Source organism: Dryobates pubescens, chromosome 5 (genome assembly GCF_014839835.1).
Source record: "Dryobates pubescens isolate bDryPub1 chromosome 5, bDryPub1.pri, whole genome shotgun sequence".
NCBI classification, from domain to species: domain Eukaryota; kingdom Metazoa; phylum Chordata; class Aves; order Piciformes; family Picidae; genus Dryobates; species Dryobates pubescens.
This window is the reverse complement of record NC_071616.1, coordinates 39,694,803-39,766,687: the sequence shown is the minus strand read 5'-3', so window position 1 is coordinate 39,766,687 and position 71,885 is coordinate 39,694,803. Positions and strand designations below refer to the sequence as shown.

The following is a 71,885-nucleotide window of genomic DNA, read 5'->3' as shown; positions in this document are numbered from 1 at the left end:
ATGGGAGAATGACTAGAATAAAATTTAATGGAAGAATAACATGCTTGTTCCAAATAAGTGTTAATCAATATCAGCTCAAGATGCTAATTCCAACAAGGGGCATGAGAGGGTGGATTTGAGTTATTATAAAGGCTTTTTAAATGTCAGCCTCACTGCCTATATGTTGCACCAGAACACAGAGTTGCATTGGTTTAGCTCTGGGGAATGGGGTTTGTAATTTATTGTTTGTAGCAACTTTAAGAAAAACGAAACAAAACTGCTTGAAAGTGCTGAACCCTTGGAGAAGGGTTCACTGGGGTTGGCCTACCTGCTGTTTTTGTGTATTTGAGGAAAAACTGTCTGCCATGCAGGAAGTTGAGCAAACTTTGTCAGGTCATTTTGGCAGAGATGATTTCCTAAAACAACTGATCTCAGTAACTGCAGTCTCTGGAAATCTTGTCTCTGAACCACTTGGTTTGCATGTTGGGCTTTTTCAAAGCATCTTGACTCTGAAAAGTTAGTGAGAGGGGGAAAAAAATTCAGTACATAGATAGCCAGCTCCAACAGATTGCACTGGTGCTCTTGCAAGGTGGTCATGGCACTGGAGTAGCTGTGATGTCCCTGACAGCATATTTATTGTCGTGATGGTCCTGCTCTGGCAGGGGGGTAGGACTTGATCTTCAAAGGTCGGTCCCTTGCCATCCCTAACATCCTATGATTCTAGGAACTGCTTTAGTTTAAATGTGTCAGAGCTTTCAGAGCTATTTGCACAGTATTTTCCCTCCTTGCCATTGTAATTTCTTTATTTTCATTTTAGGGCTGGGGGAGGAGGGTGGAAAGGCTGGATGTGCATTGTCAACAGATTTAATGAACTGTCATCTATCCAGTGAGTTTACTGAGGAGACTACAGAAATGTGAACAAATGGGATGTCACCAGAGCCGCAGATGCTCAGGTAAGATCAAGCCATTTATAAAACATGCACATGCCTGCACACAGGCATGCAGATCCACCACCTCTGAAAGTCAGTTGGCAGGGCAGTACCTATGTATATGAAGATATCTGAATGTGTCTGAACATGAGCCAGCAGTGTGCCCAGGTGGCCAAGAAGGCAAATAGCATCCTGGCCTGCATCAGAAATCGTGTGGCCAGCAGAAGCAGGGAATTCATTCTGCCCCTGTACTCAGCACTGGTTAGGCCACATCTTGAGTACTGTGTCCAGTTCTGGGCTCCTCAATTCAAGAAGGATATTGAGATACTTGAACGTGTCCTGAGAAGGGCAACGAGGCTGGGGAGAGGTCTCAAGCACAAGCCCTGTGAGGAGAGGCTGAGGATCTGGGGTTGTTTGGCCTGGAGAAGAGGAGGCTCAGGGGAGACCTTATTGCTTTCTACAGCTTCCTGAAAGGAGGTTGTAGACAGGTGGGGGTTGGTCTCTTCTCTCAGGCAACCAGCAACAGAACAAGAGGACACAGTCTCAAGCTGCACCAGGGGAAGTTTAGACTCAAGGTGAGGTTAAAGGCCTTCCCAGAAAAAGTGATTGGCCGTTGGAATGTGCTGCCCAGAGAGGTGCTGGAGTCACCAACCCTAGATGTGTTTAAAGGTGGTTTGGATGTGGTGCCTGGGGATATGATTCGGGGGCAAACCTTGTAGAATAGGGTTATGGGTTGGACTTAGTGATCCTGAGGGTCTTTTCCAACCTGAATGTTTCTGTGATTCTGTAAGAAGGAGTGGAAGAGCAGCTTTTATTTCTGCAATCACCATGAGGTGGGTCTCTCAGCAAAACAAAAGCCCAGAGTAGTTCAGAATTATTTCATTTAAATAACCACATTTCTGGAAGTATCTCACTCTACAAGTAAAGCCTGAGAGCTTAGTGACTTGGATCCAAAGCCAAGCCAATGAGTTTGATTACATTTGTAAGAAGTTAAAAACCATGCCCTTCTTGTCACTGTGTAGACTAGATGCAATGCAGAAAATAAGGGATCTTTTAATAGGTACCACCAGTACAATGAATACTGACTTAATCCCCAGGCAAAAAAAATGATCATCAGGATCCAGTAAAGGTTTATAGGAAATCAGTGGGAGAAGGCAATGTTTATAAATATGTAAAGGCTGAGTCCTGAGAGGTTGGAGCCAGGCTCTGCTTGGTGATGCCCAAAAAGGGGCAATGGGTGGATGCTGAGGCATAGAAGTTTCATGTAAATATGAGGAAAAAAAATTTTCACTGTGAGGATGACAGAGCCCTGGAACAGGCTGGCCAGGGAGGTTGTGGAGTCTCACTCTCTGGAAATACCAAAACTTGCCTGGATGCATTCCTGTGTAATCTGGTATAGGTGATCCTGCTCTGGCAGGGGGATTGGGCTGGATGATCTTTCGAGGTCCCTTCCAGCCCCTGAAATTCTGTGATTCTGTGAAGGCTTGCATTGCTTTGCAGATAGGAGACTTTCTTTGCCAGTGCTTCGCCTCAAATTACCTCTCACTGACTCTGGAGACATGGAAAATATTGAGATTACCTTTCCCATTGCAGATTTTCCTGAGGAAAGGACCCCTGTCTCGTTTGCAATAAAAGGGGCCATCATATTTTCTTGCAAAAGGAAGGGGATCAGGTTTTCCTCTTGCTTTAAAAGCACTCCCAGATTTATAGCGGAAATGACAGGCACAGGATGTATTAACTGTGTGACCCCAGCAGAATGAGTCTACACCCGTGATTGATTGAAAAGTTTGTCTCTGTCCTCTGAATAACCACAGAGTCAAGTCTTAGTCCTGCTCGAATCAATGAGAGTTTGACTAATGACATTAATGGTTTCAGGAACTGGAGCAAAGTTTTGAGCCAATATTCATAAGCAAATAACAAAGCAGAGCCTAGAGCATGAACCACAGACAAAACAAATCAGGCTAATTGGTACAGAGCATCAAGTTTCCTTTCTAATCCTGTGCTGCACCACTCATTTTTATTTTTGTTTAATTAAAAGAAAGCCCTTCCCAGTCTTCCCAAAATGCATGGTCTGGGATTTCTGCCTTTAAAAGAGTTGAGGAGTGAGGCAGAGGTAGGAGCGGGAAGACTCTGCCTTCTCGCACATGCTCTGTGGGAGTGAGCTTCAGCTGCCAGGGTCTTGAATAGGAACAGAAAGGACTGAGGTGCAATCCCTGCTGGACACCAAAGCTTGCTTGAACTACCAGCAGTGCTACCTGATGGCAGAACAAATAGCACCTGTAGAGCTTTCCCAGACCCTCTTTGAATATCATCCAGGAGAAGGGAAAGTTCAGCACGTTGTAAAGAGGTGAATACTCATTGAAACCTGTCTCCATTTTCTGTTCAGTTCTGTGATTCTCTGAGGCCTCTTAATATTCTTTGAGCTCTCTCCTCTACCTCAAGGTAAAAACTGTATTTCTTTCTTTGGCCAGTTCTGTGTTCGCTATGGCTATCTTGCAGGGTAGTGACAAAAGCAGATTTCAGTTCAGGATGTCCAATCTCCTTAGACTCTAGCAAATGGGAAGAACTAGCATTTTCCAAAGATGTACTCTGACCTGAAAGCACACCCTAAATGCCCTGAGTCGTCCCCATAGCAAGGACCCAGGGATCACAGAGAGAGTTTACAGGGCAAGAGCAGTTTTATGAGAATATGCCTCCCATTTATTTCTTGTTAGCACTTTGAATAAGCTCGGCTTCTTACCCTCTTTCCTACTTAAACAGAATGGTCCTTGCTGCTCCTCTATGTACTTTCAGATCTGCTGGAAGCCCTGCAGCTGATAGGCCTGGCTTGGCCCCCTTTAGTGCCTAGAACATTTCCTTCCCTGAGCATTACCTGAGATTGCCAGCTGCATGTTGATGTGGTGATTTGCTTCCCACGAGGCTGTTAGCCTTTGTGTTTTCTGTATGGCATTATTCTTTCTCTTTTTTCCACCACCTTTTTTTTCCCCTTCTTCTTTTTTGGCTTTGCCCATCCTTTTTAGCTTCACAGTGTCTTCAAACACATCCCCCTGGGTGCATAGCACTTCCCCAGCATGATCTATAACCATGATGCCACTCCCTGGCCCTTGTTAACAAGCCAATTTTATATCCAATCGAGTATGTTACCATCAGTCCCATACTTGCTAACCTCATAAATTAATCTGTTATGTGGCACTGTATTGAGAGACTTTTCAAGTCCAAGTAAATTATGTCTCTTTCTTCACCCCTGTCCACTCTCATTGTCACTTCCTCAGAGAAATGAATCAAGATTGTTAAGCATGACCTCCCTTTTGTAAATCCGTGCTGACTATCTCTAACCAATCTATATTAGATTGATATTAAATCAGGACACTGACTCACAGGGGCCTGCTATATAAATGCAGCCCAAGGTTGCCTTGTGTGGAGATAAGAGGTGGGATTCACTGATACACTTAAGTTAACAGTACCAGATCTGATGGTTTGCCAATAACTTATTAGTGGCCAGATCCCTCCCCAGGGACATAACCAGAACTCTTCCAAAGAAACCAAAGGCTTTTAGCTGCATTTGCCTAGTGTGTGCCTATGGCAGAAGTGAAAGTGAGCACTTTCACCTATGAGCAAGCCAAAATCACAAAGACATTGCAAAAATCTCATTTGCGAGAGAACGTTGTCCCACGGCTTCAGGTAAGAGCTGGGCCTGCACTGCCTAACCCACATGCCATAAGGTAACATGGGGATTTGCTTCTTGTGCAAGCACAGCCAAAGGACACCAAGAGAGTCTCCTGCCTTGGCCAAAGTGCTGGAAGTCCACTGCAAAGTGCCAGTGTCCCATCAAAATACTTGGCATCTTGCTTCCCCAGAAGCATGAACCTGCTCTGAGATCGTCATTATTGACTGATGCCAGAGATGCAACTTTTTCCATGGCAGTATGAGGTGGGCTTAGGGACTGCAAGGCACAGCTGAGTGGTTTGCACATCACATCCCTGTGCTTGCTTGCTGGGCTATGAAGAAGACAGGCTTCACAAGCAGGGTGAGGAAAGAGGCTCTCAGCAGTGAAACCTGGCAGCAGTTTATGTATAAATTAGGTATGGTGGTGTTTAGGAAGAGACTGAATGGGGTGCTTGGTTGCATGGTTTAATTGATTAGATAGTGTTGGATGATAGGTTGGACTCAATGATCTCGAAGGTCTCTTCCAACCTGGTTAATTCTATTCTATTCTATTCTATTCTATTCTATTCTATTCTATTCTATACTTTGCTAGCTTTTCTACCTCTGTGACTGGAAGTGTCTCCCTCAATGCTGCAAGCATAATTGAAGTCTCTTTAGATCAGAGGAGGGGAAAATTTGAATTCCAACAGTTTATCTTGAGCTTGTTTGACAACATACGCATGGAACACACCGAGATCCAGAGGAGAATAAATCTGATGAAGAGCAACTGAAGGAGCTGAGGCTGTTTAGCTTGGAAAAGAGGAGGCTGAGGGGAGACCTCATTGCTCTCTACAACTACCTGAAAGGATGTTGTGAAGAGGCTGGCACTGGTCTCTTCCCACAGGTAATTAGTGATAGAAGAAGAGGGAATGGCCTCAAGCCATGACTGGGTAGGTTTAGACTGGACATTAGGAAATATCTTTTCACAGCAAGAGTGGTCAAGCACTGGAATGTGCTGCCCAGAGAGTTGTTTGAGTCACTAACCCTGGATGTGTTTAAAGGTGGTTTGGATGTGGTGCTTGGGGATATGGTTTAGGGGTGAGTCTTGTACAGCAGGTTTATGGGTTGGACTTGGTGATCCTGTGGGTCTTTTCCATCCTGAATATTTCTGTGATTCCATGATCCCTTGGGAAATTAATCTTTGACCTCCTGCCTCATAGCACGCACCCAGGGTGAACATAGGTAGCCTTCTAATCTACACACTCTGGAGGCTTCTTGCTCCTATCCTATATAAATACATTTATGGTTCCCTTGTGCCTTTGCATCAGAGCTGCAGCAGCCCACGTACAGTGGGAGAGATGTTGTTCTGGGAGAGTTCAGCACGGTCAGTGCTGCTGCAGGACTCAGATATTCTGGCAAACATTCACTGAAACAAAGGAAAGAGGCCCCCAAATCAGTTTGGCTTGCTTTCAAGGCCTTGACCCTGTGTAACAGCCAGTACAGACATGCTCAGAAAAATATCAGTATAGAGAAGCGTAACTGAAGGGTTGCAATGGCATAAAGAAATAGTGAAAGCATATCATCCCTGTTTGGAAGAAAAGCTTGCTCATATCTTTTATGATGAAAGAGTTGTGAAGAGGAAATAAAACTATCATGTATTTCTTAGGCAAATAAAATGGAGAAAAGCAAAAAGCAAAAAGAACTACACAAATCAAGTTGCCAGAGTTATGGCATTGATAATATCTGCAGCTAAAGCATGGAGTCGTGTCTTTGACATAGAGATACAGCACAGCTATATAGAGTCTCACAGCAATATCATTTAATATCTGGTGTGTTATATGTAGTTATACATCCAATCCAACTTACCAGACATAGAATCACAGAATTGTCAGGGTTGGAAGGGACCTCAAGCATCATCTGGTTCTAACCCCACTGCCATGGGCAGGGACACCTCACACTAGATCAGGTCACTCAGAGCCACATCCAGCCTGACTTTAAAAACTTCCAGGGATGGCTTCCACCACCTCTCTGGGCAACCTGTTCCAGTGTCTCACAACCCTCATGGTGAAGAATTTCTTCCTAACATCCAATCTTCTAGTTTTGCTCTATTCCCCCAAGTTCTGTCACTACCCAACACCCTAAAAAGTCCCTCCCCAGTCTGCACAGGAATGCATCCACCTCGGTTTTGAAACTGTCCAGAGAAGGAGACTCCACAACCTCTCTGGGCAGCCTGTTCCTGTGCTCTGTCACCCTCACTGTAAAGAACTTTTTCCTCCTGTTGAGGTGAAATCTTCTATGTCCAAGCTTATACCTGTTGGGTTTTGTCTTATTAGAGTGCACCACTGAAAAGAGCATGGCCCCCTCCACTTGACACCCACCCCTCAGGTATTTATACACATTGCTGAGATCCCCTCTCAGTATTCTCAAGACTGAATAGCCCCAGTAGGGGAGATGCTCAAGTCTCTCATACATCCACGTGGTCCTCCATTTGATTCTTTCCAGCAGTTCTCTGTCCCTTTTGAACTGGGGAGCCCCAAACTGGATGCAGTATTCCAGGTGTGGTCTCACCAGGGCACAGTAGAGAGGTAGAACTTCCCTAGACCTGTGGGACACACCCTTCTTGATGCACCTCAGGATACCATTGGCTCTCTTGGTCAAAAGGGCACATTGTTGTGCCACAGAGAACTTGCTGTTCACTGGCACTCCAAGGTCTTTCTCTGTGGAGCTGCTTTCCAGCAGGGCAGTCCCTAACATAGACTGGTGCCTGCTGTTATTCTTCCCCAGATGCAGGACCCTGCACTTGTCCTTATTAAACCTCATGAGATTTGCCTGCACCCAGCTCTCCAGCCTGTCTAGGTCTCATTGGATATGTGAAGGGTGAGCGCTGGGAGTCTGGAGCCAGGCTCTTCTCAGACATGCCCAATGGTAAAACAAGGGGCGAGGGCTGCAAGCTGGAGCACAGGAGGTTCCATGTGAACAGAAGGAAAAACTTTTTCACTGTGAAGGTGCCAAAACACTGAAACCAGCTGCCCAGAGAGGTCAGCAAAGTAGGCAATTTGTAATCATCCTTTTGGAATCTTATTTGTCAGTTGCCCTTGTAATGCTATCATTTGATAACTGCATATGACATCAGCATTTAATACTCTGTCTGGGCTGACAGATAAAATTGGAGGTGCAGAACGGTCACTGTCTGAGGACCTGCTCACCATAAAGATAGCCCTGCCTCTTCACACTGTGCCCAGGAAGAAATCTGCAGGAGCAGTTAGGAGGAGCTCATCATGGCAGGCTCTTAAAAGGATTTGCTTTATAATTTGCTACAGTGGGAACTTGACACCACCATAAGGGATATGCAAGAAGCATTTCTTTAGTTGTCTAAAATGACTAATAAATGCTCTGGTGAGACCCTACCTGGAGTACTGCATCCAGTTCAGGAGCCTCTATTAGAGGAAGGATCTGGACCTGCTGGAACATGTCCAGAGAAGGGCCATGAGGATGTTCCAGAGGCTGGAATACCTCTCCTATGAGGACAAACTGAGAGTTGGGGCTGTTTAGTCTGGAGAAGACAAGGCTCTGAGGAGTCTTAAGGGGGCCTACAAGAAAGCTGGGGAGGGAATTTTTAGGGTGTCAGGTAATGGTAGGACTAGGGGGAATGGAAAAAAAACAACTAGAAGAGGGTAGATTCAGATTGGATGTTAGGAAGAAGTTCTTTCCCATGAGGGTGGTGAGACTCTGGAACCGGTTGCCCAGGGAGGTGGTAGAAGCCTCATCCCTGGAGGTTTTTAAGGCCAGGCTGGATGTGGCTGTGAGCAACCTGATCTAGTGTGAGGTATCCCTGCCCATGGCAGGGGGTTTGGAGCTAGATGATTCTTGAGGTCCCTTCCAACCCTGACAATTCTATGATTCTGTGATTCTATGATTATATTATTTGGCAGAACTCACATTTTTCTTGATGGGGTGGGTGGGTCTGAGAAAGTGCAAAGCAATCCTCTGCCACATACTATGTCATAGACCCGAGCTCAAAAAGCACCAAAATACTGAGCACTGTCTCAACACAGTTGAATATTACTAATGCTAACATTTAATTGCTCCACAGTCTTATTCATAATTATTAGTCAGAATTTAAATCCAATTAGATCTTCACAGGCATCACATCTGTATACCTGACAGCCCTCTGCTGGGACATAAAGGTGAGCAGCATGTGCTCAGTGAAGCTGACCAGCGAAAGGCTTTATGAGAAATGACGATATATGATGAGAATACAAAACTTGGTAATAGGTTTATTTATTGATTGAAAATAAAATTCATGAACTGTGAAGCTGAAAACTGCACCAGAGGGAATTGGTCCAAGAGGACAGTGGGAAGTGGAGGTGGGGGGAAGAGAGAGAGAGGGAGGGAGGGAGGGAGAGGAGGAGAGCGAGCAAGCGTGAGTGCACACGTGTGTGTGTGTGTGTAGGTGTGTAGGTGTATTACACATAAGCTAAGTTAAAGGTTGCCTGAAGGCTTCTGATTCCACAAGTAGAGCCTCTGAGGATAGGATCTGAAAGCCTTTAATGCTACTAAGGCTTTGTCAGTAAGATATTTGCATATTTTGCCTACAAACCCAAAACGCTGTATTAATTCATTTTTATTTACCTTTTTGCTGCTTCCCAAAGAAACCTCTCAGGAAACCATTAATGACACAGCTTCTTAAGAGATAATTTTCAGAAAGGCTTTGCAGGTAGTGACTGAAGGGGGGGGGAATAGATGTGTGTCAAATTTAGGTTATTAGCAACATAATCCTTAAACAGACGGTATCTCAAAGGCTAATTCATCTTCAAATTTGACTGTAAAAGCTGCATGATCCTTCTCTCTGTGAGTTTATATTGCATGCCTTTTTTTTTCTTCATGTTTACTAGAAAGGGAAACATTGGGCTGGAGGCTGGAAAACACAATTTCATCTTCATGCTATTGCACTTTCCATTGAAATTTGGGTCCCTTTCTCAGCTGTGTGCCAGCAAACTGCCAGGCAAGCAGCCTTCTCTCGTAGCCCATGTGCAAAGCCGCTGGGCAGCAGCAGGGCTGTGGTCCAACAGCAGCTGACTGGGGAGGACTATTTGGGCAGGAAGAGCTGGTGAGGAGCTGTCTGCAGGACACCCCCTGGTCCCCAGCAAGTGACAACTCAAAAAGCTTTGCTCTCGTGAGGCACATTTTCTGCCCCTGCCATCATGCACTGGGAATCTGGATTGCCACAACAAACCCCACTCAAACTCAGCCCAAACCAAGTCACGCTAGTATCTAAAACAGCCCCCACACAACACCAGACCTGGCATCCCTGATTTGTCCACCCCTCAGAGCAGTGGGCATTTGGGAGGAGACTGCTGTGTTTTGTTTTAAATTAAATAATACCTTATGTGCCAGCCTCTGGTAAACAAGCCTTTGTACAAGCTGAATGAGAAGCAATTGCTCTGAAATCTGTGGCTGCAAAAAAAAAAGAGTCCTATTTAGTACAATTTTAACAGCATGGTTTTTTAAAATCACAATATGGCAAAAGCAGTCTTAACCTTTTCCCCACTCCAGCCCCAAGTACCAAAACCTTTGTGTTTTCCCACACTGAGAGAAGTGCAAACTTCTTTTCTTGTGTGAATTTGTAATATCCAGTGTAAGTGTCTCTTCAACTTTCCTGTTAGTGGAGGTACATTTTTTTCCTCCCTCTACTTAGCTCCTTTTAAGACATATAATTTATTAGAGGTTTCCTCTTCCTTCCTGTACTTTCCTGCTCTGAACATTCTATTTGTAGTCTGTGTCACGTCAAAATTATCTCTGAGAAAAAACCCACTGAGAGTCATATGCACAGGCCACACACTTGGGCTCCATTCCACTGCCCAGCCTGGCAGCTTTGCATCACACTTAACCTCTAAACAGAGGAAACATTTCTCCTAATTTGTTTGCACAGTAATTTCTTTACATTTCATCTCAATTTAATCATTTTATCTACATGTAATTTATCTCCATACAGTAGCCCTTGTCTCACCATGTGCTGAACAGAGCCTTGTCTCCCATCACATCCCTTGTTGGGCCATTACAGCCTTGTGCTGTGTCCTTGTTACAGCTCATCAATGGCTCTCTGACATGAAATGAAGGTTGATATGTGTGACTCATATGAGGAACTGGGCACCCAGTAGGCTCTGCACTGGAGGCTGGGCAGGGTGTGGAGAGAAGCAATGAAGAAAAAACACCACTTGGTCATACCCTGTGACCTGCATCTCCTGCTCCCCAGTTGCACCAAAGTGAGTCTGCACCCAGACTTCCCTGCTCAACTATACGTACTTGAGGGTTTCAGGTTTTCACAGTATGACAGTACCACAGTATATTAAAGGTTGGAAGGGACCTCCAGAGATCAAGTCCAACCACCTGCCAAAGCAGGATCATTTAGGGTAGTCTGCACAGGAATGCATCCAGCTGGGTTTTGATAGTCTCCAGAGAAGGAGACTCCACAATCTCTCTGGGCAGCCTGTTCCAGGGCTCTGTAATCCTCACTGTAAAGAAGTTTCTCTTCATGTTGAGGTGAAATCTTCTATGTTCAAGCTTGAACCCATTGCTTTGTTAAAGAGATGTGGCACAGGGTCCACTAGAGATATACCACCTTTAATGCAAGCATTGTTAAGCCCTAAAAAACTCACACAAAAGTAGAAACAGCTAAAAGGTTCCTGGCCCTTGTAAAGTTCCAATATTTTAAGTAGTTGTCAAATACCTTCCTTACTTCTTCAGATTGTTCTTTGTCCAGGAATGGTTTTAATTGAAGCCACAGAAAGTTTTTTGGCAACTCCTTTGTGTTTCATTCTAACACAATTTTATGACACTTTCTGTTTGTGTTTCTATCTCTTCAGTAAAACTGTGTCCAGTTCTGGGCCCCTCAGTTTAGGAAAGATGCTGACTTGCTGGAATCTGTCCAGAGAAGGGAAACAAAGCTGGGGTGGGATTTGGAGCACAAGCCCTGTGAGGAGAAACTGAGGGAGCTGGGGTTGCTTAGCCTGGAGAAGAGGAGGCTCAGGGGAGACCTTATTGGTCTCTACAACTACTTGAAGGGAGGTTGTAGCCAGGTGGGGCTTGGTCTCTTCTCCCAGGCAACCAGCACCAGAACAAGAGGACACAGTCTCAAGCTGCACCAGGGAAGGTTCAGGCTGGATGTTAGGAAGAAGTTCTTCACAGAAAAAGAGATTGGCCATTGGAATGGGCTGCCCAGGGAGGTGGTGGAGTCACCATCACTGGAGGTGTTTAGGAAGAGCATGGATGAGGCAGTTGGAGCCATGGTTTAGCTGATTAGATAATGTTGGGTTGGACTTGATGATCTCGAAGGTCTCTTCCAACCTGGTTAATTCTATTCTATTCTAATCAGAAAGAATGAAATAGAGAAGGAAAAAAGTAGATGTTCTGCTTACAAATGTAGGTGTGACAGATAGATAACAGACAGAACCACATATAAACAGCTGTGTCATAAGGATTGGGCCTCTTCCACCTGCAAAACCTCACCAGAAAAGAAAGGAAACCTGATTTTGCTATGATAGTTTCCAAAATAATTTCTTCATCTCCTACCACATTTACATTAAATTGTCTGCTTGATTTATCTGTGTTACAGGAGCAGCAGGGAATTTTTTTTAAAGGAGTAGCAGTAAAAAGAGGTTGAAGAATCCTATCCCATTGTGGTATCTAAAGAACAGCTACATATTGAAAAAGAATTAGCTATTCATAAACAGTCAAGTGCAACTTACTCTGTATAACAGATTAAAGCATCAGCCATTTCAAGGCAAGTTCCTCTGCTCCTGATAAGACATATTTTAAATAGATCTGATATCCTAATTACACTCTTTTCCCTCTGTGTAACAATGCTAGGTGTTAATCAGGTTAACATCCCCCTTTAGATTTATTCTCTTCCTCTTTATAATGTGGGGGGTGGGGGGAATTGAAAGGTGTTCACACCCACACTTGCAAGAGTGTTTTATGGCAAGATTTTGGGGGAACTTTTCTCCCATCAGGTTTCACTAATACATTTGCCAATTCCCTTCTAGTGGTCCCTTTCAGGAGATCAGCTGCATCAATTTAGCCCCTCTGCTGTGATTTGTAGTTAACAGAGGCTAAACCTGGGATAAAAGAAGCCTTTTGCCAACATTTGCTTGGTCTGAAGAGAATGATGGCAACACTGACAATATTGGGACAAAAATGAGGAAACTTCAAGCTTTCATTCTAAGAAACATAAGGCAATTATCCAAGGACAGAGAGAGAGGGAAAGGGTGTTGAAAGCAAGATGATGTCTACTGAGAACAGATGTTAGCTTTCAAAAAGCATCTTTCTGACCTAAGTAAGTCTTTCCTGTTGGGCTCCTGTTCCCTGTGTTCCACTTATCCATGCAGCCAACCCAGGACCATGCTGCCACTGCCTTCTGCAGGGCCGTTGTGACAGAGCTCTCCAGGCTCCTGTGCCACCCTCACCTTCCCACTCACCAAAGGCACAGAGGAGTTGTGCAGGGGGTGGTTTTACGGATGCTGGCAGCCACACTACGTGGGAGGCAGGAGGGGATGAGGCCTGCAGACACTTCACACCCCCAGCATGTGCTGGCATTTAAATGTGCGTGCCCAAAGGTGGGATGTGTGCACACAGAATCACAGAATTGTTAGGGTTGGAAGGGACCTCAAGGATCATCTAGTTCCAGCCCCCCTGCCATGGGCAGGGACACCCCACACTAGATCAGGTTGCTCACAGCCACATCCAGCCTGGCCTTAACCTCCTGGGATGAGGCTTCTACCACCTCCCTGGGCAACCTGTTCCAGTGTCTCACCACCCTCATGGAGAAGAACTTCTTCCTAACATCCAATCTGAATCTACCCATTTCTCTTTTTTTTTTTTCCATTCCCCATAGTCCTGTCACTCCCTGACACCCTAAAAAGTCCCTCCCCAGCTTTCTTGTAGGCCCCCTTCAGATGCTGGAAGGCTACAATAAGGTCTCCTCAAAGCCACCTCTTCTCCAGACTGAAAAACCCCAACTCTCTCAGTCTGTCCTCATAGGAGAGGTGCTCCAGCCCTCTGATCATCCTCATGGCCCTTCTCTGGACATGTTCCAGCATGTCCAGATCCTTCCTGAAATAGGGGCTCCAGAACTGTGTATGTGCATATGCACAAATCCCTGCAGCCCTCACTTCACCTCCTGCTACCTCGTGTCCCTGGTGGCTCTGGGGAGCCTGTCCCCACAGAAGCAGCACCTCTCAAGAATAATATGTCCTTCACAACACAAATTATAAAGAGAGGCCTCAGCCCTGACTTCAGAAGAAGTCTTTCTCTTTATTGGTTTGTGTTTGTTTGGGTTTTTTTTATCTAGGCTTTATAAACAATAGAGAAGCAAAGGGCATTTGTTGGTTCCTGCACAGTGAAGAAAATTGTGTGGCTCAAGTACAGCACACTTACTACTTTGGCTGCAAAACAAAACATCTCAGCTTATGTGTAAGTGCTGTTAAATACCCACATAAATGTGCAGATTGTTTCAAAAGTGTCAAAGTCACTCAGGAAAGGCTGTACTGGAAATGCCAGGGGCAGGCTGGGATGTTCCTCAGCCTGCATTTAGGGCCTGCGGGGACACATTCCCCTGCAGGGCCACTCTTTCTGCTCATTCACTGGGGAGGGAGGGACGTGCCACATCCTAACAAAACAGGAAGCTGTGTCAAAGACACCCTGACCACTCTTATACACCCATAAGGCCTTTCATTTTTGCCTCTCCACTGCCTGCAGCTCCTGAAGATGCTGAAAGAGGCATGTGGTACACCCTGTGACTGCAGAATCATTTAAGACTGTGGGAAGTAAAATGCATCACACACACACACACACACACCCTCCCACCCCTCCCACCCCCCCAAAAAAGGCCAAAAAATAGCTAAACAAAGCAAAAATGAATATTTTTGTAAGCAGCACATCAGGGCACCTCAGATATATCACTGTGATCTATAAATTATGAGCCATTGCCTAACACAGCTTGTGCCACTTGGTGGCAACACTTCCATTTGATTTATTGAACCTTTCTCATAATCTTTCTTCTGATACTTGAAAGGACAAGTGCAGGCTCTGATATGTGCAATTAATTACTGCAGAGAATAAAAATAAACATTGTGCATGGCTTTGCTGCTCTTTTTTGTCCAGGAGCCATTCTAAATAGCTTGGAAGAGCATGTTGTTCTTGCAGTGTAAGTTTGATCTGCAAGGCTCAGTCTTCAAGCAAGTGTCACTCAGTGTCCCCACCTGTTCAACTCTAGGGCCCCCATTAAACCAAATAAGGAATGTCTTTAATGTCTATAATTTCCTAGACTGCAGGATGTGCAAATTTACTGGCATTGGGCATATACATTCATTCTGTGGTGTCCTGTTCTGCCATCTTCCTGCAGTAACATGTTACCCCCAAAGCTATCAAGGGGCAGGAATTGTAGGTCTAGGAAAAGCAGCTCAAAGTCATGCAGGAGTGGTACAGAGAAGGGATTTCTGCCCCCTGCCACCAAAAGATTCTGGGTAGCAAAACAGTCCACAGATAACACAGGTGAGGTTCAAGAGCTGCAATGTGCCTTCAGGAGTGCTCACCAGCCCAGTCCACCACAACCTCAGGCAGAAGGCAGCCAATGCAAAAGGCACCTGCACTTACCTGTTCCTCACCTCTCAGTGTCCTGAAGGGTCAAACACAAAACCTGCCTAGCTCAGACAATGGGCTAAGCACCTGTGAATGTGCTAACCTGGACAGTTCCTGGGGTCCAGATGGCCAAGGCAAATGTACAGCACATGTGATTAACCTTGTGAGCACCCCTGAATGTGAAACCCTGGACACTTCCAGGGGTCCAGATAAACATGTACCACATGTAATTAACTTTGTAACGCATCTGTGAACTGTGTGTGCCCCCGCCCATGTTTGGATATGCCCCATCCTCATCCAGTTATCAGGGTTCTGTGTTACTAAGTGGCATTAATTGTCTTGGGACAGTATTTAAACCAGCCAAGAAGTCAGGCAACTTGCCTTGTTCTCTCCCAGCAAGCAACAAGAGCCAAATGCTGCCTGAGTAGCAGCTGAAGGGCCTGCATTAGCAGACCAGCTACACCTGGAGCTTGTTCTCACCCAGCCAGCAACAAGAGCCAAATACTGCCTGAGTAGCAGGCAACACCACCACCCAGGCCTTGGACCAAGGCAGAAAGGGGAAAAGCTCCAAGAGAATTGAATCCCAGAAGAGGCTACAGAGCACACAATCCCATTAGCCCTCTCCATGCCAAGGACTGCTTGACTCATAGCCACAGCATCTGGGAAGACAGCAGAGAGAGGAGCAAGTTGTGAGTACCTGGCTGATCTGCCACCGAATCCCATCTGTGGGGAAACCACAGATCACAGGACCTTTATCTCCAGTTTGAACCACTGTATTGGAAATGTTAGATCTGTGTCTAAATCATTTAGCTGTCTTTATATGTGGCGTGTAATACCCACAACTGAAAAGAACCTGTGCACATACTCTGTAAATAAGCTATGGTGGGGTTTGAAGATGCCACTGCCCGACATTCTGCCCCTGTACTCAGCACTGGTTAAGCCACATCTTGAGTACTGTGTCTAGTTCTGGGCTCCTCAATTTAAGAAGGACATTGAGATACTTGAACATGTCCTGAGAAGGGCAGTGAGGCTGGGGAGAGGTCTCAAGCACAGCCCTATGAGGAGAGGCTGAGGGAGCTGGGGTTGGTTAGCCTGGGGAAGAGGAGGTTCAGGGGAGACCTTATTGCTCTCTACAAATACCTGAAGGGAGGTTTTAGCCAGGTGGGGGTTGGTCTCTTCTCCCAGGCAACCAGCACCAGAACAAGAGGACACAGTCTCAAGCTGTGCTAGGAGAAGTTTAGGCTGAAGGGGAGGAGGAAGTTCTTCCCAGAAAGAGCAATTAGCCATTGGAATGTGCTGCCCAGGGAGGTGGTGGAGTCTCCATCCCTGAAGGTGTTCATAAAAGGATTGGATGTGGCACTTGAAGCCATGGTTTAGTTGTCATGAGGTGTTAGGTATTAGGCAATAGTTTGGACTTGATGATCTCTGAGGTCTTTTCTGACATGGTTGATTCTGTGAAGATATTAAATTATAAATTATGTAATAATACACTTTTTATTACACTCAGGAAACAGAGCACAAATGTAAGAGCACCAAATGCTTGAGGTCAGTGTCTGACACAGCAAACTGACACTTTGCTCGAGTCTTGAGACTGCCAGGCAGAAGACTCCCAGATATTCCATTTATGCCTACTGCATGGGACAATGCTGGTCAGGGTGCTGGCACATGAGCTCTCTCCAGAGGGGATAGCAGTGGGGTCCATACCCCCCCAAAGTGGTAAGCCACTTTGGAGAGGATGTGCCCTCTGCAGAGGCTGGGGAAGCCCCCTCCTCCTTTAAAAATGGCCTCATCTACATCTTCTGGACATGGTTTCCTGACAGGGGGAATGAAAGGAAGCTGAAACTCCAGCAACTTTCGTGTGCTCTCTGGGCACATTTGCCAAGATTAAGCAAAGGAAATACAATAACAATAAGGGGGGAAGTGTTTGGCTTATGATATTAACATATTTATAGCAGTAAGAACACTATAGGTCCCAACCCTATATAAAAATTTGATGGGCTGCCAGTTTCAAAAGTGGAAGGCAAGTTTGCAAGAACTGCCCATGGCATTTCATATGAATAGTAAACACATCTAGGCTCAAGTACTGATACCCCAAGTGCTTGAATTTACGATCACATTAGTTAACTCCAGCTCTTCTAGATGTGTTGAAAGAATTAATGACTCAGCTGAGAATTTACTTTCCATATACTGGGAAACAGACTTTAGCTTTGCAAAAAGAAGAAAATGTTAAATGAAGGCAGCAAATGCTGACTATTGAATGAGCGTGGGAATATTCTGTTGAATTAGGACATGAACTGGGGAAGGAGCAGAGATTCCTGCCTGCAAAATTCAGATGCTCACAAAAGTTAACTTCTAATACCCCACAGTATATTTCCTCATACTCCAACCCCACCCCCCCTCCAGTATTATTTCCATGTGCAATGAATGATTGAAGATGATCTATAACTCAATATTTCCTAGAAAATGGAGAGCCAAATCAGCTGCACAGCAGGGAAAGTGAGATGTATGTGTTCCCTGCTCTAAACTGGTTCCCAGCTCTGCCTTGAATCATAGAATTATTAGGGCTGGAAGGGACCTCAAGGATCATCTAGTGTAGAGCACTTAGGCTCAAAAATCATGCTTACATTACCAGGACACAGGACATGCCAGCTGCTCTAGTCAGGCCCTACTCACTGCTCTAACAACAATAACAAAAGTCTCTTCTACCTACATTACTCCTGGCAGGTGTTCTCCAACCACCTCTGCTAATGGCATTTTCATAACTTCCTCAGGCACTCCAGTGATTCAGTGTCCCAGTCATAAGAAAGCTCTTCCTAATGGCTAACTGGCAACTTCCTTGCTGCAATTTTATCCCATTGTTTGTGTGCTAGCCACCACAGGTATAGAGAACAAACTACAGAATTGTCAGGGTTGGAAGGGACCCCAAGGATCATCTAGTTCCAACCCCATTGCCATGGGCAAGGACACCCTCCACTAGTCAAGTTGGCCAGAGCCACATCCAGCCTGGCCTTAAAAACATCCAGGGATGACTTTATTCTTTGCAGTAATCTTTCCTGCCTTTTAAGATTCTTAGTATGCTTTTACTTCCTCCTTACTGTGCTTTTAATTCTTCCTTTGCTCCTCTCCCTGCTCTCCTCATCCCTGGAAAAAACAACCTTGGGTTGTTCAGCTTGTCCTCACAGGTCATATTTCCCAGCTCTCTAAACATACTTATTTTTTCCAGTGGACCAATTGGAGAACCTTCCCCCCACCCACCCCCCCACCCCCATCTTTCTTGAAAGCAGCTGAGACACAATATTCTAGTTCAAATGAATTTCCTCTTGACTCCACAACAGTGTATTTATTCCCTCAGAAATGCAGCAGCTCCAATGGCTTAACCAGAATGGTCATACTCCCTTGCCACAAGGACACACTGTGTAGGATCTTCTCCTGGTGGGTGAATGAAAGCAGTTTGAATCTCCTTGGGTAAGCCTGGTGTCAGACCTTTGGCATCCTGCCTCTATACACTGTCAGCTGGCTAGTGAGCCACAAGAAGATCCTGAAAACCCAATTGGTGCCTAATCTATCACCATGAGAATGTGTATTTTCTAAGTACTTACTGCAGGTGCTGGCTCTGTGCTTCTCCCAGGGCCTTGCTTGCCTGTGTCTTGGCAGGGCTCAGGAGTTGGTGTCTGACTGAGCCTCTGAGATCATTTGAGCTTCATTGCCTGAGTAGCCCTCCCTTTGAGAGAGATGGACCCCCACCTGCAATCCACACTGCAGCCCCAGCTACACACTCAATGGTGCTACCAAATGCAGTGGCAGCTGCTGGGCTGGAAACAGCAATGACACTGCCACTTTGTCCTCTTTCCATACTGCATTTTTGTGCAATAACCTTTTGCTCTCTGCATGGTCTAACCACCAAGCCAGAGTGCTTAAATGCAACATGGGAGCTCTAATTCTCTCTTTCTTTTAAGGATCCAGTTTCTTTTTCTGCCAGGGGAAGTTTAGGCTTGAGGTGAGGAGAAAGTTCTTCACCGAGAGAGTCATTCGCCATTGGAACGAGCTGCTCAGGGAGGTGGTGGAGTCGCCGTCCCTGGAGGTGTTCAAGAGGGGACTGGATGTGGCACTTGGTGCCATGGTCTAGTCATGAGGTCTGTGGTGAGAGGTTGGACTCGATGATCTTTGAGGTCTCTTCCAACCTTAGTGATACTGTGATATATTGAAACACAAAGATCTTTCCAACATAAAATGAAGTCTTTACTCTATCTTGGGGGGGGGGGAAGGGAAGTAGCAGACTTTTTTTCACTTAACTGGGGTATCAGCACTCAGTGAGGAGGTAGGCAGGTGTTTCCCATGGGTGATCAGGAGATTTTACACAGGTTGAGCAAGCCTGAAGTTTTGGCCAAATGTGAAATGTCAGCCTTTTAATTTCTTTTCTTTTTATGTTTTGTTCCTTTTCCTTTCAGGCAAAAGATGGCAGTTTTAGGCACTTTTCCTGGACTTCAAAACATTGGATATTTATAGCCAGCCTTCCACCCTGAGAGTCCTTTCTCATCTCTGGCCAACACCTTGGCCACAGGCTCAGAAGGTCCCTCCAGGCCTCAAGGCTTCAGGGCAGCTGGAAATGATACTTGTGGTCATGCAGAACACTGCTTGAGGCTGCTGAAGTTTATCTCAGGACCTTCACCTTAGCAGCTGGTAGTGAAGGGTGGGTGTTGGCAGGTAAGTGGGCAAAGGCCTTGAGTCTTAGGTAAGGGTGAGAATATCACCTTGGAGATATATTTTTCAGAGCTATCAGGTGCATCACAGGAAGCCTCTGTTAAACAGCCTGAGGCTGAGCTTTGCCCCATGGAAGCATTTGATGAGAGATGAGGCGCAGCTGACTTAAGTCCAGAGGCGGCAGCAATGCCATAGCACCTCTGATTTCCCCCTCTGCATGCTCCTGGCTGACATACAGTAACACCGTGTTGCAAACCAGTGGGCAAAGGGCTGGACAGCAATGCTGAGGACTAGGATGGTTTACTACAGTGCTGCAGACCAGCCTAAAGCTGCTCCCCCATGAGAACAGAGCTACTAAGTTTTAGTTATATGGTAGGCAGATGCTGTATGTCCATGTTTCTCTAATTGCCTTCCCTTCAGCTTACTTAAGGAAAAAAAGGAAGGGGAAAGGGGGGGGGGGGGGGGAATGGAAAAAGGGGGAAATGGGAGAAAGAAAAAGGGGGCAAAGTGAAGGAGATAAAAAGGAATACAAAGCGGGGGGGGGGGGGGGGGGGGGGAGGGGGAGAAGGAAGGATAAGAAAGGAAGAGGAAAAAGAAAAGGGAACTGGGAGGAAAAAAAAGGCAAACCAAATCCACCACCACTTCAGAGACAATCCTTTCAGGAATAATAAATATTGTAACTATAGACCCCTTCCCATGTCAGCCCTGGCAAAGAGCATGAGTCCTTTCTGTGCACTGTCAAAAACATTTCTTTTCTGCAGCAATGGTAACTAGTGAGAGCCTGGGAGCTCAGCTGAGCTGTAACAAAGGCTTGAAGGTAAAATGACTGCTGTCTGTATTATTCCACTTCCCAAAGATGCTATATGTGGTTTCCTTCTGCAGTCCTTTTGGGAAACAGACCTGGTTTATATTACCAACATTAGTTGGTAGCAGAGGAGCAACTTTTTGTTTCCTCAAATTAATTCCCCCTGGAAATCAGCCTTCCCTTTAGCTGCACAGAGGGACACAAACACACAGAGGCTTCACTCAGGCAGGCAGAGGCTGCCACAGCACTGTGGAGATGGAGCTGCTTTCTTGTGCTGGTATTAGGGCAAGTGAAAGGGAATGGTGGTAGTCATGTGTCATCTTGCTGTGTCCAGCAGGAGTAGGGAGGGGATTGTCCCCTTGTACTCAGCTCTGGTGAGGATGCATCTCGAGTATTGTGTCCGGTTTTGGGCACCTCAATGCAGGAGAGATGTGGAGCTGCTGGAGCCAGTGCAGAGGAGGGCAAGGAAGCTGTGAAAGACCTGGAGAATAAATCTGAAGAAGAATAACTGAAGGAGCTGGGGCTGTTTAGTTTGGAAAAGAGGAGACTGAGGACAGACCTCATTGCTCTCTACAACTACCTGAAAGGATGTTGTGGAGAGGCTGGTTCTGGTCTCTTCTCACAGGTAATTAGTGACAGAACAATATAGAATAGCCTCAAGCCATGACCAGGTAGGTTTAGACTGGACATTAGGAAATATCTTCTCCCAGCAAGAGTGGTCAGGCATTGGAATTTGCTGCCCAGGGAGGTGGTTGAGTCACCAACCCTGGATGTGTTTAAAGATGGTTTGGATGTCGTGCTTGGGGATATGGTTTAGGGGGGAACCTTGTAGAGTAGGGTTGTTGGTTGGGCCTGGTGATCCTGTGGGTCTTTTCCATCCTGAATGTTTCTGTGATTCTCCATAAATGTTAATAGCTCAGCATCCTCTTCCAGAGAAGGGAAGACCCAGCCCCAAAACCAGGTGCAGCTCCCCTCTGCACAGCCTCCCATGGTGGTTGGTGAGTGTGCTTGGTGCTGGGCACTCTCCTCAGGGATAACGGGCTTGGCTTCAAAAGCAGCTCTTCTCTGCCTTGAAAGCAGAGTTTGTCATCACTATAGCTGACCCAAGCAGGGCAGCAGTCATGGCAGTGGAGCTGTGGGGACAGCCTCACTCCACACAAAGGAAGCAAAAATACAACTGGGACAAAAGCAGCCATTTGTTGTAAGAAGTTGGGGCATGAGTTACAGAGAGCAGTGGCCAGCCCGGACTGACTGCTCATGTGGTTCATCCTGGGAAGGGTGGCAAACCTGTCCACGCCAATGGAGACTCCCAGGTCTTGTTTCACCCAGCCTTCTGTAAAGCTCACAAGCACTGGTGATGCTGTCCCCACCCCACATAGCCAGGAACAGGATGTGGCTCTGTTCATAGCAAAGAGACACTTGGGTGCTCTCCGGGGAGGCAGATGTGTGAAGGCCTGCCCTGTGCCAAGGAGGGAATGAAATCTTGCTCTTCCCAACTCCAGCTGCAAGGACTGCCATGGAAACCTTTACCAGTTCCTGTATGTACCACCATCATAGATTTTTTTTTTTAGTGGTGGTGGTGTTGTTATTCAATTTTTATTATTTATTATATTATAATGTTAATACAATTATAGTATATTAACATACAATATTAATATATGATATATATTATGTATAGTAATATGTTATAATAATAACAAATTTTTTTTTCACTGCTTCTTTGTACTGAAGGGATTTTAAGCTGTTTTGGCCTGGTTGGAGGATGGCTTTGCTCCCTCTGCCTAACTTCCTAATGGGAGCTGGGAATTCAATTCCCTCTGCCAGGAGTAAAGGCAAAGCCTGAGGAGGTTGGTCATGGCTCCACATCATGACCTCTAAATGTGTAAATGCTTGGGGTCCCACTCAGCATCGCTCTCCAGCTGACTCCAAGCTCTTCCACATGGACAGGATGACATGCCTGGCCACAGACCTGTGCCAAGTTGCAGCCATCCCTGGAGTGGGCTGAAAAGAACCCAGCCCCCAAGTGGACAAAGAAACCTGACCCAGCTGGGCAGAGAGACTTGGTTACCCCTCTCAGGGGGAGGGATTCCCAGGGTCAAAGTCTATTCCACTCCTCCTCCCTGTCCAGCAAGCCTGCTTAAGGGGAGCCACCTTCCTGGCTCTTCCTCTTGTTCTTGTGCCTCTCCTGCCCCACAGACATCTCTGCTGCCCCTGTTCCTGCAGTTACAATATGGCAAAGCCTACCTCATGCTGCATCCACCCTCCTGAGGACTGCATCCAAAGAGAATCCACATTTACATCAAGGGAACCCCATGCCAGCTGGGCCTGCTTTTGTATATTCTTTCATTTACTGCTTTTCCTTCTACCTTTGTAACTTCTCTTTTTACTCAAATGCTACATACATTTTGTTAAACTTACCTTTTTTTCACTTCCAAATTGATTCCAGGTTGTTTCTTGTGTGATTTTTACCTCTCTCTCCTGCCTAGTATGTTTTTACCCTACTGGGGGGAAAAAGGAGCGGGGAGGCAATCTAAATCTGTCCTATTTGGGCTTTTAGACTCCTGGAGAGCTTAAACCACAACAAGCCCACACTGGAAGAGGGCAGCTCAGCACCAGCAGTTGTCCAGGGTGCTGGGCAGACCTGTCCATCACTCTGGAGCCCAGACAGCTGCACTGTGGTCAATTCTTGTGTTAACCCAGGTCTGCTCTCACCTGTTGCTGTCACATGTCCTGTTAATAGATAAGCATAATAAAAGCAGTTTGCCACAGCACCACTACAGGGCAAAGGGGACCTCTTCAGAGTAGAATCATAGAATTGTCAGGGTTGGAAGGGACCTTAAGGATCATCTAGTTCCAGACTCCCCCCTTCCCCTGCAGCCATGGGCAGGGGCACCTCACACTACATAGGGTTGCTTACAGCCATATCCATCCTGGCCTTAAAAACCTCCAGGGATAAGGCTTTCACCACCTCCTTGTGCAACCTGTGCCAGTGTCTCACCACCCTCATGGGGAAGAACCTCTTCCTAACTTCCTATCTGAATCCATCCACTTCTAGTTTTGCTCCATTCCCCCAGTTCTATCACTACCTGACACCCTAAAAAGTCCCTCCCCAGCTTTCTTGTAGCCCCCTTAAGACTCTGGAAGGCTGCAATAAGGTCTCCTCAGAGCCTTTTCTCCAGACTGAACAGCCCCAGCTCCCTCAGTCTGTCTCCATAGCAGAGGTGCTCCAGCCCTCATCATTCTCATGGCCCTTCTCTGGACACGTTCCAGCACGTCCATATCCCTCTTGTAATAGGGGCTCCAGAACTGGACGCAGTACTCCAGGTGGGGTCTCGGCAGAGGGGAGCAGAGGGGGAGAATCACCTCCCTTGACCTGCTGGCTATGCTTCTCTTGATGAAGCCCAGGATGTGATTGGCTTTCTGGGAAAACAGTAGTGCCACTCCTGCTGCTGCTTTGTTGAATTGGATCATGGTTTCTCAGTTGAGAACTCTGCACTGCATACACATGGTGGTGTTTGAAAGATCATGGAGAAACCAATGCTTCATAGCTCATGGGGCAGCAGGGACCAGGAAAATGTTCTAAGTCCACAGTTCTCCAATCACAGCTGTAACAGGCAGTGCTTGCAAGGGCAGATAGCATTTTTTTATTAGTCAGACTGACAGTTGGGAAAAAAGGGACACATTCAGGTGCAGAAACTCTTATTTAAATGCATTGAGTCTACTGTTTGGACATCTCTTCCCCCCCTAAGTGCTCTCTTCTGGTTTTCCTACTCAGAGGTGTTTTAGCACAAGACACTCAGCAGCTGTGAGCTGAGAAAATGTCAAAATTGAAGGAACTAAGAACAGCTGCATGTGATCATAAGTGATCTTCAGAGCTTACTTGGCTCTGACTACAAGGTCTTCCTTTCCACACTTCTCACCAGCCACCCATTCAGCAGCCTTTAAAGAGCCAGCAAGATTGCCACATTCCCCAAACCTTAGAACTAGACAGCCACATTCTAACTCACCGCCTGCCAAATCAGTCTCCGTGGCATTGGTTAATACTGGGGACCACAACCTGCCTCCTCTTTCATTTCTAGCAGGAAGATTTTCCACCATGGGTGTCCAGCAAAGGCACAGACCAGCACACTAGCATTGACTGGCTTTGTCACCACAGCAGAATTGATGTTGACTGCAGCCGACCTAATGAAGTTCATTTGCTATCTCCAGCACTGTTTAAAGTAATCACAGATGCAGATGAAATTAACCCATCTTTCCATGAGACAGAGCTTAAAAAAAAACCCAAAAAACCTTCTATCTCCACTCTGTGAAGGAGGCTGGGGGAGTTTGACCAACTCTCTGGAGCGGAAGTACTCCACAGAGACAGAATTACATGGGAAAGGGGAACCAGTTTTTTCCTAACCTCTTTTCCACAGTCGTGCTACATCGTAACTTGCAGCACAACCTCTAATATCAGATGCATTCTCAGGAGTCATGGGAATTGTCAGTGCAAGCATATTTAGCCATATCCCTTTGGGTAGATGGGGGAGGAAAGAGACCCCTAAATAGCTGTGAGATAACAATTACTGCAAACATATTTGCTCAGAGAAAGTTTACTCAGAGTTCAGAGAAAAGACAAGGCCTTGGCAGCTGGATGGCCAATGGCCAGCTTCTTCTTGAGCAATCCCTAGAAGCCTTTATTTGGGAAGAAGCATGCTCAGAAGAGAAAGCCCTCTGCTTTCTTTAGGTCTCTTCCACATGCTCTAAGCACTCCCCTGTGTAAAAGAAATGCTTAAAGAAGTGGCAGATTATCTACCATTCTCTCTCTTCTTTAACCAGAAAAGGGGGGGGTGGGGGGGGGTGGGGCGGGGGTTGTGGGGAGAAGTCAAACCTAAGCCCTCCAGGACATGGAGTGTCTCTTACATAGGGAGGGATCCTTCCCACTCTTCACAATGTTGTGAAAGAATCAGAAAAGTTCACAGCACTTCAACTGATGAGTGACAATGTCCTGGCTTTCATTCAACCTCCACGTCAGTGGGAGTGAAGAGAAGCCTTCCCTCTGGCTGCAGGAGAACACTGTGGGACTCAGGCTGGAAAAGTAGCAGGGAGAGGATGTGAATACTGTTAAAAATAAAACTTATCAGCCAACAATTGAAGCGTGAGAATGTTATCTGGTTCCACAGGAGTGTGAAAACAAATAGGCATTTCAAGAGGAGGGTCTCTAGCAAGGTAAGCAACTTCAAAATAGCAGGAAGTGAGCAAGGAAACAAGCCAAGCTGATGGCAACAGACAGACCTCTCCCCAGCAGTGCAAGACAGCAGTGACCAGTGGATTTCAGTGTCACCTCTGTGCAGTGCCACCACCCTTCACCCAGCTGTGTGTGGCACTGCACCCACCTGTCACAACCCTACCCGAGGCAAGCCACAAGGCTGAAAAGATTTGCACAGGACAACATTGAACATGACCCAGTGTTTATTGACTCCTGCCACGACTGGTTTGCTTTTCTTTTAAATAGTAACAGGAACACAAAATGTGATGCATGGTAAAATACTCCTAGGGTTTTGTCTATCACTCCAATGCAAAATGCCAGGATTGCTGACCAGCATACAACCTGACAAAAGGTGGTGTAGGCATAACTCACTCTCAGATATCTGCTGGGAATACATCACAGTCAAAGTAGAGCTAGTTCTTGGCCTGCAAACAGACATTTGCAAGGGGTGTGAGAGCCAGCTACTTTGCAACCACAAACAATTGCACACAACATACTCCAACAATTTAAAAACCTCAATAGGAAAGGAATAAAACTGTTTAAAGATAAAGGGGAGAGGGGAGGCGGGGGGAGACTGGATCTTTTTAGACACTCTTCTGCAGAGGTCACTCTTCATAAAACCAGAAGAAATCTAGAGAAAAAAATAAGCTTTATTAAAGGCTGCTTTGCACAAAAGGCCAGTGGTCACAGGTTTAAGAATTAAAAATAGTCTCTTGGCTTTCAGTACTGTCTCCTGGCCTTCATCCTCCCTGCACAACAAAAGCCACCTGTTGGGAACTCTGGCTGGGTGGCTTTGATGTGATTGCATACGGGAAAGGCAACCATCTTTATTAAAGAGCCGTGAAAAACCTGCAGGACACGCAGGGGTGGCAGGTAACAGCTTCACAGACAGGAACGATGAAGGCACATTAGCTAGAGGTTAAAAAAACCCCCAACCAAACACAGAACAAAAAGATTAAAAACAGCTTTTGGAGGACTAGAGATTAAATGCCTTAGGGGGGAAAAAAAAAAAACCACACAACACTCTCTTTCACTACTGGGTGACAAGTGCTGTTTAGCCACACATGTTTCAGTTTGTCATGAAGACAAAATACAAGGAAAGAGCCTCCTTTAAAAGCCCCTACTGCAGCAGCCTGCTTCCCCCACAGTTCTTCAGAGCATTTCATTCTTGCAGGGCACTTTGCCACAATTTCAGAGACAAGCAGGAGAAATCTGTATAGACAACAACAGTCCTACAGGACCAACACTCCTCCACCAAATAAATGACAGCTTCTTCAAGGAGCTCCTCCCACTAATCTGGGAATGGGACAAAGGTCTGGAGCAGAGGACTGAGAATTGTGTTTCGAAACCCTGCGTCCTCAACTTTATTGTACTTAATGATATGTGTCAATAAAGAACTAACAATGCCACCACCTGCCACAGAATAATTGCCCTCTCCTATCTGGGATCAGGAAGATATTGGCTAAAACTCTAAGTATTTACTTTATTTACAAGAAATGCATCTCTACTGCACCTTGCTCCATCCACCACACGTTGCTGACCACTGCTGAAGCCAGGTGGTTGCAACAGGGGTAACCAAAGTACCTTTCTTTTTGAACCTTTATACAAAGCCTCTCCCCTCCCACCCTACTGATTTGTTTGTTGTTCCAGGCTCCACTGAGATGTGCACTAACATCTCTTTCTAGTGCATTTTTTTTACAGTTTCTAAAGGCTAAGCAAGACTTGCTCTGCTCTGTTTTAGCTGTCTTTGCCTCCTTTAAAACATCTAGGAGTTGCCATGATCAACTTTGCCCAGCAAGACAACAGATTGGGCTCCACACCCCCCACCCCCCCCCCCCCCCAACTTTATAAATAATAACCCTGTGGCACTCCTTTTTCCAGGTCACTCTTCTTCCACAGGGTTACCTTTCACTCTCAGGGACAAATCCTAATTCTTTCTGCTCCTCCATGAACATTGCAGGAAGAGAATTTCAAGTTCTCATTAAGTTTCCTCCAAGCCTATGCTGTGCTACTGAGAAGCAACCATAGTGGACTAATGTTTTTCCTAACATCAAAGGACATTTATGACAGTATTTGCCTTTTTTTTTCCTAGTCTTGAGTTATAAGACTAATTTCCCACATCTGTTCCCTCATATTCCTCTCTTAAGGTGCACAGTGGTCAGGCTGAAAAAAGTTCAGCACGTAAGACCATAGCTGGATCTCTGGGAGAAGCCAGAGAGAATGAGGGGTTTCTCAGCACTAATATATTTACATTCAGAATTCAAGGACAAGTTGAAGGATGCCCAGGGTTTTGTTTTGTTTTGTGCTTTTTGTTTGTTTGGGGTTTTGGGGGGGAGGGGTTTGTGGTATGTTTTTTTAATAAGAGATAGAGCTGCATAAAAAAAAAACAACCTCCATTGCTATTACCTTTCTTTTCTATACCATTAAAGTTCTCTTCTGTCCTATGCAGCTGTTATCCTTCTGTAACTGATGTTTAGCAGTGGCCACTGCACATGACCTTTTCACTCCCTAGCTCACGTGCAACAGAGCTGCTCTCCAGGCAGCCCAGCACAGCGTGGTGAGCTGGTGCAGGGGCCAGTGGTTCAGAGAGACCACCTTCACCAGTGCAGGCAAGGTGGCACAGGAAAACATGGGACACTGAGGAGGGCATCTCTCTGGAACATTCAGGAGGGTCTGACACACACCGACAACATGAGACGAAAATGAATGCAAGTGAGTGTATTAGGTGAAGAACAATTAGTGTGATTGATAAATACAGCCACTGCCAGCTCCCAGCTTCATCAAGAGCTATTCTGAACTGCATAGTAAGTGCTGGTTGTAGAAGCTTAGGCAGGTTGGAGATGGCTCACCAGTTACTCTTTGAGGCTAGTAAGTTTAAAAAAGGAATAAAACAATGGAGAGAAAAACCCAGTAATGCGCTTTTCCATTTGAATAACTGATGTCATGGCTTGGGCACAGCAGAAGTAGTTACCTGGCATAACAGATCAGTTGTAACAGAATCACTGTTTCATTCAAATTACATAGGCATGCAAAGTTAAACAAGTGTGTTCACTAAGGATAAGCAGCATAGAAATCAAGTCTAAGTTACCCAGTATTTATCATACATTTGCCAAGACTTCCAGACATTACATTTTCCTTTCAAACTCCTTATCTGTGACATATCAAATGTGGTAGGTGGAGAAGTCACAAAAATAACAACTCTATGCATCATTGGCCTTTAGTGCCAATGCATTGTGGGCCATCAGCCCTCCAAGTTTGGGAGAAAACAGCTGCTTTACCAAACCATGAAGACAGAAAACACACAACCCATCCCTCTCAGAACAGACAGGAAATGGTTTTACAAAGTGGTGGACAGATGCATAACTACTTTATCCCCCCCTCTCAGTCCTGGGACAGAAAGGGCAGTGCAACCACACAGCTAGAATTTTACTCCTGACCAGCAAAGGAAATCCAGGAAATGTGATGGCTGTGTAGACAAAACTCCCTTTGGAAAGTCATGCTGTCAGAGGGCTGAGCCAATGTGCTGCACAGCAAAGCGATGAACAGTACATTAACAGGCCCACGTGGGACAGACCACAAGATGACACTCTAGAAAAATACAGTTTAATGTCACATCTCCAATAGCTCTCCTTGTCCATTGGCAGTCTGCCACAGATTGCAAACTTGTAAAACTCTTTCCCATTGAACTAGATTCCCATTTCCCCACCCCCATTAAAGTGCAAATAAGACTCAGATTTTTACCACTAGTTCCAATGATCATGATCTTGGTTACAAGAGTGATCAAAAGCCAGTTGACTGAGCCTCTACCACTAGGTTTAGTGATACTCTTCTTTTTTTTTTCCCCTCTTTTTTTTTCCCCTTTTTTAACCCTGGTTACTTTTTCCAGCAAATGACAAATAGAAAAACAAGAGTTCCTTCTGCCAAATGCAGGCATGACAGAAGGCTGCTTGAAGTACCATCTATATAAGATGCACATAAGACACAACCAGTGTGTTCTTGTGCATAACGAGAATTTGCCCTTGTTTGCTGGAAATGGAAGTCATCTTTGGGGGTCTTATTGCCTCACAAAGAGTTCAGGAACAGTTGATCAGTCTTCATTATGAGGTGCTTCTCTCTTCCTTGCATCTACATTGAAAAGATTAAAAAAAAAGAGGCAGTTAAGCCAGAGGGTTCTGACAACATTCAGCTCAAAACCTGGAGTCATAGAATGGTTTGGGTTGAAAGGGACCTCCAAAGGTCATCTAGTCCAACCCACTCTGCGGTCAGCAGGGGCACCCTCAACTAGATCAGGCTGCCCAGAGCCCTGTCAACCCTCACCGTGAATATCTCCAGGGATGGGGCCTCAGCTACCTCCCCGAGCAACCTGTTCCAGTGTTCCACCACCCTCATGTTACAGAACTTGCTCCTAACATCTAGTCTAAATCTGCTCTTCTCTAGTTTGAAGCCATTGGCCCTTGGCCTGTCACTACAGGCCTTTGTAAACAGTCCCTCTCCACCCTTCCTGTAGGCGCCTTCAGGTACTGGAAGGTTATTATTAGGTCTCTCCAGAGCCTTCTCTTCTCCAGGCTGAACAACCCCAGCTCCCTCAACCTGTCCTCGTAGCAGAGGTGCTTCAACCCCCTGACCATTTTCATGGACCTCCTCTGAACCCACTCCATCAGGTCCATGTCCTTGTCCTTCCTGTATTAAGGGCTCCAGACCTGAACACAATATTCCAGGTGAGGTCTCACCAGAACAAAATGGCAGAATCAGCTCTCTGGATCTGCTGGCAATGCATCTTTTGATGCAGCCCAGGATGCCATTGGCCTTCTGGGCTGCAAGCACAGAGTGTCTGCTCATGTCCAATCAAGTTAGGTTTTCTTCCAGTGGACAGCACTATTCCATTTCAGACTCATAACACAAATTCACTACTATGGAGTAAAAAGCTGTATGAATCCACAGAATGTTACCAAGCTCATCACAGCAAAGTTCTGTTGGTTTGTCCTGTTCAAACTGAAGATGACTCATGCAGTATTTAAGCTGCCAAACATCACAGACTCCAAATCTGTGATACTTTCCCTCCATTCCTGGCTCCTTGCTCATGATCTCCCTTGAGAGTGAAGTATTTGCTTTGCATACCAGCTAGAGATGACAACGGTCTGGTTAGAAAAGCACTGGAATACAACCTTGCCCAGATGCATCCATAACACACTTCTGAAAACACAGTGAGTGCTCTCCACATTGTATTTTGAGGAACTGCCTGAGGTAGTCCCTGAAGACCAGATCTTAAACTGCTTCAAACAGCAAATCCTTGAGCATAGCTCCAAGTAGGGTGATGGAGCACATCTGGGTAACTCAGTCCATTACTCGTATGCCATTCCTACACTAGCAGGCTGTGTGTCTGTCCTTAGGTAAGCTGGGGTCGCCTCTTCCCAGGCTTGCCTCTGCACTGACTGTAAGCTGCCTGTGAGACCAAGTTCACAGATCACAGGATGTTAGGAGTTGGAAGGGACCTCTAAAGATCATCGAGTCCAACCCCCCTGCCAGAGCAGGACCATAGAACCTAGCACAGGTCACACAGGAACACATCCAGATCGGTCTTGAAAGCCTCAAGAGACGGAGACCCCACAACCTCTCTGGGCAGCCTGTTCCAGTGCTCTGTGACCCTCACAGTGAAGAAGTTCCTCCTTATGTTGAGGTGGAACCTCCTGTGCTGTAGTTTATATCCTTTGCCCCTTGTCCTGTCACAGGGTGCAAGGAGCAGAGCCTGTCCCCTCCCTCTTGACCCCCAGCCCTCAGATATTGATAAACTTTTTTTTAAATCCCCTTGCAGTCTTCTCTTCTCCAGACTAAAAAGCCCCAGGGCTCTCAGCCTTGCCTCACAGGGCAGTGCTCCAGTCCCTCAGTCATCCTGGTAGCTCTCTGTTGGACACTCTCCAGCAGATCCCTGTCCCTCTTGAACTGAGAAGCCCAGAACTGGATGTAACATTCCAGGTGGGGCATCAGCAGGGCACAGTAGAGGGGGAGAAGAACCTCCCTCAATCTGCTGAACACACTCCTCTTAATGAACCCCAGGATCCCATTGGCCCTCTTGGCCACAAGGGCACATTGCTGGCCCATGGTAACTTGTTATCTACCAGGACTCCCAGGTCCTTCTCCACAGGGATGCTCTCTAGCAGATCACCTCCTAACCTGTACTGGTGCAGTTAAACGTAGGTAGCTCTTGAAGTGTACCATGATCACAGCTACCCTTGCAACTGCCTGCCAAATGAGGCACTCATAAGATACACTTACAGGATGCACTTATATATATATTTTATAAATACACAATCAAAGGGCCCCAACTGTCCTTCATTAGTACAGAAGACAGGTCCTATTCATCCAGAACCTTTAGAGAACATGATTATGAAGCTATTTGTGTAAGTGTCAGGACTACAGTAAACGAAATTTGGAAGAGACAAAATATACTTCCCAAATAACAAAAGAAGAGTTTAGAGACTCCAAGTGACTGCAGTGGACACCCTGGGGTGCAACAAGGTCTCCACAGCCATTTAGGAGAGAAATAAGAAACCATCTAAGCTATGTTCCCCATCACACTCGTCAGGGATAGCCAGGTCAGGCCTGAAACTTCTTCTGCCCCAAGTTCTCCACTTTGCATACAATAACTGACTAATGATTAGAGATGAAAAAGCTTTCTAAAGATAAATGTCACACCCACATAGCTACAGAGCTCTTGCCAATCTCCCTCTGGCTTTGAAAAGATCCCAATGCATTGACTTGTTTCTGTTGAACACTTATAAAGGAATCATACCGGTTAAGTTCCTGAACTTTTTTTTGGCTTCTGCTCTTTCTTCAGCATCAAAATACCACACAGTCATGGCATACCTGTGAAAGAAAGAAACCTTGTGTTTGTTTCAGCTTTTGCTACGGCAATAGTGCCCTGAGGCTTTCATGCCCATGGAGAAAGCAAAAATAAAAAGAACCGTATTAGCAGATAAAAAATAGGATACAAATGACACAGAATCATAGAATGGGTTGGGTTGGAAGGGACATCCATAGGTTATCTAGTCCAACCCCCTGCACTGAGCAGGGCCATCCTCCATTAGATCAGGCTGTCCAGAGCCCTGTCGAGCCTGACCTTGGATATCTCCAAGGATGAGATCTCAACTACCTCCCTGGGCAACCTGCTCCAGTGCTCCACTGCCCTCACAGCAAAGAACTTCCTCCTAAGATCCAGCCTAGATTTACTCTTCTCTAAAACCATTGCCCCTCATCCTGTCACCACAGGCTTTTGCAAATAGTCCCTTTCCAGCCTTCTTGTAGGCCCAGACAATATGTGAAGTGTGTATTTTATCAAGTAACATAGAAATATAGGGGAGAATTTCTGCTGGGAGGCACAAAAGAGTGCACAGCATCCAGTTACAGAGTGCAAAAGCAGCTTACAGACCTTTGCACCTTTTTCTGCCCTGGGGCACCTGTAGGCAGCTTAAAGGTTACCCTGTGTCACATCAGCTTTCTGTAGCCTGTTGACAGATGGTAGCCCCAAGAATCCCTCTAGTGTTGTGAGGGCAAAAGTATAACCTAGCATCTCCCGGCTAAATAGCTCTGCCTGGCTCGGCAGATTTTCTCCTGTGAGTAGCAAAAGGACTTCTTTTTTTTCCAGTCACATCAGGAAATTTATCCTTCACACTTGTTCTTCCTCAGTTGATGAGAGAATCCCTGGTGACTCAAAATCAGAGAACCCACTCAAAACAGTTTCTTGACGCATAGCTGCATTTAAACAAACACCCAACAGCCATTCATTTCAGACACAAATATTGGTAGAAGAGATGCTTTGGGTTTTGGTTTGGTTTGTTGCTTTTTTTCCCCTGGCCAGATATGAATACCACATGTGTCACCTACCTGGTTGCATAAGAAGGCTGGACTTCATGTGGGTTCCTTCGATCTGACCAAAAAAAGAGGAGTCGGTCAAAAATGGGCTCCACGTCTGCTATGTAGGACTTGCCTTCTGGGAATATCCGAAGAACTCCACCGTGCAGCTGAAAAACAAGGAAAGCTTGCCTCTTACACAGGGTGGTGGGTTGAAATTTCCACACCCCCCAACATTAATTTTGCCAGCCCCACTCAGCCGGAAGCAGGGATCAGTACTGGGCCCCGTCCTCTTTAACATCTTCATTGATGATCTGGATGAGGGGGTTGAGTCAGTCATCAGCAAGTTTGCAGATGACACCAAGGTGGGAACAGATGTTAGTCAGTTAGAGGATAGAAAGGCTCTGCAGAGGGACCTCGACCGACTGGACAGATGGGCAGAGTCTAATGGGATGGCATTTAACAAGTCCAAGTGCCGGGTGCTGCACTTTGGCCATGGCAACCCCATGCAGAGCTACATACCAAACAGAGAGGGACCTGGGGGTACTGATTGACAGCCGCCTAAACATGAGCCAGCAGTGTGCCCAGGTGGCCAAGAAGGCCAATGGCATCCTGGCCTGCATTAGGAATGGTGTGGCCAGCAGGAGCAGGGAGGTCATTGTGCCCCTGTATTCTGCATTGGTTAGGCTGCACCTTGAGTCCTGTGTCCAGTTCTGGGCCCCTCAGTTTAAGAAGGACATTGAGACATCTGAACGTGTCCGGAGAAGGGCAACAAGGCTGGGGAGAGGCCTTGAGCACAGCCCTGTGAGGAGAGGCTGAGGGAGCTGGGATTGTTTGGCCTGGAGAAGAGGAGGCTCAGAGGAGACCTCATTGCCCTCTACAACTACCTGAAAGGTGGTTGTAGCCAGGAAGGGGTTGGTCTCTTCTCCCAGGCAACCAGCACCAGAACAAGGGGACACAGTCTCAAGCTGGGGAGGTTTAGACTCGAAGTGAGGAGAAAGTTCTTCACTGAGCGAGTCGTTCGTCATTGGAATGTGCTGCCCAGGGAGGTGGTGAAAGGGGCAAGAGAAGGACACTCACACAAATGGATTGTGAAGCGATGGAAAGTTTAAACGGAAAAGCAGTTGGTGTTGTACAAAAAAACTACAAAGCATAGTGGCAAAGATATCCCAAAGCATAGAGTCCCTTACACCACACCCAAAGGCCTCTCAATGCTTCCCTTCTTCCCACCTGAGGGTATACCCAAAACTCCCAGGGCTCTTTCTTCCCCCTCACTGCTAGGCTAGTCTCAGGCTGACCAGGTCTGAGACTGCCCCCTGCCCTTTCTCCTCCTGGCATTAGACCTAGCCAGGCCTAAGGGGCCTTGAGATACCCCTCCACTGTTACACAATAGGGAGCACCTCCCACCAGAGCAGAGAAGGAAGAAAGAGGAAGAGAAAGACTTTGCAGCTGGATTTATAGGGTGCAGGATTTATGGGTATGAAATAGGCTGTTCCCTGTGTCCACCTACTGGGTTAGACACTCGGGACACTGAAGGTGTAACTTATGCGGCAGTGACCAGAGGCACCCAGCCTAAACTGCCACACAGCATAAGCATCTGGCTAAAGCAAACTGCATTGGGTTGCTCAGTCTAGGAAAGAGGAGGCTGAGGGGAGACCTCATGGCTCTCTACAACTACCTGAAAGAAGGCTGAAGCAACGAGGGAGCCAGCCTCTCCTCCTTGGTGGCAAGCAACAGGACTAGAGGAAATAGTTTCAAGCTGCACCAGAGGAGGTTCAGGCTGGGTGTTAGGAAATATTTCTTCACAGAGAGGATTATCAAACATTGGAATGGTCTGCCCAGGGCACTGCAGCAGTCACCATCCCTGAGGGTGTTGAAGCAGTGTGTCAACCTGGTGCTTATGGACATGGTTTAGTGTGGACCCTTCAGTGCTAGGTCAAGGGTTGGACTGGATGATCTTGGAGGTCTCTTCCAACTGGATGTATTCTCTGATAATGTAAACAAATCAAGATAAAGACAATGATGTCCCTGTAACAAACACTCTCTAGAACCAGTGAATACCACAAGGCAGGTAAGACTGCTCCATCTGACAAACCTAAGAACAAACTCTCCTCCCAGCAATTGCTACATACTGCTCATGGCATTTCAGAGCCTGCATCTGATCACACAGGAGCTAACTTTTAGACCCTGGGAAGAGTGAAGTCTCTTCTATCAATGGATTTGCAATAAAGTTCTCATAAATGCATATATGTGTGCATTATACCTCCCAGACAGTCTTTTCCTTATTTATGACATAGCCTGGTTGCTCTACTACATCATTTCTCTCTTCACATGTGTTGTGAGTTTCAGAGAAAGCATTTGGTGGCCTACTCATGCTGCAGAAACCCTGCCTCCTCCTTGCTGCTTTTAGATGACTCTTTGGAGGCTTTTATGCTGCACCGCAGAGTGCAGGGAAAATGCTGTCAACCCAGACCTGACCTGACTTAGTACCTCCATGTGGCATGCAAACCCCAGTAAGAAACTATGAGGTCAGCTTTAAGGCAACATGGTTGCCTTCAAAGGCCAGCATGCTCATATTGCATCTCTTCTGGCACATTTTTGCATAAAATTACCATCACACCCACATAATACTCTCCACCAGTGTCCTGAATTTCAGTTAGCTGTCCCAGTGGCCACTTCGGTGCTTTGTCACCACTAGAATAAAAGTGCAGTGCACAAAATGGATTTGATATTTGCATTTCCACCCACATGTCCTCCTTCATTTTATTCCACTGAGATGTTTCACTGTCAACACTATCCATACAGGAATGTGTTTTCCTCCAACAATGCATTCTTCAGTGGCACTGCCTCTAAAGCAAGGCGCTCTTGTGGCCGAGAAGGCCAATGCCATTCTGAGGTGGATTAGAAGGGCTGCGGTTAGTAGGTCAGAATCACAGAATCACCAAGGTTGGAAGAAACCTCAAAGACCATCAAGTCCAACCTGTCACCACAGACCTCATGACTAAACCATGTCACCAAGTGCCACGTCCAATCCCCTCTTGAACACTTCCAGGGATGGAGACTCCACCACCTCCCTGGGCAACACATTCCAATGGCGAACGACTCTCTAGGTGAAGAACTTTCTCCTCCCCTTGAGCCTAAACTTCCCCTGGCACAGCTTGAGACTGTGTCCTCTTATTCTGGTGCTGGTTTCCTGGGAGAAGAGACCAACCCCCTTCTGGCTACAACCACCCTTCAGGTAGTTGTAGACAGCAATAAGATCTCCCCTGAACCTCCTCTTCTCTAGACTAAACAATCCCAGCTCCCTCAGCCTCTCCTCCCCCTCTGCTCTGCCCTGGTGAGGCCACATCTGGAATATTGTGTCCAGTTCTGGGCCCCTCAGTTCAAGAAGGACCTCAGGGAACTACCTGAAAGGGTCCAGCACAGAGCCACAAAGATGATTAAGGGAGTGGAATATCTCTCTTATGAGGAGAGACTGAAGGAGCTGGGGCTCTGTAGCTTGGAGGAGAGTGAGAGGTGTCCTCATTAATGTTTAAAAATATGTAAAGGGTGAGTGCCAAGAGGATGGAGCAGGCTCTGCTTGGTGATGCCCAATGACAGGACAAGGGGCAATGGGTGGAAGCTGAGGCACAGGAAGTTCCATGGAAACAGGAGGAACAATTATTTCACTGTGAGGTTGACAGAACACTGGAACATACTGCCCAGGGTGGGTTGTGGAATCTCCCTCTCTGGAGATACTCAAAACCTGCCTGGATGTTTTCCTGTGTGATCTGCTCTAGGTGATCCTGCTCTGGCAGGGGAGTTGAACTGGATGATCTTTTGAGGTCCCTTTCAGCCCTAACGTGCTGTGATTCCATGATTCATTTTGGAGGATTCATATTATTTACATGTGCTTAAAGAGCATCCACCTAAAGTGGCCAAGACAGGTTAGAGAATAAAGGGGGGGGAGGGGGGAACACCACAATTTTTAATAGATAACCCACATGAATGGTTTGTGCTGCTATTGTTAACAGCAGTGTAAAGCAACACCCTGCAATTTTACAAGTCCTTATTTTGTTTTAACTTAGAGGTATGGTAAGTTCAAGGATGACTTTATTGCCTTATAGTAAATAATATAGACAGAAACAAGGGCATCATCCTGTCAAGAGACTCACTGGTGGAGTCAGAGATGGACGGGACACACCAAGGCATGTGCTCGTTCCTCTTCCTGAGTACCATCACTTCATAAATAACAAAGGCAAATTGCCTCAAGGTCTTCTGCAGGTTAGCCTGAAGAGACCGTGTCCAGAATGCTCAAGTCCCAAATTCTGGCTTGCATTTTACTCTGCTCCCAGAATCTACTTATTCCTCAGTGAGCTATGTTTATCTTTCTAGGGCTTCATAGCTCTTTCCTCTAAACAAAGTGTCGGAGCCAGCAGCCCTGTGCTTAGAAGCTCTGCTCTATAACAACAAAACACTATGTGGGATGAGACAGAGAACTACAAGTAAACAGTTTAGATCCTTACTTCCAAAGGTTGCCATAAACACCAAGAAAATAAACGTGGAAATGAAGAAGGGACCAGCTGCTCAGAAGGTCAGCAGAGTTCACAGAAGCAAGTGACAGCCCCAAAGCTCTGTTTCTGAAGCAGTTTTTCCTTCATGTTCTGCCTCACTCCCGTGGCTTACTCACCTTGGAGTCCCAGTTCTTGTTCAGGTAATAAATACAGGTGATGCAGCGCCCATCGCCGTTTGGATTGTCCACGTGACGAACGTACCCAGTTCCATTTCCAGGATAGCAAGCAACCATAGCCTGAATCAAAGACAAAGAGTGTGAAAAATACATTCAGCAAGATGCCTGCCCTCAGTTTTCATTTGCTCAACATCCTCCCACCACCAGTTTGGCTCAGCTTTTTTGTTTTCACGTGCTAAAGCCAAACCCCACAGCAGACACCACCAGAACGTGTATTTGCACAAGCTTCTTTCACTGGATGAGTGAGCCACAGTGACATTTCAAAATGGAAATAAATATCCTTCATATTTCACAATACATACACTAAAGTAGTAAAAAAACCCCAACCCTGCATTAAGCTAAAAGACTGGTATGTATGGTACAAACTTATTGTTCTCTACGAGCTACGTGACTTTGAGGCAGTTTTCAGCTCAAGTTTGCTTTAGCTTCTAAAGCTGAGCAGTCATTGCAAAACTAATTTTGCCAGTCATAGTGGAAACAGAAAACAACCCTACAATGCCATGCCTTACAACCACCATTCCCCTCTATTAATATCTTCCAGTCCCTGTCATATAGCTCCCTACGGCCCAATACAAAGTGAGGGTCTCCAGGAGGTGTGGGCAAAAGTCCACAGAACAAAGTCTGCAAAAGCCTGCAACTCCTTTGTGCTGTGTTTGCACAGGGCAGTGCTTGTTTGCTTACATGGACTGAGCCACAGACCTAATCAAACAGCTTGCAGAAGCATACTTCTCTCTTTGATCATCTCCAGGCTTGCTGGTATCAATCACTTAATTCACAGTTTGTTTAAATTTCACTTTCAATGATGAGATAAGCCTAACATTAATTTCTCCAAACCACATGAAGTCAACATGTCTTGAAAGGGGTTTTACAGCAAATGTTTATTGAACTTGAGTGGAAACCATTAGCAGCCCAAGCACGATGCAGGGAGGAGCAGGTGAGGCTGCTGGTGGAATACCAGATCTTTGTCTCAGGTCAATTCTTCACTACCAGAACTACTTGGTAGGGATGCTCATCACCTTCCATGGAGTTTACTCCACTAAAGCTGTGGCAATAGAAGTCTTGTTCCCACTCCTTTGACATCTCCTTTCACTGTTAGCATTAGCAGCGAAAGTGATGGGAGATGACGGACCAAGTTCATTTGGAAAATGGGACACAGTATCCAGATGTGGTTTCCCCAGGGATAATAACAATTCCCTTCAGCCTACATGCAGTGCTTCTGTGCCTATTGCCCTGGATGCTGTTGTGCAGGGGCATACTGTCTCACTGCCCATCAAGACCACCAGCTCACCCAGGGAGCAGAGCTACTTCCCTGCCTGCTGCAAGGGACAACTCCTTCCCAAGGGCATTTGCATCTGTCTGTGTTTGATAAGGCTTCTCCAGCCCACCTGGGCTCCTTTCCATGGCAGCCCTGCCCTCAAGAGCATCAACTGATCCCCCTCAGTTTGCTGTCATCTCCAAACTCAACAAGTGCACTCAGCCATCTGTTTCTGGTTACTGATAAAGGTGGTTGACATGTCAGGTACCACAAGAGATCCCTGTGGTGCTCCATTTGTTACCAGCCTCTAGGTATAACACAAGTGATTAAGCATGACTCTCCAAGTCCAAGCATCCAAGCAGGTTGCTACCCATCCGGTTTTCCAGCCATCCAGACCATAACATCCTAACTTTGGCTACAAGAGTACTGCACATCCCTGTCCCACAGATGTGGACGTGATTGTGTACCATTTGCATGACCTGTCCCCAGTAATCTCTCAGACACAGCTGACAGCATTGAAGATTGACAGTCCAGGCATTACTAGGAGTAACTGAAATTTTTATCTATGAACCCCAGAGGTCTCAATTTCTGCTAAAGCCATGCTCTTCTCATAGGGGACACAACCACCCAGAGTATAACACCACACTGCTTTAATCACAAAGGTAATTTTACTGTGCCGACAAACACTGGCACAGAAGTTTCTGCCAGCCAGTGCAATGGGTTCCTTGGACTCCCTGCTACCAAGAACAGAAACTATTCACAGGTGTCAGCCAGCTAGGACAGATGCATGTATACAGCTGTGAAAACACTGCTCTGCATTTCATGTGTGAATTGACTTGACTTCCTCCCTACAAGCACCATCAGAACAGTACCTGTGGGCAGCAGAAAGTCCCCAGCGGCTGCTCCTTGGCCCAATGCCTCAGGCCACAGCTGCCTGGGCACCGCTGACTTCCAGGGACAGGAGATTATGCCAAACAAGAGTGAACACCTATAATCCCAAGTAATAAGCCCTCTTCCATCATGCCTGGCAGTTGGCTAGATGCCTTGCCATAGGTCCTGTCTGCTCTGTTGTCATTCTGCTGTTAAACAGCTCCACAGCTGAACTCACATTTCAGTAGCAGCCTGATAACAGCAGTAAAGGCTGCACAGCCTAGCACTGGAAACAAATTGTTAGGGGTGTAAGCCTGGTGGAAACTACAAGTTAACTGTACCTGCATTGCAGAAATGGTCTGAGGGAGCTGTATCCTCACTGGTAACCCCTTCACACATCTCCCCAACCCAGCTGCTAGCACAGCAGCTCACAGAGGTGCACCCTTCACCCACCCCTTACACTGTGAGCTGGACTGCATCAAATGACTGACATAGTAACCCTTTGCTAAATCTGATCCTGTACACTGGGGAACACGACCCTGGGAACTGAGAGTTCAAGAGGGGGGACAGCAGATAGGCCGAGAGAAAGGCCATGCCAAGGAGAGACAGAGAAGCAGGGTGCTCATCTCTGCAGCAAGCAGAGCTGCTGCTGGGGGATGCACACCTACAGCACCAGCACAAGGACTGGCTCAGCAGAGCTCTGGCTCAGCAGAGCTCTGATAATCATGCCAGAGGGATGATGCACAGTGGCAATAAAACTTTTCTGACTGATAATACCTCATTTTCAAGTTGATGCACAACATAAAATTCTGGGGGCCTTAAAGAAGTCTCTCTTTGGAGAGCAGACATTACTCCAAGATTACTGAACTGCCTAAAAATCAATCCAATACTACGACTATTTTTTTTTTTAATGCCACAATCAAAAAGCTGCTGAGGAATAACAGATTATAGGCCAGATCCTTAAAGGGATTTAGGTGCTTTGCTTACTTCTGAAAGCTGGGCAGAAGGCCAGAGTTTTCCCTGACCTCCTCCACATAGTATGTTCTCTTTGCAGAACATGTGCTTTGACTAGGACACGTTGATGCATTATTTATTTATTTACAGTATGCACCTTTTGCAACTGCAACACACAGAGTCCCTGGGGATGAAAAAAGCAGAATAATTCCCACAGAATCTAACAACACTGGCCATACTCTACCTTATCTTTAAGAAAAGGGGGGGCAGGAAGTTTCCTAGCAGCAGCAGCAGCAATGAGAAAACAAAGCAGAAGTGAAACAGCTTTTTTCCTGGCAGGGCAAATACTTGAATGAAACCTTAAACAATGAAGGGAAATCATTCTGGTCCTCCTAGAGCCTGTTGAAATGATACCAGGCTTTATCAGAGCACTAGCTGGAGCAGCTCCAGAGCAGATCAAGCTGGCCTCAGCAGGGATTCCAGCTGTTAGCACTACTTTTGGATTCACTGAAAGCAAACAAGAAACAGGAGATGAGATGCATCACCCAGACTTAATTTAGGTAATTGGTGAACGCTGGTGTTTGCCAGTTTAGTGCACAGGCTAGCTTCAAAAGCCAGAGGCTGGACCAGCAAGTACAGTGTCAATAAAACAGTATTTCCTATACTTTCAACTATTGTGTCCAAAGAGGCACACTCCATTTTTGGAAGCAATCCTCTTCGTTAAGCAACTCCAAACCTAAACTAATTATAACAGGCAGTAATGAGCAGGAATGTAACTTTCTCTTTTCTTTTCTATTTTTTTTTTTTCAGTACAATCACAGAATCACAGAATTGTTAGGGTTGGAAGGGACCTCAAGCATCATCCAGTTCCAACCCCCCTGCCATGGGCAGGGACACCTCACACTAGAGCAGGTTGCTCACAACTACATCCAGCCTGGCCTTAAAAGCATCTAGGGATGAGGCTTCCACCATCTCCCTGAGCAACTTGTTTCAGTGTCTCACCACCTTCATGGTGCAGAACTTCTACCTAACATCCAATCTGAGTCGACCCATTTCTAGTTTTGTTCTATTCCCCCAGTCCTATCACTCTCTGACACCCTAAAAAGTTCCTCACCAGCTTTTTTATAGGCCCCCTTCAGATACTGGAAGGTCACAATAAGGTCTCCTCAGAGCCTTCTCTTCTCCAGACTGAACAGCCCCAACTCCCTCAATTTGTCTCCACAGGAGAGGTGCTCCAGCCCTCTGATCATCTTCATGGCCCTTCTCTGGACATGTTCCAGCACATCCAGATCCTTCCTGTAATAGGGGCTCCACAACTGGATGCAGTACTCCAGGCAGGGTCTCACCAGAGCAGAATAGAGGGGGAGAATCACCTCCCTCAACCTGCTGGCTTTGCTATTACAATCCATTACAACGACTGCAGTTGTCTTAGTGTACAGTGTAAATTTCCAAGAGTTTGTTTTCAGTTAAAACAGATGAGTTTGCCTTAGCAGCTAAACAGTCAAGACTTTGATACACAGGTGCATGTCTTTGCAGTCCCACACATACACATGCCACAGTCTGAAGACCAATGCTCTCCTGACCTAGTCCACAGTCATAACTAAAGACTACAAAACATGGAAAATGAAAAGCAAATCATCAAGACAGCAGTTTCTGCACTGTCATTTTCAGAGAGGTTAGGTTTCCCAAGAGGGTAAACTCCAACCACCAGTTAAACAAGCAGTAATTACCAGCTTTAGCGAGGAGCCGGAAATCATCATTAAACTCCGTGTTGCACAGAAGCTTGCAGAAGTGAAGTTATTCAGCCTTCATTTTTAAAATATTACACTCAAGTCAGCCACAGAAATCTGCAAGTCAATCTGTAAGACACCAGCACTCTTTGGAGGCAGATAAAAGAAACAAAGGTTCCATGGAGAGGTTTTTTTCCCTCGCCTCCCAGTGCTTCTAGCATGCAGAAAAACAAATTCTCTTAGCTGATAGCCAGGACCATGCTGTGAGGCATCATTATGCTACATTTCATAAAATAAGCAGTGCTGGAGTGGACCAATACTTGGAACAAAATACTTCAGAGAATACCTCAGCTAGAAGATGCTCCTAAGTGGAAACAAACACTGCTTAATAGGAAGTGGTGATGACAGCAGGTCAGAAGGAGATGCTCTCCCCGTCTGCTAGCACTAAGCCAAGGTCTCAGTGTACTCCTAGTGCAGACTGCAGAGGTGGTATTGTAACCTTATACTGATCCTGTATTTTCTTCTCAGAACTAGTATGACCTCTGCAACCAGCAGAGAAAATTCTTGCCTGCTAACTCTATCCTGCTAACACCCAACAGTCCTCACAGATTAAACCAAGGACTCCACAAAATGCTTTTCCATTTCCTGTAACAGATTTCTCGTCTATGTTGTTAAACAGCTGCTAATTGTGATCCTTAAGTGTATCACGTCTCCATACAGTTTGTAGACCAAATAGTTAAATTCAGAAATTACCTGCAAAGCCTGTTAGATGAAAGGTAATACATAGGCACAAAGCAATATTGATGTGCAAGATCACTATGATGGTTTGAGAAGGGCATCGAGGCTCATGAAGTGCCTGGAACACATGACCTGTGAGGAGCATCTGAGGGAGCTGGGGTTGTTCAGTCTGGAGAAGAGCAGGTTAAGGGGAGACCTCATCTCTCTCTACAACTACCTGAAGGGAAGTTGGAGTGAGGAGGGGGCAGCCTCTTCTTGGTAGTATGTTACAGGACTAGAGGAAATGGTTTCAAGCTCCACCAGGGGAGGTTCAGGCTGGATATTAGGAAGTATTTCCTCACAGAGAGGGCTCTCAAACATTGGAATGGTCTGCCCAGGGCAGTGGTGGAGTCACCATCCCTGGGGGTGTTCAAGTGGCTTGTGGACCTGGTGCTTAGGGACATGGTTTAGTGTTGACCCTTCAGTGCTGGGTGATCTTGGAGGTCTCTTCCAACTGGATGTATTCTGTTGTCTAGTTACTAAAAAGAATCAACAGTGCTGTAACCACTGAAGGTTTCAGATGATACATTTCCATTTGGCTGCACACTAGCAAATTTCCCAAGTTTCAATCCAATAGGTGGTCCTCAGTCCTGACCTTGCCCTTGTACATTTCCCAATGTGCTGGGTTCTGCACATTGGCCACAGCAACCCCATGCAGTGCTACAGGCTGGGGTCAGAGTGGCTGGAGAGCGGCCAGGCAGAGAGGGACCTGGGGGTGCTGGTTGATGGTAGGCTGAACATGAGCCTGCAGTGTGCCCAGGCAGCCAGGAGGGCCAATGGCATCCTGGCCTGCATCAGGAACAGTGTGGCCAGCAGGGAGGTCATTCTGCCCCTGTACACTGCACTGGTTAGGCCACACCTTGAGTACTGTGTCCAGTCCTGGGGTCCTCAGTTTAGGAAGGAGGTTGACCTGCTGGAACGTGTCCAGAGAAGGGCAACAAAGTTGGTGAGGGGGTTGGAGCACAGCCCTATGAGGAGAGACTGAGGGAGCTGGGGTTGCTTAGCCTGGAGAAGAGGAGACTCAGGGGTGACCTTATTGCTCTTTACAACTACCTTAAGGGAGGTTGTAGACAGGCAGAGGTTGGTCTCTTCTCCCAGGCAACCAGCACCAGAACACCAGAAGAGGTTTAGGCTGGAGGTTAGGAGGAGGTTTTACACAGAGAGAGTGATTGCCCATTGGAATGGGTTGCCCAGGGAGGTGGTGGAGTCACCATCACTGGAGGTGTTCAGGAGGAGACTTGATAGGGTGCTTGGTTGCATGGTTTAGTTGATTAGGTGGTGTTGGATGATAAGTTGGACACAATGATCTTGAAGGTCTCTTCCAACCTGGTTTATTCTATTCTATTCTATTCCATTCTATTCCAAGTTTCAGTCCAATAGGTGGTCCTCAGTCCTGAACTTGCACTTGCACATTTCCCAAGTTTCAATCCAATAGGTGGTTCTCAGTCCTGAACTTGCACTTGCACATTTCCCAAGTTTCAATCCAATAGGTGGTTCTCAGTCCTGAACTTGCACTTGCACATTTCCCAAGTTTCAATCCAATAGGTGGTTCTCAGTCCTGGACTTGCCCTTGCACGTTTCCCAAAAGTCAGTCTAATGCATGGTTCTCAAATCCTAAACTTGAGAACAACAGCAACAATAAAAAAACCCTCATTTGACCCAGACTCAGGAAATGAGGACTACCAGGACTCGCGTCGGTCTGGGCGTTCATTGTACCCAACCTGACTTCAGTTTGTAGATGCACACAGCCCGCGCATCCAGAAAGGGAAAGACACACAGCATGCTCTGCATTAAAAGAACATGAGTAGTCTGACATTTCATGATCAAAGAGAAGTGATTCTCAGTCGAGGCTTGTCAGACATACAGGCACAACAGGGTGTTTCTTAAGTACTTTCTCGTTGCGCCCAAGTGTTTTCTCCCATGTCGCTTACAACAGTTAAGTATAAAATATTTATGAAGATTATTAAATATTAGTTTGTTTGAATTCATGAAAGTTAAAAACACTCAGCTACTACACTGAAGCATGAACTAGGAAAATTGGTCTAATTTAACACTCTGTAGAGATGGGAGGGAACAGAGGGAAGAAAATCATGTTTAAATAAAAAAATTAAACTAAAATCAGAGACATCAGCTTGGTGCCTGTTGGAAAGGGAGTCACCAGTTCTAAGGGGAGGTGAAACCCTGCTTGTTTCACTCATGCAAAACATTAAATGAGCTTCAGTGGTAGTACTGCATGAGATACTGGTACCTCATTTCCTCACCCACAACTTGATTATCAGTCTTCCATCAAACAGCTAAGCCTACCCACCTCCTCTTTGATCAGCTTCCTGCTCAGAGGCAAGAGAGGGGAAATGTGAGGAAGGAGCCTGTTTTCAGAAATTAAGAATCACGGGGGAAAGTGCTAGAATTTGCCAGGGCAAGACACCTGCATCTCTGCAATTTTCTTCTTCATACAGAGGACTAAACTGAATCCGTATGGAAGAACTCTAAAAAGCACAAAAGCCAATGGAAATGACAATAAAAACTCTACACAAAGTAGATCAAACTCCACTAACTCAGCAGCTACAAATGCAGTTTGCTGAATATACTTCCCTCATTAGCTTGCAGAAGTAGTGCAAAACAATGAAGGCATACTGGATGCAGGTGACAAATGTCTGCTGAAGGGCCAAACGAGCCATGGCAAACAAGATATTAAAACCTGACAGGACCCTGTATCTGTAGGTTACTCATCTCTGGAGCACTATATCTTGTAATCATGTAAGTCTCTCCAGCTACTTTCACTTCTTGCTCTTGTATCGGCAACCCTGAAAATTTCAGAGGAAGAAAGAAGACCTTTCTATGGCCAGAGACACAGCCACTCAAGTGAAAATAGATTCATCCTCGAAACTCCTCAACTTAGGAGTACAATGTTGTTTGCTCCACCTATCACCACTACCTCTTTCTTTTTAAAATGATTAATATATCATCCCACTGTACAAAACTCCCCGTTCCTATGGACAGCAATTTATCCAGGGGGCCTGGTCTTTGCTTCTCCCTGGATGCATGCAATCCGGAATGTCCCATTCAGATCTGGAACTGGAAATGTTATCTCTCCCTTTACACTCCATTTGCTCTTTCGTATGCACCATTGTAGCTTATTATTTTCATGTGCAAAAAGGCACATTTTGAAGAATTTTCCAAAGAACAGTCTGCAAGTAGGAGTTGTGGAAAAGACTCCTGCTCTCATCTGCAGGAAAAAGATGCAAAGATACTAGTTTATCTTTGCTTATCACCCAAAAGACAATTATTACCTGATATTAATCTAATTAACATAAGATAGAAAACTGCTTCTGCTTATTATATTTCTTCTAGAACTAAGGGGAGAAACCAAGAATTACCTAAGAAAGCTCTCTTATTATTATCTCCATGCCACACAGCTGTTGATGACTGCCATGTTATCCAGTGGATACTCAAGAAGCCCTTAATAAGCTTTCAAATCTTACAGAATCTGTCCATAAGGAAGCTAGATCACGGATTGGTGCTGCTCTGAAAATGAGCTCCCCCTTGTGGGTAGGTGCAATTGAAGGGGATGACACAGCATCTTTCCATGCAGGACAGGAAACAAACTATTTGGATTCAAGGCAATGTTGTAATGATACCATTGTACACCTGTCCTACGGTCAGAAAAAGAGGAGACTGGAGGAGAGGAGACCCGAGGAGATGGGGAGACTCGAGGAGAGGTGTTATCCAGTGGATACTCAAGAAGTCCTTAATAAGCTTTCAAATCTTACAGAATCTGGCCATAAGGAAGCTAGATCACAGATTGGTCCTGCTCTAAAATTGAGCTCCCCTTTACATGAATCTGTAACGCAGCTTAGGAAGTTTTTCTAATGACTGGCAAACAAACTTAGCTCTTTGTGGCCTGAAGAGTCTATCAATGTGAAGGACAGCTTCAGATTGTGACTATCTTTCTCTTCTTAGCAGGACACACCCTTACAAATAAATCTGGATGCCCTCTGAGTTGAAGCTGGCTGCCAGGGCAAGTGCCACTGTGAAGTGGGAAGGCACGGAACAGCCATGCCTTGTGTTGGCAGCGACCATCCACAACTGCCAAGAGAAAAGGCAGCATTTGCAAACCAAGCTTCAGTGACAGTGGGGAGTTTTGCTGAGCTTTCCCCCTTGCTGGATACCCCACAGGATCCTAGAATAAACAGGCAACTGAGGAACAGGAAACTGAGAGAAGACCTGAACAAGGGAGCTCTCCAGGTTTCCAAGCAGAGAAAATTGGCTTGTGTGCCCCTGGGCAAAAAAAGAAAGGCAGACATTCACCTTTCCCCCATATACTGTCTCTGCTCTGCTTCTTGACACACACACTGCCCCAAATGAAATAAAACTTCTTGCTTCAAACTACCACCTCTGTGTGCAGCCTCTGGGCATGGCCAGGAGAAAACAGAGTCCTGAAATTTAAGGAAACAAATTTAAAAAAAAAAAAAAGAACAATCACTACAGGATCACAAATCACAACTGTCCTTGAGTCTTCTAGCAATTAAAAGGATTAACCTCCTTCCTTGTCTCTTTCATTAGTCTACATATTTCTGCACCCTATCTCAATTAACTCTTCTCCAGCTCCCCAGCAAGAGCATCATCAGGTGAGATTTCTGCTTTCCATCCTCTAACCTAAACCTACATTTTCAGCCGCAACAGGATTCGGTCACCGTGCCTGGCACACACACACACACACACACACACACACACACACAAGCAGAGTCCCAGCAAAGATTAGCTCGCTGTGAAGAGCAGACAGACCACCACGGCGGGACCTGAAATTTCAAAGGCTATTGCCAGCGAATTAGTTCACTCAAGGATATTCAGATTAAGTCTCCAATTAGCAGCTGTAAACATGCGCAGTGCATCAACGTATCAATACAGGCTGCTGCCGTTTAGAAAGACCTCCCGCCGCTGCTCCGCGGAGCCCTGGCTTCGGGCCAAGGCGATGATGGCTTAACGACAGTGCTACGTGCGGAGCGTGAGGCGATCGCCGATCAAACGCAAACTTTACTCCAGAGTACACTTCACGGAGACGCTGTGGAGGGAAGAGGGGAAAACCCACGCTCGCCGCACACAGGCACTCAAGGCGCTTCTCTGTTCTGCTTCTTACTGGTCTTCCTGCCCCTCCACCTGCACGCACACAGAGGATGATTTATTTCCCACACTTTGAAAAAAAGAAAAACCAACACAAGTCTGTTTGATTAAATTTTAGGTTTCCTTTTACCTGTTCTTGAAGCCCTCTTTCATCACCCGGAAAATTCTTCCAGTCCCCTCCTCTCCCCCAAGAGCCGCCACCTGACCGGTCTGCACTGAGAGAAAGCATCCTAAGCAATCGATGCGGACAGAGGAAGCGCCCCTCGTAACGAGTCCCGGGGGGACACGGTGACAAGCACCACCCCCACAGAAAAGCAAATTCGTTAAGTAAGTGCAGGCTCATTAAGGAAATCTGTAAGGACCCTGCTTGTATGTTCAAGTTCTCAGCAGGAAATAAAGACATGGTAACCAGCGCTGACATTCTCTGTGAAATATCTTCATCTGTGTGGTAGAAAGATAATTTCATAGCTCCTTAAATATTCTAGCCTTTCATTCTTTGTCAGCGCTTAAAACCCTTTCAGTTCTGCTACTAATCACCCAGAGGACTATAATTCCCCCACCATTCCACCCCCACACCCCCCGCAACATTTGAAGAACTATGTATTTCAGTGTTTTGTGGGTGCATTAATAAGGGTCGTGAAAGGCAGCCGTGACACAGGCAAACTATCTTTTGCTGGTGTCACAGTTGCCCAAGCTGGCCAACATCCCCCACTTTTTTTTTCTTTTTTTTAACTACTGTTCATTTATTTTTAGCCTGTGGGGCCAGGGCATGCAAGCAGCTCTGACCACAAGACTTTCACAGCACCCCTAACACTTCCCGTTTCGCTCCGAGGGCTCACCGGGAGCAGCCGCCGGAGGCAGGAGGTGATGAGCCATCACCTGGCGGCAGATGTCCAAGGGCACAAGCCACCACCCTGAAGCCGACGTGCCAAGGGCACGGGGAGGCCCCAGCTGTACACCAGGGTCCCTCCTCGGGGCTACTGCATGGGTGGCCTCGCACACTCCCGTCGCAGCCAAGGCAGCACCACGCTTGGGGAGATTTTTTTTTACTTTGTCCCATTTGGCTCAGTGGAAGTCTCTCTCTGCTGCCAGAGTGGAAAGCAGGGTTCAGACTAGTGCCGTCACACTTGGCAGGAACCCCAAATATGCCTCAAGGGTCCTCCCAAAACTGTCAGAGCCGTCTGGGCTTCTGAGGCTGCTAAGACATTAGTGTGATCTATAAACAGAGAGGTGAATGGTTCCTAAGTGTTCATTACCACAGCAATAGCTCCAAGTTAAGGCTAATTGATGAGATCAGTTATCTGCTATGCAAACCTTAGAAGGAAGTTGTCTCACTCGCACCCCCTCACCCCTCATCGTTTGCTTCCACCCTCCCCATTTCCAAAGGCAATGTCTAGTTAACAGTACATGTATTCCTGCAAAGGATTTTGCATACAAATAAATATTTGTGGGTTAATCTCAGTAAAATTGCCCATCAGAAAGTACCACCTGAAATGATTTCTGCTGTGCTTAATATGTGTACACTTCACCTCCAAGGCTTTGCCTGCACACGAAGTTGCACTGCTTCGAACACATGTGTGCGTTACAAGAGTGCAATCTCTTGTGGGTAGGTGCAATTGAAGGGGATGACACAGCATCTTTCCATGCAGGACAGGAAACAAACTATTTGGATTCAAGGCAATGTTGTAATTATACCATTGTACACCTGTCCTACGGTCAGAAAAAGAGGAGACTGGAGGAGAGGAGACCCAAGGAGACAGGGAGACTTGAGGAGGGGAGACTCGAGGAGAGGTGTTATCCAGTGGATACTCAAGAAGCCCTTAATAAGCTTTCAAATCTTACAGAATCTGGCCATAAGGAAGCTAGATCACAGATTGGTGCTGCTCTGAAAATGAGCTCCCCCTTACATGAATCTGTAACGCGGCTTAGGAAGTTTTTCTAATGACTGGCAAACAAACTTAGCTCTTTGTGGCCTGAAGAGTCTATCAATGTGAAGGACAGCTTCAGATTGTGACTATCTTTCTCTTCTTAGCAGAACACACCCTTACAAATAAATCTGGATGCCCTCTGAGTTGAAGCTGGCTGCCAGGGCAAGTGCCACTGTGAAGTGGGAAGGCACGGAACAGCCATGCCTTGTGTTGGCAGCGACCATCCACAACTGCCAAGAGAAAAGGCAGCATTTGCAAACCAAGCTTCAGTGACAGTGGGGAGTTTTGCTGAGCTTTCCCCCTTGCTGGATACCCCACAGGATCCTAGAATAAACAGGCAACTGAGGAACAGGAAACTGAGAGAAGACCTGAACAAGGGAGCTCTCCAGGTTTCCAAGCAGAGAAAATTGGCTTGTGTGCCCCTGGGCAAAAAAAGAAAGGCAGACATTCACCTTTCCCCCATATACTGTCTCTGCTCTGCTTCTTGACACACACATTGCCCCAAATGAAATAAAACTTCTTGCTTCAAACTACCACCTCTGTGTTCAGCCTCCTGGCATGGCCAGGAGAAAACAGAGTCCTGAAATTTAAGGAAATTTTAAAAAAATTTTTTAAATCACTACAGGATCACAACTGTCCTTGAGTCGTCCAGCAATTAAAAGGATTATCCTCCTTCCTTGTCTCTTTCATTAGTCTGCATATTTCTGCACCGTATGTCAACTAACTCTTCTCCAGCTTCCCAGCGAGAGCATCATCAGGTAAGGTTTCTATTTTCCATCCTCCTCTAACCTAAACCTACGTTTTCAGCCGCAACAGGATTCGGTCACCGTGCCTGGCACACACAAAAACAGAAGCAGCAGAGTCCCAGCAAAGATTAGCTTGCTGTGAAGAGGAGAGTGGACTCGGGGAGCAGAGGGGAGGCTGGAGGAGGCTGGAAGAGAGGAGGCTCGGCTCGGGGAGAGTCGAGTCGGGGAGGCTCGGCTCGGGGACCCGAAGGGAGGCTCGAGGGAGGGGAGGGGCGCCTCGGGGAGAGTCGGGGAGGCTGGAGGAGGGGAGGTGGCTGGAGGAGACTCGAGGAGGGGAGAGGAGGCCCTAAGTGTTGCAGTGCCTGCCCTGCCCACTACCTACAGAGCTGGTACTTGCTCCAGCAAGATGTGTACAGACAGAAACTAGGCAACTCTGAACACTTGGACACACACACCACACTGATCCCAGCCTTATCTTTGCACAACTTAAAGCTATTCACAAAATCTCTCAACATAAACAGGGAAGGTTGGTCCTAAATTCAGCTGTGAGGCAAAGATCAGACTCTGCATTGGATCTCAGGCTGCTGAATTCCTGCTTCCCCTTTTCCACTGGTCAAGCCTCTCCCATGGATTTATGCTGCCACCAGCTGACAGAAGAGACCAACCCCACATGCTGGCCGCCTGGCAGCTGCTGCCACAGGCTTCAACCTGCAGGCTGGGGCAGTGGCCCTGCACAGGGCCAGAGGCATGCCCAGAGGCTTCCCTCCAGCCTGCTCACCCCTGCAGCTCTGCTTTGCTGCAGTCTCCTCCAGAGCCTTACCCAGCCCTTCCCACTGCAACTCACTGAAGTAATGGCCCTTGGGAGATTTCTCAAGGCCCAATTCAGGGCTGGGTCCCAAAGTAATAACGTTGTTTAGCATTTAAGGTAATTTTTGCAGGAAGCTCAGCAACTACTGAGCAAGGAGGTAGTCTCTCTGGTGTGGGTTCAGGATGTTTTCTGAGGATGCTGAAAGGCCTGGAGTGGTCTTTCTGGCTCTGTTCCCTTCTTCTTCCTCTTCCTCTCCAAAACCTTTCCTCTCTGGCAGCCAGTGTGACAAAAGCAGCATGTACAGAGAGCCACCACAGGGGAGGCAATCTGGAGGTTGGACAGGGGCTGTCCTCCCAGGATGCTAGCTGGTCGAGCAGCTAGAAGCGGCAGTCTTCATCCCTGTCTTTTTCATTCCCTGGGATGAAGACGAGAAATGGTGGCTACACAGGCATGACAGGCTGTGCTAAGAGTTAGGATAAGAATGCCCTTGGCTGCAGATGGCTTTGCTAGAGGTGTGGGGCACAAGTGGAAAATGCAGGGGGGGGTGGGGGGGGAAGACAGGATAGATAACATGGTGGTGAGTGAGATCTATAGAGGTATATATGCATATTTAGGTGTGCTGGTGAAGTAGGTACTATGTCTGTCCTTAGCTACAGTCACCAGTATAACTGGTGCCAACATGGTGATGATACAGCTCATAACTATTGGCAATAGCTTTTATAGTTGGTAAGCAGTGAAACAGGCTTTTAAACAAGTGCCCACAGAAGACAAAAGTAAACTAGGAAAGAAGAAAATATTGAATTTGCTTCAGTTGCAGACATCTGAGAAAAATAAGTCCACTACATTTTCATCCTTGCCAATCAATTATCACTGTCAGTGTCACACTGGCACTAAGCCTTTAGGCCACCAGTTATGTCGAGTTATGCACTGAGAAATACAATGGTCAAATGCACCACCTTGACACTTGAGCCTTTGACCACCATCAAATGCTGAATTATAGCAAATCTGGCAACGAGGACTGGCACTTGCAAATCCTTTCATTGCTCCTCTGTGAAGAAGAAGTCTGTAAACAGTTAACCAGGCAGTGACCCTTCTCATTGGCCTGCTCCAGAGACACCATGCAGATGGCTCCACAGCCAGAGGAAGACAGAGGACAAGTTGATTTAAAGATGTGGAAACACTGGTGAACACTGTGAAGAACAGAGTTATCGATACACCTTGGGGGACCCTGTTCCCTTTGTGCACACCTGGGTCATATGCCATGCTTTATATGCCTTAACAGCAGGCCAGGTCACAGCATTTACAGTGCAGCTTCTCATTTGTCCACTTCTCAAACCACTTCTACTAGATTCCCTAAGGGAAATCATAGAGTAAGAACTGCTAACAACCCAGGAACAGGCAAGTTGAGAACTAATTGACACTTCCCTTCTCTCTCCACCAGCCTTTTGTTGTTGTTGTTAATATCTCCCTTCCCAAATTGCCCTCATTCTGCAACTATTTTCCTACCCATGCTGTCCAGTCAGGAGCTGTGTTCAAGAGACTTTTGTCACTCCTTGGAGCCTCAGGGCAGTCAGGAAGGGCATCCACCACCTTGGAGTCCACTGTCCAAAAGTGCCTTGCACTCCAGGCTTTTACTATTCAGAATGGCATTCCCCAGCCTGCACTATCACCTATCTCCCTATAGGCATTACTGGAATAACTGCCACTGTTAATGGTATAAGATAGGTTTGGCACAAGACAGTGAATTGCAAAAGTTAGACAAAAATCACATCCCTCAAGGCTCATTGCTCCCTCCCAAGACCCCATGTAAAAGACAGCCCACATTTCAAACCCCAGACAAAATGCAGACAGACTAGAGATAGCACAAGAAATCACGGCAACTCTTCCTGGGGTTATCTAAAGGTACTCTAGTATAGTCTAAGCCAAGGAGCAAGGGATGTGCTTCAGTCACAATCATTTGAAAGAGCCTTTAAAAAATGTACTTAAGTGAATTGCTGACCTAGGGCCAAAACTTGGAAAACATTTGCCTTATCAATTTGTACAATAAAAAAAGAAAGGAAGAAAATACAAGAACACATAAGCAATGATTTATGATGATGGCTTACAGACAAAAAAAAAAATGCAATCCTAGTTCTTTTTTGGGGGGATTTTCAGGTCCAAAGTGCAGGGAAAAAAAATCTATCATGACCAAAAGATTCATATGAACTGAACAGATGGGAGATTCAAAACAGTTCTCTTTTTGCTACAAAGTAGGATGCAATTCCCTGCTGTTTGGCTGAAGGCATGGCTACTCTGCCATCTCCAGCAGACAAAGCTTTGGACAAACTCCTTCCAGTGTGTGCTATGCTGTAGCCCTGCAATTTGTACCATACATTTGAAACTGGAATTCATGGCTGGTGGCATGAATACTGAGTAAGCCTCCATGGAACCAAACTCTGTTGCATTACATTATCTGTGAAAAGCAACAACTAACTTGTTCAAACAACTGCTTTCTCTTAAGTAGTTCACATGGTGGCACTAAGTTTCTTGGTCTACTAATCTTATCAAAACACAGAGACAAGAGGAAAATGGCTGCAAGGAAAAGCTCCTTTCTGCCAGAGAGATAGTAGATGCATATGTGTGAGTGAGTGATAGAGGGGAAATGGGGCTTACAGCTCTCTCCAAGTCACAGGCAGGAATGGTCAGGAGTGGTGTGCTGACGGCATGCCGTGCCTGTGAATAGTTTAAACAGTTGAAAACACGTAGTGTACTCCGCATGAACCTCTGCTGGCGACGGAGAACGGAATCAATATGGACAACCAATAGGATCTAGTATTGTTCCTTTATTAAGGAACCTTTACAGCTTATATAGACTCACAGAGCATCGTTGGCATAGCTTCATTGGCTGCCCACAACTGACCCCACATCGTACTGTTATAGATTATTGGTTAAACTACTAATATCAAGGTTGTTGATCGACCTGTGCATCCTGTTACTCCCAGATAACTCTGTGTTTATAGCTACCAGTACCTTGCTTTAGTTACATGCTGCAGGCACAGCACTGTTTTGCTAAACTGCTAGCTACTTCTACACTTATGCTAAGCACGGCCTATCACCATGTCAAGCTCTAAGCTTACACTGCCAGATTGCTCACACTGCTTATTGCTACCATTGCCACAAACCTCCTTCCTTTTCTTCCTCCACCGCGCTGCCTGAACAGCTAAAGAGACATTCTTCTTGCTTTTCAAAGTGGTAACAGGTCTAGACCAAACTGCTATGTAATGTTATGCATCAGTCAAAACCTTTTGTCAAGTACCCCCTTGTTCTGTGTCAATGCATCAGTTATTCATCACAAAGTCCACCTAGGCAGAGGTACCAGAAGCAGCTCCCCAAAACACCTCTACCTGAGAGCTCCTCTACTAATGTAATGAAACTTTTTCCACAGAAGCTTCGGGACTGTTGTGCTGCTAGCAGCTTTCTAACAATGTTATTTCAGCCTTCAGCTTTGTGACAGAAGGATTACAGTCATGAATAATCCAACCCAGGGCTTCAAATTCCCTTGAGTTGCTATGCACACATCCTCCTTCTCCATAAATCTAAAACTGGCAACAGTTACTCGCAGGCTTCCCTTCCTGACCTCCTCCATCCTCACAAGCCATCCCCTGAAAGATGGATGAGCACTGTGTGGCCTAACAGTGCCAAAGGACCACTTGCCCTTGACCTATTACACAACAGGAAAAGGCAATCCAATTGAAACAGGAGCAAAAACCTTTTTTAAAAGTGAATACCTGGAAAAAAGTTAAAAAATACTTTGACTTTGTAAGAGTCACCTTGAAACATCTGATAAAAGTATTGATCTCTTCCAAGTGTGTCAAGTCTGCTCAGCAAACGTCAAGATTTCATCTGATTGCAAATACAGCCATGTTTGGTTCATTGTGATTTTATTTTCTCCCTCTATCCCACCACTTCTGCATATGGAAAGGAATGGCTGAGGGAGTACACACACTGTTAAGCATCCCTGTAGCCCCCAGCCCAGGAAGAATAAGCAAAATAAATGACTAAATAAATACATCTGTGCAACGCAGGAAAAAATCAAGCCAATTGTCCAGGAAGCAGCATGCAGGGCAAGGCTGTGTATTACACTGACCCACCAACCAGATCAGTTTGGAAGAAAAATGAAGAGTTTAATGTGAAATCAGATAAAAATACTGGGATCAACACAGGAAGCTGGAATTCTTAATGCAAAGAAACAAATTCACTTTTACTGCGTGCATGCTGCCCTGCACCGGTGTCATGACCACCAATGCATCTCCATTTAAACATACACTATCATTAGCAATGAGCTGTAACAAACTGAATTATTCATTAATAATTACCCTGGGAAAAGGCTGTGTACAAATATTATTATCAAGGACCAACTCCCTTCCCCCTCAAACTGCAAGCTCAGCAGGAGGGGGCACTGAAATCTCAATCTTGCCATGCCTTACAATGCTGCTGTACACACCCCACCGGTCCAAAGGACAAACACTCCCTATCCCCAGCAGCATTAATGCCACCAGTATTCCAGTGTCCCCATGCAGAGGTGGAAGGTTTACAGTGGCATTTAATGCCCAAAACACACACACTGAAAAAGAGAGGCACATATTTACTTGGAGCTTGCAAGTAATAGGGATATTGGCAGGCACATCAACAGGGCCATCTGTTGACACTGTTGACACAGTGGTGCTGGGAATGACTGGTATCAGAGCAGTCATGGCAATGGATTAAGAAGGTATTGAGGAAAACACGCTACCAGTATGGGACTGTGGGAAACTTCACTGCTTTGCCATCATGTAACTCTAGAGTCCCAGCCAATTCTTTTAGCAGTGTTTGACTGCAAAACCACAGACTATATTTAAATACATTACTTGCCCTGATGCCACAAACACCTGCACAATCTCAGGACAAACAGACCGCTTTGCCCAAGAGCTCAGACTTATTTCCCTTCTCTTACAGGATTAGCCAAGCCACTTTCTGCCTTCCTCTGCAGCTATGACTGTAAAGCACATGGATGGGCTCCTAATATGGTGTAAGAAAGGTCACTGAGTGCTTATAGACTTCTCCTCCGTGAGAGAGGGAAAGGAGGACCTACAGCAGCCACCTGCCTGCCACAGGTGCTAGTGTAATGCACAATGAAGACAGCACATTTTTTTTCCACTGCCTGCCATGGCATAAATCTACCAGCACACTACAGTCAGGCTCTTAAGAGTGATGATACATAATAGGTACCAAATTCAAGATGCTTGTAACTTCAGCACCCAAGTATGAGCTCAAAAACCATTCCACAGAGGCTACCCAGGCTTCTGAAGCCACTTACAGACATGTGCATCCCGTGCCTGTAAACCACCAACCCATTTCTCCAATACCCTCTCCCTGCTGAGTGAAGAAGCAATCTGAGAGATTCTCCAAGTGCCTCTTTCAAGAGAAGAAGAATCTTCTGCAAGTTTCAAAAAGTCATTAAGAATAAATTGGGTAAGGAACAACACCAAGAGCTAATATGCCCATTTAATGCTCCGATTGTCAAGTAAAAATTATACATTCCTGTGTATAATTAACCAGGCTAACTAATCTTGCTTGACATACACAGATATAAACATCAGCTTCGACACTGAGCCAAATCAACCACTCTAGGATCTGTGCCAATGCTGAATTCCTCAGTCTGATATCCTAAAACGACTTGTCTGCTGTATTTACAGTTCCAGTGGCTCTGGACTCTGCCGGCATCTGGCCAGAAGAACAGACTTGAACTTACCCATTATGCCAGAACATGTGCCTTTGATTAGAAGAAACAGAAATTATGCATATTTCTTCTGGATGGTGGTATTCATCAGACCTCCCATTGTAAACTAATTGCAAGGCATGCTGCTTATACAACTACCAAAAATCCTTTCTAACACACAATAAGCTGGTATCTTTCTAAGGGCAGTATTGCTCTGCAGCTCTACAGGCAGTTTTCTGTTATCCTGCTCCTTCCCCCCACACCTCAAATCAGAAAGGGCAGCATTTCAGCCTGTGTTTTAATGGCAAAGGATACAGTTTCAGTGCTACAAGAAAGCTGGGGAGGGACTTTTTAGGATGTCAGGGAGTGATAGGACTAGGGGGAATGGGAAAAAAAGTAGAAATGGGTAGATTCAGATTGGATGTTAGGAAGAAGCTCCTCACCATTAGGATGGTGAGACACTGGAACAGGCTACCTAGGGAGGTGGTAGAAGCCTCATCCCTGCAGGTTTTTAAGGCCAGGCTGGATGTGGCTCTAAGCAACCTGATCTAGTGTGAGGTGCCCCTGCCCACGTCAGGGGAGCTGGAACTAGACCATCCTTGAGGTCCCTTCCAACCCTAACAATTCTATGATTCTATAGAAGAGAACTTTTCTTCATACATAGATGCAAAAATATCTCACCTCATTACATGAGTTATGAGGCACTTGGTAAAACCTACTCAACTCAGGCCTGTGACATTTCATGTGTTTCTTCAGTTCTCAGAACAGGAATCTTGGTAGCAACCTGCTAGACCCAACCACGTTTCTAAACCTACCTAAGACACTCCCCAGTGTGTGGTAGGCAGACCTGCTATGGTTTTCAGCAGAGACTCACTAGCCAGGAAGTGCTTTTCCTGCAACCTTCAGAGAGAGCCCACCAGGGTGGGGTGAGCAGGGAGGTGTTGTGGCTACAAGCAGAGGATGCAGAAAACATCCCATTAAAAAAAAAAAAAGTGAAAGGCCCACATAGAGATTTTGAAGGAAGTTTTCAAGAGGGTTCACATCCCATGGGAACTTATAAAGTAACTAATCCCATATTGGAAATGTGTTATTTTAACTTCAAGCCATACACTTGACACTGAATGTGAGCAGTTCAGCTTCCTGCTGTTTGGATTACGACTTCTTGCTTTATTTTCTAACCTCTGGATCTCGCTGGCATCCAGCAGGCACAAGATGAGCTTGAGGTCCCCAAAGGCAGCCCTTACATGGATTGCAGCCCATGGTGGCACTCCAGAGGGTACCAGTGACTCATAGCAGGACATGCTGCTGTCAGGACCAGGGTGCAGAGTCCGTGCTGAACACAGCCATGCCAGTTCAAAGTACCTTCCTCCTGTAGCCTGTGAGGACCAACAGCCCACTGGCAGCACATCAAGTGCTGACTCAGACAAGGTGGCCTGCAGCAGCAGGCACTGACTGCATCACTTTGGGATCATGCCTGATCAGAGGGAGAGCTGCCCTACTCCATGAAAGGCAAACCGTGAAAGGGGAACTTGCCACAACCTCTCAGGAGCAGATGAGTTACCCAGCTGTCCCACCACAAATACAGCTTTTATGTTTACACAGACTGGCCAGCTGACACAGTTCCTGCCAGCCCCTGTCCCCTGCCTCCTCACAGGAAGGACACTTCCAGGGCCCAGCGCTCCCCAGACTCTGCAGCATCTGTGGCTGCCAAAGGGATGGGTATCCCAAACTCCACAACATCTGCAGCTTCTTAATCTAAAGGGAAAACAACACCACCAACAAAAAATGCATTTAAGCATTTCTCATGTCTTGAAGGAGAAAGTTACCAAATATCTTCTCTTTTGGAGTATTTTCCTACATTTTGGGGTTTGTTTGTTTGTTTTAATTGATTTAAAATGTATTCATTTACAATACAGGGATTTTTCTACAGGGCACCCCATCAAGCCCTCATAAATGCTAATTAATCCCAAGAAGGGGGACTTTGGGATCTGAAGAGTCAGAGGCTGCAGCACATCACCTTTTTATGCGAGGTCCCCAGACCATCCCCCAGCCTAGGGGCACCCCAGGTCATTGGCCTCACAGACCAAGCTGCAGCTTTGCTTCCTGGCTGCAACCACCTGTCAGCTTCTCTTCACCAAGCATCAAAGCTCCAGTGGAGTGGAGACAGAGTGTCCTGCTGCACAAGGATATGAATCTTCTCACTCTGGGGAGAAAACTGAACCCAGGCCAACAATGCCTCGGTGATATCTTTAGCCATTTATCTATTAGAAAAGGGAAAACACTGTAGCATGTACTAGAAAATGGAAACTCTAGTTGGAAAGAATGCAGAAGCCTACAAGCAGTACATTGGGTCTGTCAACCCTTTAGAAGAATGTTATCTGGTTATTTTGATCATTTAACCATGTCAGCAAGTATATTTTTTTAATTACTTACTCCAAAGGTAGATTTAAATCACTGGTCTGCAAAGATAAAAGGTTACGTTTCATTATCAGCCCAAACAGCTCTTAGGACTACCCAGTACCCTTGTAAAACTTGACTTCTGTCCTTTCTCTTTGATTCAGTTCTTAACTTTCTTGTAGCACTGTTGAAATTCATTTGGAAACTGCAAAATCCTAACTGACTCATTTCTCTCTTATGCCTTCCATGCAAGGAAAGCTTCCTTTATTAGACAAAAAATTGTTCTGGACTCCTTATGTTTGTATAGCTACCAAAACAACATGAAGCACATCATACTAAACAGACAGTGAGCTGACAGAAGGTCACTTACCAAGCCTTTGCCTCTTACAGATTCATAGAATAGCAGGTTGTAAGGGATCTCAAGGATCATCTAGCCCAACACTTAGGCTGAAGAACAAAGTCATATTACTGGTTTAAAAGCATAAACCTCTAAATAATGACTAGGCTGATATACAGATTAATTTCCATTACAAGAGGAGTTACCATGTAGCCAAAGGCTTACACTTCAAACAAACTCCTCTGGACTGTTATGTCCAGCTAATACCTATATTCCAAAACAATAAATTATAATATCACATGTCCAGCTAAGAAGTTCTAGTCCAATTGCTCAGAAACACCTCAAGTCCCTCCAAATGTTAAGCTGTAAAACTTCTCTAGGCATCCATTTACATCCACAATTGCACAGATTAAAAAATACACTGAATTTAGATTTGGGATGTTTGTGTATGCATTCAAAAGACTTTAGAAGATAGGCAACATGAGAAGGGTTAGGGGTGGAAGGGGAATGTCTATAGACAACCTGGGAACCTGAATGCAGTGTAGCAGTCAGTTGGTTAGTCACAGGAATAATCTATCTGCTGAAGGCATCCCATATCTCAGCTGCAGACAGCAGCTGCCACATATCCATGGTAGTTATTATTATAATGAGGGGATTGGTCACTACGAATTTCTGATGGAAATTAGTCTACATTTATTTTACAAAAGACATCTGGGTCCCTTTCAGTTCTGGACTGTTGTGCAGCACTTCCATATGCTCTCTTCTCTCTTTAGCTTCCGTGATAAAGCACAAAGGCCAAAATCCTCTCTTTACAGCAAGTAGCTTGACATCTATAAAACAAGTTCTGTCCTGTTAGCATTATTTGCGCAAAAAAACCTGCCAGAGCACCACAACTCAGTTTTTAAATCATCTCTATAACCCAAGGTCACTCGCAAAAGACCCTCCTCCCCAAGCAGAGCCAATAGCTTTCACATATTCAGTTGACTCTTTCTCCAAATACCCTGTAAAAATGCTGGACAACCTCCTTTCACTCCAGTTCAACTTTAATATAAGCTCCTGTTCCCCACCCTGCCCCCTGACAGCCAGCCAACACACTTGCAGCAGTAATCAGGCAAACAGAAGTCACTCAAAGGAAGGACTAGGATAACCTTAACGGCATGTCAAAGCAGAATGCTTGCTTACACCTCCTAATACCAGGCTCCCACCACCAATAAGTGATATCTGGTTTAGGCACATTTTAAACCAAATCTTCCCAACTGAATTGATAAGTAGTTCAGTGGAACTAACAAAAGCAATGTTTTGAACTTTCCTTTATCCCACCACTGTGTGCAAGTAGGTGGGGAGGTGTTCCCAAGCAACTGGCAAACATCACCATGCCATTTTCTTTGGGGGGGCAGGGGGTGGGAAATAAGTCTCAGAGCCACTAAAACATCCCCTTAGTTCAGTGCAAGTTAGGACCACTTCTACAATGTTTTTTTTTAAGCTTCATCATTTCTATTTCTGGCATCTCTCTAAAAGAAGTGGGTGTTTTTAGAATGTTCTGTGTATTGTATAATTCAAGTCAGAAATAAAGGAATGGGGACATTTGCAGCATTAGGAACAATGAAGCAAAGGTCAATCCACTTTGCCTCAGCAAAACTTACAAGGAATGAAAAGTCAAGTTATCCCAAACTGAAGTAGTGACACTGCAAGTGCAACTAAACTTCACTGGGAAAGAAGCCTATAACACAAGTGTCCTATCCCTTTCTTAGCAAGAAGGCTTAGGGGGGGAAAAAACCCACAACCTCCTCTTCTAAAAAGTTTGCTGTACTCAAACGAGCATCCCTTATTTTGTGCCACAGACCCAAAGCTGTAACGATCGCCTCTTGAGCTGCAGCACACTGGGACATGTTGGGACCATCAAAACTACTTTGGGTAAGACTATCTCATGGGTGCAGACAGCCAAAAAATGGGATCCGAGCCGTGTTCGTGCTCGGGAAGGCTTCTTTTCCCCCCAGCTCAAAGAATCTTCCAAAGGAAAGCCAAGCTCAAGGTTAGACTGCTTTTGGCGGGGTATGCCCCTCGCTGACGGTCTTCACTCTCCGGTCTCACCGCCGGGAAGTAGGGTGCCGCCTGCGAACTGATTCTCGGTGGCACAGGGGCATACAGGCGAGGCCCCACCCGGGGTCCGACAACCGAGGAGCCCGGCGAAGACCCAGCACAGCATAGAGCACCGCGGTGAGCGTCCCTAGCAGCGCTGGCGGCACCGGCAGGGAACGAGACCCGCACACGGAGCTGACCGCTCCCGGCCGCTGCCGGCAAAGGCTGGCGAGCGGCTATCCGCCGCGGCAGTACCCGGGGCAGCGCACGGCGCCTCCGTCACGGGGAGCGGGGCAGCCTAAGCCACGGGCACTCGCGGGCAGCGAGCAGGCGGCACAGGAGGGGAGGGAGTGAGCCCGTGGAAACTTTCTGCCAGGTCCCACCGAGAGCTGCGAGTCGGGTCGGTCCGGCCGTGAGCCGCCACCGGTGGGCGGGCGCGCCGAGGCCCCGCGGCCCCTTACCTTGGATCGCTCCTTCACGTAGTACTTGCCGAGCCGGCTCCCGCAGTACATCACCAGCCGGTCTATCAGCGTGAGGAGGAAGTTGATGGCCTCGCAGCCCTCCTCCGTGCCCCCGATCCACTTGATTTGGTCGCCGCGGAGGTGCCGCTTGGCTACGCCGCGGCTGGGGCCGGCCAGCTGCCCGTCGGCCAGTTCCCCGTCGCGGTGCATCCGCTTCACCCGCTCCAGCACGCAGTCTCCCACCACCTCTCCCAGGAAGTTGTCCAGGTAGCAGAAGCCGATGTCATGCAAGCAGGGCACGACGTACTCCAGAGCGAGCCTCTCCAGGTCGAGCCTCATGATGTGCCCCAGTGGCATGGCGCGTGGGGGACGGGAGTGCTGCTTACCCTGCCGGCGCCCGCGTCGGGAGGCGATGCCCGCCGGGCCGCTGTCAGCTCCAGGCCGAGACGAAAAAGGGCTCCGCCGCGGCGCGGGGCCAGCCGAGGCGAGGCAAAAGTTTCGCCGAGGCGGGCTGGGCTGCACGGCGCCCCGCAGCCCAGCGCTTCGGGCGCGGTGGCGGCGGAGCTGCCCGATCCCGGCGCTGCTGCTGCTGCTGCCGCCGCTGCTGCTGCTGCCACCACCCAAGCAGCGTGCGGAACCCACTGGGGCAGTGCGGGAGCCGCACCCGGCAGCCCGCGCCTGGCCTGCGGTCCGAGCGGGCAGACGACCCCGCGCTGCGGACGACGCCGGCTACGTGCGGGATGTGTGCGCGCCACACTGCCCGCTCGCGCCGCGCCGCCGCGCGTGGGTGGAGCCGGCCCGGTTCGGCACGGCCCGCCCCGCCCCACGGCCGCCTCCTCGGCCTCGCCAGCCAATCGGCTTCTGCGGGGCGCGGCCAGCCCGCGGGGAACGGGCGGCGGGCGCGCCCGCACGTGCGCGCGGGGGGCGTGGCCTGCGAGGCCGCGAGCCCCGCCTCCCCTGAGCGGGCGCGGGCAGCGCCATTGAGGAATTCTGAGCTCGCATGTCAGCCGCGCTGTGGTCCCCCGGCACCCCGCTCCGGAGCTCTTCGGCTAGGCCAGGTGAAGTTTGCGTATGCCCCTCCTGGAGTTCTCCAACCGCCCCTTACGCCCGCCTCACGCAGCGGCCGCTTTGGGATTCGATGGAACTGTTTCATTAGGCGGCAGGCACGGTGTCCCTGGGCGAGGAAGGCTTTTAAAATGTTTGCATAACAAAATAGTACTTCTCTTAATTATCTACCCTAAAGGGCCCGCCAGGTCTTTTGGTTCTGCTGGCAGAAAACACTTTGCGGGCTATCAGCGACTTCGTGCCGCTCCGAGACAGCTCGAGTCAAACCGTGCCAAACTTCGTCTCTCGCTGCAATCGACAGCGCGCCTTTTCTCGGCGTCACCGGTTTATAGATAACACTGGCCTTGCACCGGCGGGACACGAGCTACCGGCACGCTGCCGCACTTCACTCTGTCCCCAGCTGACCAGCACCCATCCAATTAAGAGCTCTCCTGTGGTGACAGACTGAGAGAGTTGGGGCTGTTCAGTCGGCAGAAGAGAAGTTTCCGAGGAGTCCTTATTGTGGCCTTCCAATATCTTAAGGAGGCGTTCAAGAAAGCTTATTAGGGTATTAGGTAATGATAGGACTGGGGGGGAATGGATGGTTTAGTTGTTTAGGTGGGTTGTGTTGGTTGATGGGTTGGACGCGATGATCTTGAAGGTCTCTTCCAACCTGATCTATTCTATTCTATTCTATTCTAAAATTAGAAATGGGTGGATTCAGATTGGATGTTAGGAAAAAGTTCTTCACCATGAGGGTGATGAGACACTGGAACAAGTTGCCCAGGGAGGTGGTAGAAGCTCCATCCCTGAAGGCTGGATGTGGCTCTGAGCAACCTGATCTAGTGTCCCTGCCCATGGCAGGGGGGGTGGAACTATATGATCCTTCAGGTCCTTTCCAACCCTAACAATTCTATGATTCTATGAAAAGCAAAACCTACTCAGCTGCGTTTACAACATGCAAAGCGCCCACGATGTGCTAAGCGAGCAAACAAACACACAAAGCCTCCACAGAAACCAAAACTGAAGCACAGAAACGTCAGGGAGGGACGCTGCCTGCAGCCAAGCCGGGCTGGAAACTTTGCGGACAAGGCTTCCGTGCCTAACCCAGCGCAAACTGAAGTTACCGACATCACGCCCCGTAGCCGCCCGTGTGACAGGGACGTCCCTCTTGCGCGGCAGCCCTGGCAGCGCGCCCCCCACGCCGGCACTTCTCCCCCCGCCAGCTGCCTCCCGGGATCCCCACCGGCCCCGCGTGCGTGTCCGGGGTCTGTGCCCCGCGGAGGCAGCTCCTGCACCGGCGAAGCCGGGCCCGGCCGTGCGGCGCCTGCCGCGCTGAGACGCGGAGGCAGGGCACGGCCGGGAGCTAGGTGCGTTTCAGCCGGGACCCGGCACTTTTCAGGCCCAAAAATGGCAAAGTTCACGCCGGTTATTTTCTTCCCCTTCAAGCCGCGTATCCTGCCGAGTTTACCAGCACTCTGTGCTGCTGCTGCTGCTGCTCGAGCGGCGAAGTCCGGACCGTGACACATGCAGGAGCGGGTCACGTATGCCACGTCTGTTCTCCTTGAAGCCGGCAGCATGTGCCCCACAGAGCACAGCACTCAGGACGGTGAATTCGCTGACAGTTCCTCAACAGTTGCTCCCTGACAGCGCTGTTGAGAGCCCAGACATATTTCTGCATCTGATAAACTCGTATACAGTGAGACACGGACTGTCAAAGGACTTTATTTGATTCAGGCACACGCTTCGCATTAAAGTGTGGTTATAATTAATAAGATGCAATCCTGAACCTTATTAATCCCTTAACGTTTATCTGAAAAATCAGTCGGGCATGGTAAACCAAGAGCAGCTATGATAATCCAAAAGGGATGCAAGATTAATTCAACTGCAAACTGTCAATGTTATGAAATTTGGATACATTAGGAAACATTATTGCTGCCTTGTTGTACTGTTCACACATTTTGTTGTTGTTGTTGTTGTGTAAAAGCCATGATGTGCCAAAATCCATTGTGTTGTTTGGTTTTTTTCTTGGACTTCCCCCCTTTTTCCTCGTTTACATGTGTGCACACAGGGCTGTGCCAGAAACAAGTATTTGCAGACCCTGAACATCTAGCCTTTTTATCGAGGACAGTGCTGTCACTTCAACAAGTCAAGGGCTGAGACTTCTGCCTGTAGCCGAAGTTAGTCATTACAGCTCCATTTTTCTCCTTTCAAGGGTCTGAAATGATAAGTTAGGCAGATCTGCATCAGAAAAAGCCACCTGAGAGAGATGTGCCTGAGCCCATAAGCCCCCCTTGTGGATGCTCACAGGGTGGTAAATACTTTCCCTCCACAAGCATTGATAAATCATGCCTTCCTCAAATGGGCATCTGCTGCCCTTCATTGGCAAATCACGTTTTGTGGAGGACAATGTGCTCATTTCCTTGAAGCGTGATGTGCTTTTCACACCCAGTATTTGCAGTGGCAGTCAGAAGCATTACTTTGCCAGATGAAGATAAAACATCACTCAAGAGGAGTGATGTAATGTATTTTCTTTACTGATGCTATTTTAGTTCACCTGTTTGACTTTTGTGGGAAGCGTGGTGGTGATCAAGCTGTGTGACAGAGATTGTAATTGCTTAAGTTAGAAACTCTTTCCCTATGCATACAGGTTGCACCCAGCAGTAGTTTCATACCATTGGACTGGAATAAGGTTGTAGCTTAAGCAATCACCATCTCTATCACACGCCTTCATCATCACCAGGGAAGGGCAAATTCCTGCCTAGCCCACAGGCACTCTGCAAGAGCTCTCTCATTCCCCTTAGCAGTACCAAAAATGGAGAGATGCTGGGCTGCACCTGTAGTAACTCTCAAGTCAAGCTATGAACTTGTCAATAATGAAGCAAAGTATACCTAATATCATAGTATCCTGCACGAGGACCATCCAGAACAGAAAAGCTGGAACAGGACCAGGCTTTGAACCTTTCCAAACACTTCTTGTAACCTCTCTACAGTTCCCCAAAGCAAGCTATCTTGTCACACACATGATTTAATGTGGCACAGGCCACAAATAAAAGCATGAATGTATGAAGTAAGGCAATTCACAATGTCACCTGCACCTTTAGACATGGACAAAGTTTGTTTACAGAGCTGTACCATCACAGGCATCACCACATTCTAATTAAAAGTCCTATATCTTTCTATTATATATGAACTATCCCTCTACCATGCAATGCTCTGTTTATGCTTATGCTATAGAAACTTTTAATTGCCCTTCTGAAATTAATTTGATATTTTCTTATTTTCCATTCTAGAATCTCCTTTCAAAACTTTTTGGGTCCTGCATGCCTGTCACACCTGCCTCCACAGTACCTGTTAATAGAGTTCAATAGACTGGACCAGAACATTATCAGGTTGGCAGAATGATATAGAATAGAATAGAATAAACCAGGTTGGAAAAGACCTCCAAGATCATCGAGTCCAACATATCATCCAACACCATTTAATCAATTAAACCACAGCACCGAGCAACCCATCCAGTCTCTTCCTAAATACCTCCAGGGATGGTGACTCCACCACCTCCCTGGGCAGCACATTCCAATGGCCAATCACTCTTTCTGTGAAGAACTTCTTCCTAACATCCAGCCTAAACCTCCCCTGGTGCAGCTTGAGACTGTGTCCTCTTGTTCTGGTGCTGGTTACCTGGGAGAAGAGACCAAGCCCCACCTGGCTACAACCTCCCTTCAGGTAGTTGTAGATGGCAATAAGGTCTCCTCTGAGCCTCTTCATAGTATCACAGTATCACCAAGGTTGGAAGAGACCTCAAAGATCATCAAGTCCAACCTGTCACCACAGACCTCATGATTAAAACATGGCACCAAGTGCCACATCCAATCCCCTCTTGAACACTTCCAGGGACGGTGACTCCACCACCTCCCTGCGCAGCTCATTCCAATGGCGAATGACTCTCTCTGTGAAGAACTTTCTCCTCACCTCAAGCCTAAGCCTCCCCTGGCACAGCTTGAGACTGTGTCCTTTTGTTCTGGTGCTGGTTGCTTGAGAGAAGAGACCAACCCCCTCCTGGCTACAACCTCCCTTCAGGTAGTTGTAGACAGCAATGAGGTCTCCGCTGAGCCTCCTTCTCTTCAGGCTAAGCAACCCCAACTCTCTCAGCCTCTCCTTATAGTGCTTGTGCTCCCAAACCCCTCCCCAGCTTTGTTGCCCTTCTCTGGACATGTTCCAGATTTTAAGGAGATTTGTTTCAAAGGATGAAAGTAATTGGTGTCAGTAAAGCTTGGATACCTTATTACATACTAAGGCTTCTGGGTGGTTTGGTTTTTTTGGACGACAGAGTTTACAGATGAACTGCTTCACACTTTTTTAGGGCAGAAAGTTTTAAACATTTTGAGTATTGCTTTCAGATTCTTCCTTTCAGAAAGCCAGACCCCCTTCAGTGCCAAGAGCTGAACTGCAAAGGCCCCAGCAAGGGAAAGAGGGGAACAGTATTCTTTAGAACAGTGAGAAACCTCACAACGTGATTTGCAGAACTGATGTCTCACAGCGAAGTAAGGCAATAACTGAAGACCTGCCCACAGAAGAATGTGTTCTGATGGTACTGGTATGGTTTGGCAACCCCTGTTCCTGGGGAGGAGGCAGCATTTGTACAAGGATGGCACACCAAGGCTAGCACACCTTGCCACTAACCCCACCTCCCCTTCCCATCTCTCTGCTATGGGTTTTGACCCTTCCTTCTGAGCACTGACAAGAAACCAGCATGTGGGTTTGCTTCAGCTCCTTCAAAAGTGCTAAGTCCAGAGCCTTAAACCCACTTTCACAGGGTGGGGGTTCGTTTCACACCGAAGCAGCTGAGGCATCAGTACCTATGCTGCTCCTCTGCCTGCTGTGCAGGCAGCAAATGCTGGTAGAGCAGTGGTGTTTTGGTGTGGTGTCTCTGACTACAACAATGAGACCTGCCAGAGCTTCTTTGTCAGCACCCTTAATATTAAGTTATACTGAAAGCAGGCATGAGGGCAAAGGTATGTGTCATGGCTTGAGCTGATCTAACAGCTTGTTCAGCACTTTTCCCCTCACACATCTCTTTGCACTTGCTTTGGCACACTTTGGACTTCTCCACGACTGATCCCATTTGCTAAGATGACAGAAAAGGACTCTTGAGAAAAACAACTGAAAAAGAGTCGTTGTCTGCAAGGTCATGGAGCTGAGTTGTCTCAGGTCAGCTCCTGTGAGAAACACCAGAAGGATGGCAGCCATTGGGAGTGACCCCTTTGGGTAGGAGTGACTGATTTTATGTCTCAGCCTTTTTTCCTTCACTGCCACAGACATGTGGTCTGCACTAGGGTTCAGAGTTGGTTGACACACAACCAAACTGCAGGCTAGGCTTTGACTCAGCTTGACATCAGCAAAAGATTGCCTTGTTTTCTAGTAGGCTGCAAATATGCCTTAACTAATGCACCAGTAAGTATCTTCCAAATCATACCCCTGGGAAAAATCAGCTCTGCAAATGTTGTTAGTGCCAAGGGAGCTCAGCTAGCACCAATGACAACAGAGTGTTTTCATGAAGTTTTTCTGAAGCTTCCTAGGTATAACTACGGCCCTCTGGGAAGTGAGGTTCCCAGCTTCCTGATGGGATTAAGTGCCCTTCACCCCCCACATCTTGTTTCAGCAGTCCCTTCACATACGCCACACTAAACTTGCAGCTTTTACTGGCCCGGTGTGCATCTTCTCTGCGTGTCTGTGACATTCTGAGAGCGGTTTGAAAAGCAGTGAGGTGCTCAGAACTGATGTGCAGGGAGTAAACAAGTGAGCAGTCAAAGTTGCATAGTAAATGCAGTTAATGCACAGGCTGACAATTCAGCAACTGGCCATTAATTTTATGGCTATCAACTATTGTACTATAAAGAGCTTGGAAGTAAGTGTGGCTAGGAGAAACAAAAAAGGCAACTATTGAGAATTTCATTATGCAAACAGAGAAGTTCAATGTGGTAAGTAAATACCATGATCAAGGGAAAGCAGTCAGTTTTACTAGGGTAATACTTTTATATAACAAGGTTCAATGATTTTTAAATTGCTAACATCTTTTTAGGAATCTGTAGAGACATCCACATACAAAATTTGGAGAGGTTTTGTCTTACCTTTGTGATTTGGAGTGCTGAGAAATACATCTAGGTCAAATATTTACATTTTATAGAATCATAGAACTGTTAGGGTTGGAAGGGACCTCAAGGATCATCCAGTTCAAACCCCCCTGCCATGGGCAGGGACACCTCACACTAGATCAGGTTGCTTAGAGCCACATCCAGCCTGGTCTTAAAAACCTCCAGGGATGAGGCTTCCACCACCTCCCTGGGCAACCTGTTCTAGTGTCTTACCACCCTCATGGGGAAGAACTTCTTCCTAACATCCAATCTGAATCTACCCACTTCTAGTTTTGCTCCATTCCCCCTAGTCCTATCACCCCCTGACACCCTGCAAAGTCCCTCCCCAGCCTTCTTGAAGATACTGGAAGGCTACAATAAGGTCTCCTCGGAGCCTTCTCTTCTGCAGACTGAACAGCCCCAACTCCCTCAGTCTGTCTCCATAGAAGAGGAGATCCAGCCCTCTGCTCCTCCTTGTGGCTCTTCTCTGGACACATTCCAGCATGTCCAGATCCTCCCCGTAACAGGGGCTCCAGAACACAGTACTCCAGGTGGGGTCTCCCCAGAGTGGAGTAGAGGGGGAGAATCACCTCCCTTGACCTGCTGAAATTAAAAAGAATATTACCACAAATAACATTATGATTACCCTAAAGCTTATTTCTTTTTTAAACAGGCACTAATCTCCAGAAACTATATCCTTTGCTACCAGGGAGGTGGTGGAGTCACCGTCCCTGGAGGTGTTCAAGAGGAGATTGGACGTGGCACTTGGTGCCATGGTCTAGTCGTGAGGTCTGTCGAGACAGGTTGGACTTGATGATCCTTGGGGTCTCTTCCAACCTTAAGTATACTGTGATACTGTGAAGTGTATCTCAGTGTTTCTGGGATTACACAGCAAATACTGACAACAGAAAAGTAAACCAGCCCCAAACGCTGCATTGTAATAAAGTACAGAATCCAGGAAGGCAACAATCCAGAGGGGATTGGA

The 71,885-nt window shown here is 46.7% G+C and overlaps 1 protein-coding gene across 1 annotated transcript; it reads right to left on the bottom strand.

Annotated features, from left to right (window-relative positions):
- Positions 1-29,791: 29,791 nt before the first annotated feature.
- EGLN3 (egl-9 family hypoxia inducible factor 3) lies at positions 29,792-64,330 on the bottom strand. Its single transcript, XM_054162231.1, has 5 exons — positions 63,723-64,330; positions 38,463-38,582; positions 33,827-33,963; positions 32,736-32,809; positions 29,792-30,070 (listed from the first exon to the last, which is right to left on the bottom strand). The coding sequence occupies exons 1-5, from the start codon at positions 64,077-64,079 to the stop codon at positions 30,033-30,035; spliced, it is 726 nt and encodes a 241-aa protein (XP_054018206.1). The 5' UTR covers positions 64,080-64,330; the 3' UTR covers positions 29,792-30,032.
- Positions 64,331-71,885: the final 7,555 nt, after the last annotated feature.

What these genes read in the sequence shown, in the direction of transcription:
- EGLN3 (XM_054162231.1), bottom strand. Translation starts at nt 64,079, where the DNA reads ATGCCACTGGGGCACATCATGAGGCTCGACCTGGAGAGGCTCGCTCTG. An exon ending in ACAAGAACTGGGACTCCAAG is followed by an intron (nt 33,964 to 38,462) that starts GTGAGTAAGCCA and finishes CTTGTTTTTCAG; the next exon opens with CTGCACGGTGGAGTTCTTCG. An exon ending in CAGCCTTCTTATGCAACCAG is followed by an intron (nt 32,810 to 33,826) that starts GTAGGTGACACA and finishes TTTCTTTCACAG; the next exon opens with GTATGCCATGACTGTGTGGT.